This window comes from Nicotiana tabacum, chromosome 9 (assembly GCF_000715075.1).
Source record: "Nicotiana tabacum cultivar K326 chromosome 9, ASM71507v2, whole genome shotgun sequence".
NCBI classification, from domain to species: Eukaryota; Viridiplantae; Streptophyta; class Magnoliopsida; order Solanales; family Solanaceae; genus Nicotiana; species Nicotiana tabacum.
The window spans coordinates 101,142,570-101,214,658 of NC_134088.1; the positions used below are offsets into that span (position 1 = coordinate 101,142,570).

Sequence of the window (72,089 nt, forward strand, 5' to 3'; positions counted from 1 at the left end):
GTTTATATTTCATAATAACTAGACATCAAGGGCTATATCTTTTATTTTTAGATCATCTCCAAATTCCTTATAGATTGCGAGATATAAACTTTCAAAGTCGGGTCAGTGCAACAGAGATTTTGTTCGACGCAATCGCTATTCACAAGGTTCCAAACTGTTGTTTGCTCTTGGCGAACGCGACCAAATGTTCGCGATCGCGATGCACACCTCTGTAGGCAGAAACCAGAAATTAAAACTGGCCTAGAAATGGTCCAAAGCCACCCCGAAACTCACCCGAGCCCCCTCGGGACCTCAACCAAATATACCAACAAGTCCTAAAACGTCATACGAACTTAGTCGAAGCCTCGAATCACATCAAACAACGCTAAAACCACGAATCACACCTCAATTCAAGCCTAATGAACTTTGAAACTTCCAATTTCTACAAACGATGCCGGAACCTATCAAATCACAGCCGATTGACCTCAAATTTTGCACACAAGTCATAAATGACATAACGGAGCTATGAAAATTTTCAGAACTGGATTCCGACCCCGATATCAATAAGTCAACCCCCGGTAAAACTTTTCAAAAATTCGACTTTCGCCATTTCAAGCCTAATTCCACTACGGACCTCAAACAAATTTTTCGGACACGCTCCTAAGTCACAAAATCACCATACGGAGCTATTGGAATCATCAGAATTTAATTCCAAGGTCGTTTACATATAAGTGAATATCCGATCAACTTTTCCAACTTAAGTTTTCAATTATGAAACTAAATATCTCATTTCACTCCGAAATCCTTCCAGACCCGAACCAACTAACCCGATAAGTCATAAATCAACTTTAAGGCATAAATTGAGCAGTAAATGGGGGAACGAGATTGTAATACTAAAAACGATCGGTCGGGTCGTTACATTCTCCCCCACTTAAACATACGTTCGTCCTCGAATGTGCCAAGAGTTGTTCTTAACCTTCAAATCTCTATTTCACCTTACCACGCACATACCCGGGGGTGATCTCAAGTCACCCTATTCTATATAGGCCTTAACACACAACATAACTGAAAATCATTAATTTAACCTTAGCCCCAAAACCTTGGAGCCAAATTTCTAACATCCAAAATTCTTTTCAAGACCCGAATCTCACATCTACACACTGTATAATCCTGAACAAGCTGTATCCAGCCATAACCATAATCCCAGATATAATCACATAACATACTACACAACTCACATACTCGTAGCACCATTTCTGATCACAGTAACTACTCAAAACCAATCAAGAACTAGTATAAAACCCTGCATTCAACAGAACCTCATTCTGAAACCTTCGTACACTGCCAATGGTGAAAGAAACAATCAAAAACTCATAACCACTCATAATATCAACTAGCCATGGAGCTCTCTCGCCTCAACCAGAACCATAATCCTCTCGAATATAACATAATAAAGCCTGATAGTACCCATTCTAGGTCCAATGACCTCATATTATTAAACACAACAATCCCACAGACACGCCACATCAATATAACTCCAGCCACCACTTCACAATCGGTGTACCCAAATATGGGAGATGTCTCAAGGAAAAGAACCATATTGCAAGTTCAACAAGCACCACCACAACCACAATGTTACAACCAACTCCTCAAATTTCGTGAAGAGGATAACGGTAGGCGCATATGCATAATTATAGAGGAAGGAAATTAATGAATTAGATAAATTATCATAAAAATAAATTTCCCACATACGGCACGGATAACTCACGTGCCACTAATATGAATCGCCCGGCATGGTCACAGGCCTCTAGTCCCGGCATATCATACAGGAGCAATTAAATAAGTACACTTGTATATGATAATGAAATGAGATTCTCATGCTCCTGGACTGGTATAAATAGCACGCCATAGTGTAAGCATGTGCAAAGTCTGCTATCACACTTCAAATCGGCAATTTTACGCAGAATTAGTAACTATCCCATTTATTTAGGGAATCATCTTCTTTGTAACCTCAAGTATAGACCAGATAGTTCTCAACAAAGGTACGAATACAAGAAATGTTATAACTTTACACTTAACAGTCAACTCTAGATATATTATAGCCTAAGCATTCTTCCGAGTATGAATACTTGCTCTAATGCCCGCACAACACACCGCATCTATTATGCCATCATGTGACAAGCACAGGAATTCCATTATCAACTCTGAGTCACCAACAAATTACATACCCAGTTAGTTAGAAACCTTCCTCTTGCTTCCTTCCAGGAGGAAACACAATACACAACACGTTTCCCACATCGATAGAAAGGTATCCGGCTCAAACCATGGTAGAAACCATCAAGAATACTTTGGAATCCATTTGCACATAATCAAGCCATCAGAACCGAATCTCTCTAACTCAACCAAGCCACGCAGGTCACCAAACCCAAGAATATTACCACCAAAACATTTTTAAAGTTTTACCACATCATAATTAGCCAAAAGACCGATCTCACCATTACCATACTGGTCCAATCTACTACCTAATTGTCCTATTTCTCCGAGTCCCTTCCGAATTTGTCTTCAGATTGATACTTCTCCTTGCTAAAACACCACGATCTTTAACCACAACTCACTATAAGATATCCTAACATAAAACTACATCGCCCTAAGCCCATAAGGCAATGTATTCTTCTTAAGTACCCCAAAAGCACCACAAACGAGACATCCACTCTGAAAGACCTTATGTAAATTTAAAATTGTTCCCTTTTCCTTTCTTATATTGAAATATAGAGTCCCTAGTCATACAGAATTTCCGCAAGTCCAGTCGCCATTAAATGCAAATCTCAGATTTTATCCATACACAAGTTCGGAGAAATTCTCAATTGCTATATATAAACCTCGAACCTATTGGAACTTTCTCGAGAGTCTCCCCCTTTGTTCAAATTCAAATTACACCACACGTGCCCCATTAGCACAACACTCAAAGAATTAACTCTACTTTAATACCACCGATCAATTTCATACTCCATGGGCACTACATCATTCACAAATAACAACTCACTCATCCCACAATTTTCATATACTCATAAAGCGCAATATAACCCGTATCCAAAAAATTTCTTACTCGAGTCATTCTCGAACTCCACCTCTGCAAGTCGTCACTGATTCCCAAGTAAACCTCAGACCAAAAAAAATATTTGACACATAGCCATGAATTAAATTGTCAATAGCAGACTCCCCCACTTGGCTCAAAGCCATAAATCAAAACATTCGATAACTCACAATACCCATACTCTATTACTGCCATGATGCTGCAGTCAGCTCAATGAAAATTCTTCTCAAGCTCATGTAACACCAACCATAAAATACCTCGATCATCCTCTAAGCTCGTATTTATTCTTTTGACAGTCAAGTCAAATTTCTCAACCAGAGTCAAATTCAAATCTCAACACATATAACCCGCTGGTAGAAAAGAAACTCTCCAATCAACATTATAAAGAACACACCTACGTAGATTACTTTGCAGGAGATAACCCACCTGCTTAGCCTCAAATTGGCATCTTGTTATATCCTTTCGCAGCCACAATTACTATAAAATCAATTAATCTTTCTGAGTCCAAACTCATTAACCAGACACGAGAATTTAATTTTCCCCAAAATTTAACAACGTGAAAGATCCATCAAAATATTCACATTCGAGACTGTACGTCACATCAAAACAAAAATCAAGTACCCAATGGCCTTCCTTTATACTTCAAGGAAAACACTTCTCGTCACATTCAAATCATCTTAACACATCCCGCAGTTACATCATACTCCTCACAAAGCCATTCTGCCGCTTATGGAGTCACAAATTTCACTCGTAGGGACATTACCTGTCACGACCCGAAATTCCCACCAATGGGACCGTGATGGCGCCTAACATTTCACTTGCTAGGCAAGACAACGTTAGAAAATCATTAAACCAATTCCTTATTTCCATTCAGTAATTAACAATAATTAACTAAGATGAAATATAATAAGTACGGAATATTATAAAAATGGTATTAATCACTACCACCCGGATCTGGAGTCACAATTCACGAGCATTCTAGAATTTACTACAAATAATAGTTTGAAAGAAATACAATTGTCTGAATGAAAAAAAAAAGTAGGGCATAAAAGATAGACGGGGACTTCAAGGTCTGTGAACGCCGACAGATCTACCTTGAGTCTCCGGACAGCGGACCAATAACAAAATCTCGATCAACCTGAGCCCGTATCAAAATCTGCACAGAAAGTGCAGAGTGCAGCATTAGTACAACCGACCCCATGTACTGGTAAGTGTCGAGCCTAACATCGACGAAGTAGTGACGAGGCTAAGGCAAGGCACCTACAAATTAACCTGTACAATTTAACAGTGTATATACAAATAACAAAAAAGAAGAACTAAATAGGAATTGTTGGGAGGGGACCATACTGAGGGGAATACAAGATAAAGAACTACAACATAATGATCACCGGAGAAGTCAATATACCATGAATCAACAGGAATAGTGAATACAGTAAGGAAAAATGCATGGCATCACCTTTCGTGCTTTTACTCTCAATCTCACCATGAAATTAATAGAAGCGGCACGGCATCACCCTTCGTGCATTAACTCTCATATTATGGCACGGCATCACCCTTCGTGCATTAACACTCACAATATGGCACGGCATCACCCTTCATGTATTAACACTCACAATATGGCACGACATCACCCTTCGTGCATTAACACTCACCCTTACCATAATGCAATGCATAAATAATAACTGAGAGATAGAATAATAAGTACAAACCTTACTTCAGCATTTGGTTCTATAATATCAATCTCAACTTTGAAATAAAAACTAAATTATCACCAGAAAATCCATAAACATGATAAGAACGATAAATTGAACAACACTAGTATAACACGTAACAATTTGGCATGGGAAAGAGACAATATAAGAAAACAGAGAAACATGGAAAACAGGTAAATTGGCGGCGCAAAAGTACTCGTCACCCCACATATACGCCGCTCACATGGATTTCACTTAGCAAGTAATCTAAGGTTCCTAATTCCCTCAAGTAAGGGTTAGACACTATACTTACCTTGCTCTGAAGGCCACTTAATTCTCAATCACAGCTTTTTCTTTGGAACTCACCTCCAAACCACTCGTATCTATTCAAAAAATGACTCAATAATATCAAATATTGCTAATTAAATCAATTATATTGCATAAATTAAATATCCCAAATTTTCCTCCAAAAAGTCGAAAAATCGACCCCGGGGCCCGCTTGGTCAAAACCCGAGGTTCGGACCAAAATCCATTTACCCATTCACCCCCGAGCCCGAATATATAATTGGTTTTGGAATCCTACCTCAAATTGAGGTCTAAATCCCCAAATTTCCGAAATTCCTAGTTTGTACCCTAACCCCTAATTCTACCATGAAAACTCTAGATTTTAGGGTGATAATTCAAGAAATATAATGGGTAATTGAAAGAAAATGGTTTAGAATCACTTACCAACACTTTGGGGAAGAAAACGACTCTTGAAAATCGCCTCTACCCGTTTGGTTCTTGAAAAATGTTGAAGAAATAACTTAAACCCGTGCTTGGATTCTGTTATGTGCTGGGCGACAGAGTTCATCGCGTTCGCGAGAGCACTGCCGTGTTCGCGAAGAGTATAGGCTGCCAAGCCTTTGCGTTCGCGAGACAGTGCTCGCGTAGGCTACCCTTCCTTGGTCTTCGTATTTGCGAGACAGTGTTCGCGTTCGCGATGAAGAAAAGGCTGACTCCCCCTCCCCAGTTCCTAACACTACGTATTCGCGATGGGCTTGTCGCGTTCGCGAAGGGTAACGCCCCCATCGCTTCGCGTTCGCGACCAAGCCTTCGCGTTCGCGAAGAAGAAATCCCTGCCTCATCAATTTAATCTTCGCGTTCGCGAGAGGACCTTCGCGAACGCGAAGAAGGACATGCTAGAACCCAGACTCTGCAAAATAATCAGATTTCCAAAGTCCAAAACATCCCATGGCCTATCCGAAACTCACCCGAGCCCTCGGGGCTCCAAATCAAACATGCACAGAAGTCTAAAACTATCATACGGACCTGCTCGCGTGATCAAATCGCCAAAATAACATCTAGAACTCTAAATTTAGCACCAAATCAAATGAAATTCTCAAGAACACTTTAAAGTTACTATTTTTCTCAACTGAAGGTCCGAATCACGTCAAATCAACTCCGTTTCTCACCAAATTTCACAGACAAGTCTTAAATATCATAATGAACCTGTACCAGGCTCCGGAACTAAAATACGGACCCGGTACTGACAATGCCAAACATCAATCAATTCATAAAAACAAATAATTTCCAAACATTTAATTTTCATCAAAAATTCCTAACTCAAGCTAGGGACCTCCGAATTCGATTCTGGGCATACGCCCATATCCCATAATTTGATACGGACCTACCGAGACCATCAAAGCACGGATCCGGTCTCATTTACCAAAAATATTGACCGAAGTCAAATAAAAAAAATCTTTTAAGGCATAAATTCTTATTTTCATCAATTTTCAACATAAAAGCTTTCCGGAAACATGCCTGGACTGCGCACGCAAATCGATGAGGGTAAAAATAAGATTTTTAAGGCTTAAGAGCACAGATTTGAGTTCTAAAGCATAGGATGACCTTTTGGGTCATCACATTCTACACCTTTAAAACAAGTGTTCGTCCTCGAACGGACATAGAAAAGTACCTGGGCTGGTGAAAAGGTGGGGATATCTACTCCGCATATCGGACTCGGACTCCCAAGTAGCTGCCTAAATAGGCTGACCTCTCAACTGCACTCGAACTGAAGGGTAACTCTTTGATCTCAACTAGCGAACTTGTCGGGCTAAAATAGCTACCGGCTCCTCCTCGTAAGTCAAATCCTTGACCAACTGGACAGAGCTGAAATCTAACACATGGGACGGATCACCATGATACTTTTGAAGCATGGACACGTGGAATACCGGATGAACAACTACTAAACTAGGTGGCAACACAAGCCTGTAAGCCACCTCTCCCACTCTCTCCAGAATCTCAAAAGGTCCAATATACCTAGGGCTCAACTTGCCCTTCTTTCCGAACCTCATTACACCCTTCATGGGTGATACCCGAAGTAACACTCTTTCTCCGACCATGAATCCAACATCACGAACTCTACGGTCGGCATAACTCTTATGCCTGGACTGAGCTGTGAGAACTCGATCCTGAATAATCTTGACCTTATCCAAGGCATCCTGTACTAAGTCTGTGCCCAACAACCGAGCCTCTCCCGGCTCGAACCACCCAACTGCCGACCGGCACCGCCTACCATATAATGCCTCATAGGGAGCCATCTGAATGCTCGACTGGTAGCTGTTGTTGTAGGCGAACTCTACAAGGGGCCAGAACTGATCCCACGATCCTCCGAGGTCTATAACACAAGCGCGGAGCATATCCTCCAAGATATGAATAGTGCGCTCGGACTGCCTGTCCGTCTGAGGATGAAATGCTGTGCTAAACTCAACCCGCTGACCCAACTCACGATGAACTGCCCTCCAAAAGTGCGAGGTAAACTATGTACCTCGATCAAAATGATAGATACGGGCACACAGTGAAGACGGACGGTCTCACGAATGTAAATCTCTACCAACCGCTCCGAGGAATAGGTAACTGCCATAGGAATGAAATGCGCTGACTTAGTCAGACTGTCCACAATGACACAAACTGCATCGAAATTCCTCTGTGTCTGTGGGAGTCCAACAACAAAATCCATAGTGATACGCTCCCACTTCCACTCAGGAATATCTAACCTCTGAAGTAAACCACCAAGTCTCTGATGCTCACACTTTACCTGTTGGCAATTTAGGCACCGAGCTACATAGGCAACTATGTGCTTCTTCATTCACCTCCACCAATAATGCTACCTCAAGTCCTGATACATCTTGGAAGTGCCCGGATGAATAGAATATCGGAAACTGTGGGACTCCTCAAGAATCAACTCACGAAGTCCATCCACATTAGGCACACAAATATGACTCTGCATCCTCAAAACTCCGTCATCTCCAACAGTAACCTGCTTGGAACCACCGTGCCGCACTATGTCTCTAAGGACAAGTAAATGAGGATCATCATCCTGTCGATCTCTAATGCACTCAAACAAAGAAGACCGAGCAACTGTACAAGCTAGAACACAGCTGGGCTCAGAAACATCCAATCTCACGAACTGGTTGGCTAAGGCCTGAACATCCAGTGCAAGCGGTCTCTCACCAACTGGAATATATGCAAGGCTACTTAAACTGACTGACTTTCTACTCAAAGCATCGGCCACCACATTGGCCTTCCCAGGATGATACAATATGGTGATATAATAGTCTTTCAATAGCCCCAGCCACCTCCTCTGCCTCAAATTGAGTTACCTCTGCTTGAACAAATACTTCAAGCCCCAATGATCAATGAATACCTCACATGGCACGCCGTAAAGATAGTGCCTCCAAATCTTCAGCGCGTGAACAATGGCCGCCAACTCTAGATCATGAAAATGGTAATTCTTCTCGTGAATTAACACTAATAATATGGCACGGCATCACCCTTCGTGCATTAACACTCACAATATGGCACGTCATCACCCTTCGTGCATTAACACTCTCCCTTACTATAATGCAATGCATAAATAATAACAGGGAGATAGAATAACAAGTACAAACCTTACTTCAACATTTGGTTCCATAATATCAATCTCAACTGTGAAATAAAAACTCAATTATCACCAGAAAATTCATAAACATGATAAGAACGATAAATTGAACAACACTAGTATAACACGTAGCAATTTGGCATAGGAAAGAGACAATATAAGAAAAACAGAGAAACATGGAAAACAGGTAAATTGGCGGCACATAAGTACTCGTCACCTCACATATATGCCGCTCACATGAATTTCACTTAGCATCTAATATAAGGTTCCTAATTCCCTCAAGTCAGGGTTAGACACAATACTTACCTCGCTCCGAATGCCACTTAATTCTCAATCACAACTTTTCCTTTGGAATTCACCTCCAAACCACTCGTATCTATTCAAAAATGACTCAATAATATCAAATATTGCTAAAGAAATCAATTATATTGCATAAATTAAATTTTCCAAATTTTCCTCCAAAAAATCGACCCCAGGCCCGCTTGGTCAAAACCCGAGGTTCGGATCAAAATCCATTTACCCATTCACCCCCGAGCCCGAATATATAATTGGTTTTGGAATCCAACCTCAAATTGAGGCCTAAATCCCTAAATTTTTGAAATTCCTAGTTTCTACCCTAACCCCTAATTCTACCATGAAAACTCTAGATTTTAGGTTGATAATTCAAGAAATGTAATGGGTAATTGAAAGAAAATGGTTTAGAATCACTTACCAACACTTTGGGGAAGAAAACGACTCTTGAAAATTGCCTCTACCCGTTTGGTTCTTGAAAAATGTTGAAGAAATAACTTAAACCCGTGTTTGGATTCTATTAAGTGCTGGGCGACAGTGTTCATCGCGTTCGCGAGAGCACTGTCGCGTTCGCGAAGAGTATAGGCTGCCAAGCCTTCGGGTTCGCAAGACAGTGCTCGAATTCGCGATGAAGAAGAGGCTGACTCCCTCTCCCCAGTGCCTAACACTACGCGTTTACGATGGGCTTGTCGCGTTCGCGAAGGGTAACGCCCCCATCGCTTCGTGTTCGCGACCAAGCCTTCGCGTTCGCAAAGAAGAAATCCCTGCCTCATCAGTTTACTCTTCGTATTCGCGAGAGGACCTCCGCGAACGCGAAGAAGGACATGCCAGAACCCAGACTCTGCAAAAAAAAATAGATTTTCAAAGTCCAAAACATCTCGTGGCCTATCCGAAACTCACCCGAGCCCTCGGGGCTCCAAACCAAACCTGCACACAAGTCTAAAAACATCATACGGACCTGCTCGCACTATCAAATTGCCAAAATAATACCTAGAACTCTAAATTTAGCACCAAATCAAATGAAATTCTCAAGAACACTTTAAATTTACTATTTTTCTCAACTGAAGGTCCGAATCACGTCAAATCAACTTTGTTTCTAACCAAATTTTACAGACAAGTCTTATATATCATAATGAACTTGTACCGGGCTCCGGAACCAAAATACAAACCCGGTACTGACATTGTCAAATATCAATTAATTCTTAAAAACAAATAATTTCCAAACTTTTAATTTTCATCAAAAATTCATAACTCAAGCTAGGGACCTCCGAATTCGATTCCGGGCATACGCCCAGGTCCCATAATTCGATACGCACCTATTGAGATCATCAAAGCACGGATCCGGGCTCGTTTAATAAAAAATGTTGACCGAAGTCAACTAAAATCAACTTTTAAGGCATAAATTCTTATTTTCATCAATTTTCAACATAAAAGCTTTCCGAAAATATGTTCGGACTGCGCACGCAAATCTATGAGGGTAAAAATGAGATTTTAAAGGCTTAAGAGCACATATTCGAGTTCTAAAACATAAGATGACCTTTTGGGTCATCACATTACTGGACATATGAGTCTAAATGTACAAGTTACAACCGAAGCTACCGAGCTTAAGCTACGATCTAACCATGGCCTCAAGTCATCTAGACTGGCCCATTACCGAAACACATAATACACATCTCGAACCTCATTCATAGAATCACAAGTCGGCGATGCACAACTGATACCGAGCGCTCACGTGCGCATACAAATGCGTGAAAGGAATTCAAAGAGTTATGTTTCAAGATAAATCAATTGCGCAGGATAAGGAAAGAAAGATGGAAAATTACCCTAAATGCCGTGTAGCCTCTCGAAGATAAGTATGGATGTCATCATACCGATCTGCAAGATTCTACTAGACACTTGCTCATGATTTGTAGAACCTATGAACCTAGAGCTCTAATACTACCTTGTCACGACCCAAAATTTAACTAGTCGTGATGGCACCTAACCCAACCCGCTAGGTAAGCCAACTTTCAACTATCCAATTTCAATAACAATTATTAATGCAATTTAAATAAATAATTATCTTAACATTATATATTCCCCAAGAACTGGTAGTACAAATCTTGAGCTTCTAAGAATAGAGTATACAAAGCTGGTATGAAATAAATACATTATCTGTTTGAAAAGTACATAAACAGAGTTTTACGAATCTAAGGCTACCATGAACAAGAGGCAGCTACAATAGGAATGCAGGTACATCTTGAAATCCGACAACCATCGAGTACATCAACAACAACAGCCAATTTCTGCACGCAATGTGCAGAAGTGTAGTATCAGTACAACCGACCCCATCTACTTAGTAAGTAACAAACCTAACCTTAGGTTGAAAGCAGTGACGAGCTTTTACCAAGGTCGGGTCCAAAAACTAATAGTCCACAATAGTCCATAACCATGTAAAGCAAATAATATAAGAAGTAACTCAGAGATAAAATGCTCAGCTAAATCATGATTTCTAAAAATAGTTCTTCCTTTCAAGTACATCAGTGAAAACTCAAATCGTTTACCGAAGTTGCCAAAAATATGAATAATTTTGAAAGCAATAATTTTTCCAAAATTCTTTCAATAATAAATGCGATGTTTCATTTTCATTCCAGATAACCCGTGTAAAAAAAATGCATCACTATCCCCATCTGTCAACATGTGTGAGAAATCATGAATGATGCGATAGTGTACAGCATGAGAAATATACATCTCTATGCCTGTATGTCATGTGTGCATGTCAATGCGATGCAACCCAGTGATAAAAGCAGATGCATACTCTCAAAGTATCATTTCACTCAGTCCTCCCAATCGCTCAACACTCGCACTCGCACTCGGCACTCGCACTCAGTAGGTACCTGCACTCACTGGGGTATGTACAGACTTCGGAGGGGATCCTACAGCCCAATTGCTATAATCTGCACGGACAACTCATGTGCCATAATATAAATATCTGGATCCGCACGGCCAACTCACGTGTTGCACGACCAACTCACATGCTATAGTATAATATAAGGATCCGCACGGCCAACTCACGTGCTGCACGGCCAACTCACGTGCTATAGTATAATATAAGGATCCGCACGGACAACTCACGTGTTTCACGGCCAACTCACGTGCTATAATAAAGCCTATAAGGCTTGCTGCAGGCGGGCAACCCCGATCCACAAAATAATCCTTACAATCAGGCCCTCGACCTTACTCAGTCATCAATCTCTCCAGTCTCTCGGGCACACAATATCATGAAAATAGCCCGAAAATGATGATATGATGTATCAATAAATAACAACAGAGACTGAGATATGATATGCAATGAAATGAATATGATTGAGTATGAATTTTCAATTTAAAACAAATAATTCACAACAATATGACCTTTGTGGGTCCCAATAATACTGGCACATAGCCTCAACATGATTTTCAATATGATTCTCAGCTCAAATTCCTTTAACATATGACAATACAAGGAAAATTCCAAGATTTGTTTACTATAAAATTCCACGAAAATAATTATGTCATAATTTTTATAGTGCACGCCCATACGCTCGTCACCTAGCATGTGCGTTACCTCCCAACAATTCACATAATACATGTGTTCAAGGTTCATACCCTCAGCTCCAAGATTAGAAGAGTTACTTACCTCGAACAAGCCAAATCCAATGTTGAGCAAGCTAAGTAATGCTCCAGAAATTTTATTCTGCGCGTATCAATTTCCAAACGGCTCGAATCTAGTCACAATTAATTTGATTCAGCTCACAAAAATTATAGAAATTAATTCCATATCAAAATACTAATATTTTCTAAAAATCCAAAATTACGGCCCAAAATCACCCGTGGGGCCCACATCTCTGAATTCGATAAAACACACAAAATTCGAACCCCCATTCAACCATGAGTCCAACCATACCAAAATTACTCAAATCCGACTACAAATCGGCCTTCAAATTTTCAATTAAAGTCTATGAATTTTTCTACTCTTTTCAACCCAAAACACTAATTTGTTGATAAAAACAATAATAGATTCACTTACCTCAATCCATATGGTGAAAATCGCATAAAAAATCGCTTCAATCCGAGCTCCATAGCTCCAAATGTTTTAAAATGGCCGAAACCTCAAAATATATCTTCTGTGCAGGCATTTACTCTTTGCGATCGTGAAGCACAAAAATTTTCAGCCACAAAATTGCTCTTTGTTATCGCGGAAAATGCTTCACGATCGCGAAGAACAAACTCCCCAACTCTTCGAGACAACCTCTAGTATAATGGCCATAACTTTTTGTACAAAACTCTAAATGGCAAAATGGATTAACTTTCTGAAAACTAAACACCAAGGGCTATGACTTCATTTGTTTTTCATCTCCAAATTCCTTATAGATTGCTAGATATAAGCTTCCAAAGTCAGCCCTATACAACAGAGATTTTCAAACTCTTTCCAGACAGCCTATAGTGTATCTATCATAACTTCTTGCACACAACTCCAAATGACAAATGGTTTATATTTTTAAAAACTAGATATCAAGGGCTACAACTTTTATATTTGAATCATCTCCAAATTTCTTATAGATTGCGAGATATAAACTTCCAAACTCTAGTCAGTGCAACAGAGACTTTGTTCTACGCGATCGCGAAAGAGCTTCCGCGATCGCGATTCACAAGGTTCCAAACTGCTCTTTTCTCTTCGCAAACGTGACCAAATGTTCGCGATCGCGATGCACATCTCTGTAGGCAGAAACCATCAATTAAAAATGGCTTAGAAATAGTCCGAAACCACCCCGAAACTCACCCGAGCCCCCTCGGGACCTCAATCAAATATACCAACAAGTCCTAAAATATCATACGAACTTAGTCGAAGCCTCGAATCACATTAAACAACGCTAAAACCTAAATCGCACCTCAATTCAAGCCTAGTAAATTTTGAAACTTCCATTTCTAGAAACGACACCGGAACCTATCAAATCACGTCCGATTGACCTCAAATTTTTCACACAAGTCATAAATGACATAGCGGAGCTATGATAATTTTCAGAACTGGATTCCGACCCCGATATCAAAAAGTCAACCCCCGGTCAAACTTTCTAAAAATTTGACTTTCGCCATTTCAAGCCAAATTCCACTACAGACCTCAAAAAAAAAATTCGGACATGCTCCTAAGTCTAAATTCACCATACAGAGCTATTGGAATCATCAGAATTCAATTCCGAGGTCGTTTACACATAAGTAAATATCCGCTCAACTTTTCCAACTTAAGTTTTCAATTATGAGACTAAGTGTCTCATTTCACTCTGAAATCCTTCCAGATCCGAACCAACTAACCCGATAAGTCATAAATCAATTGTAAGGCATAAATTGAGCATTAAATGAGGGAACATGGCTGTAATACTCAAAACGATCGGTCGAATCGTTACAATATCTTCCCTGAGGAACTTATTTGGTTCTTTTTTAATAAGAAAGGGAAAATATCTCTATTGATAACTTCTTTTCTAATAAGATTTGAGATCTTATATGCATTTGTTTTACACAATGATCAGATCCATTATGTATCAAATTATTGTTATTTATTGTGGAGTGCTGTGCATGACCTTACTAACTGTCCAGCTGCTATAAAGTTTCATTTCATGTTTTTAACTTTTGGCGGCAACTAGGCGTTTGGACATAAGAATTGTAAAATTCCAAAAAAAAGGTAAATTTTTTTTTTAAGTGAAAATGGTATTTGAAAATTAGAGTTGTGTTTGAACATGAATATTATTTTGGGTTGTTTTTGAAGTTTTGTGAGTGATTTGAGTGAAAATTTTAAAAAATAACTTTTTGAAATTTTTCAAATTTTTGAAAATCTTCAAGTCAAAATTGAAATTTTATGACCAAACATTGATTTCGAAAAAAGTGATTTTTTTTTAATGTCCAAACGGGATCTAGACCTTCTGAATAGATGCCAACAGTAATGTTCTTTCCTTTTTATGCATAATATTTAATTTTCTGTTGCAAAAATTTGAGTAGTCTTTTAGGCTAGAGATGTAACGACACAGTTTTCGGGTGATGATCGTAGTTGACAAGCTCACCCGTCAAGAGAACCACCATCTAACTAATATCATCCCTCACTCAATCAATATACCATATACACATGCACCGGAGGTCTGTGATTTGTGATCAGGGGCGGCCCAAGAAGATTGGTGGCCTAAAGCCAATTTTTAATTTGGGGCCTTTCAGAAGGAAAAAAAAAATTTATCATAGCATCAATGATTCATTCCGATGTTTCTACACATAGAACAACACAATTTAGCGTAATTGTCGCACAATAACTCACTTAAACCAACAAAATATAGGGCGAGTAATGTGCTAAAAGTATATAATTTTGGCCTAACATCAGTTGTTAATAGTTTCTTTTATAAATAATTTAGTCTCTCCTAAGATATTGTTGATCTTAGATAATAGAACCAAATTCATATAGTTAACTCACTAATGATGTCACTCGTAAAATTTAAATAATAAAAAGTTTTATATTCGCGACAAGGGTTTAGGGGGAGTGATTCTCTTTCTGCATTTTTTGCTCAAACGGTTACATCACTACTAAATTAAAAGTTATCTTGAATTTTTATAAAATATTTTATTTTTTATTTTAACATACCCAATATATTTAGACCCTGCCTCTAAAGATTGTTGTGAGATGTATTTGATCCAACTTACCTTAATTAAATATATTGGGTTCGAGTCTTATGGTTAAAAAAATCCTATTAAAACGTGTTCTCTCTTTTACTAGGTCTTACGCGGTACGAATCTAGATTAGTCGGGGTCTCAATACAAATACGAGTAGAAAAACAAAAAAAAAATTTGAGGCCTTCAAAATTTGGGGGCCTAAATTCTTTGCTTTAGTGGCTTGACCTTGGGCCGCCCCTATTTGTGATGATGTAAATCCTAGATTAACAAGAGGTTTGTGATGTGTGCTGGGTACAATGGAACTTCTGGAATAACTATCAAGAAAAAAAAATATGAAAGACTTATGAAACTTGTGTTATTAAATATGCGGCACTTCATAATATTTGTGTAGTTAAAAATTTTTTGAAACTAGTGGTCTTAAATATATCACAACATTTGTGACTATAAAAGTTTCTAATTAAAAATTAAATGAGAAGTTTAATTAAGTCATTTTATTTTCAAAAATGTGTCATTCTCCTTTAGACGGGCTAATAATGAAATAATATCACATAAACCGGAAAGAAAGGAGTGGTATATAGCTGACCACGTTCATGTTTGACTTTCCCATATCCATTATCACAATCAAATCTCCCAATCTTTTCCAAGTAGTTTGCTTCTGTTGTGAATCATGCGTTGCACTATACATTTTTCTAATAGAATCTGTTTATAAATATGAGATATGATTACGTGAAGCATCTTGCAGTATCTATTTATTTGTCTTGACTCTTGATGTATTAAAGATTTAGAAGTATTGTATGCCCATTTCCAGTTTCTATTTATTTTTCTTGTTATCTGAAACAGATTAAGTGTATCAAAAATATAGAAGTATTGTATGTCTATTTCCAGTTTCTTCTTATTTAACTTGGTATCTGAATTAAGTAAAGTTTATGAAAGATTTAGAATATGTGACCACTTTCAAGCTTTACACGCTTTCTGTATTAGTTTAAGGAAAATGACTCAATAGCGCCTGACTTTTTCTATATTTTTAAGTTTAAATTCATACTGACTTAATTGTAGGAATTAGGCCGGCCTTTACGATAACACTAAAAAATTCAGTAGAGTGCATAATATATACGCTCAATTAACACACTCAATATGTTTGTAAAAAGTACAGTTTATTGGGGTTCCTCTCTTCTTCTCTTAAACCATGGCTTATATTGATTTGTTTTTCTACCTCTTTGCTTTCTTTGGTATTCTCATATTCGCCTACTTGTCAAGACAAAAGCAAAACTCTTTCCAATCTGCTACAAACTCAAAATCATACCCATTTAAGGATGTCATCAAGAATAGGCATAGGTTGCTCCAATGGACGTGTGAAATCTTTGAAAGCTCACGTCCCTCTACCACCATCAACTTCCATGGGCCCTTTGGCGGCGGTTTGATTTTCACAACCAATCCTTCAAACATCCAACACATTTTCAAGACACGTATAGATATCTACCAGAAAGGTAAAGCTTATACAAAATCCATGACAAATGTATTGGGGGATGGTATCTTTGTCTCAAATGGCGAGAACTGGAAAACCCAAAAACACCTTTTGAACCATTACCTGAACCAAAATGCTCACCACAAGTTTGTCGAATCAATTACTAGAAAAAAGCTCTTTGATAACATGGTCCCCATTCTTTCAGCTTTCGCTGCTAATGAAACCATTTTTGATTTTCAGAAAATCATCCGCAGATTAATGTATGATCTTGCATTTCAAATTGCTTTGGATTTCGACTTGAAATATCTGTCGCCAGCTTTACCAGAAACCGTAGTTGCGGACGCCTTTGAGCGTGCGCTTGAGATCAGCTTCAGCAGGTATTTATCAATTCCTGTAATATGGAAAGCCAAGCGATTTCTTAACAAGGGAACTGAAAGGGAGCTTAAACTAGCCATCAATCAAGTACGTTGGTTTATTGAGAAGATTATCATGGAAAAGAAGGAAAAGAATAGTTCCTCTGCAGATTTCTGCTCAAAGAACCAAGACTTAGGGGAGAAATTTCTTGTTGATGAAATTCTCAACTTCCTTCTTGCAAGTCAAGGAACCATCTCATCTGCTTTGACTTGGTTCTTTTGGTTGCTCTCTCAAAACTCGGATGTTGAAACACAAATTATCAACGAAATAGAAGAAAATATCAAAGAAATAGAAGAAAAACACGAGGAATCAAGGGGTAGTACTAGCACTAGTGCTAATAATTCCATGTATAAGAAAATGGTGTATACACATGCTTCACTATGTGAATCCATGAGACTTTACCCTCCAGTCCCAAGTGGTGGAATGGATGCAATGCAAGATGATGTTTTACCCGATGGAACAATCGTGAAGAAGGGAATGAGTATAATGTACAATGCTTATGCAATGGGAAGGTCTCAAGAATTATGGGGTTCAGATTATATGAAATTTAGACCGGAGAGGTGGTTGGAGAGAGATGTCAGTACAGGAGAATGGTGCTTTGTGCCGAGACCTTCGTTCGTCTATCCAGTTTTTCAAGCAGGGCTAAGGGTTTGCTTGGGAAGAGTGAGTGCATTTCTGCAGATGAAAATGGTGGTTTGTCATGTTTTAAGGAGATTCAAGGTGGTGCCTGTTGTGAAAGGTGTTGAGCCAGTTCAGATTTCATTCCCAACATTAAGGATGAAAGAAGGATTTCCAGTTTGGATCATTGAACGCTGCTAACAACATCTTTAACATGATTTCTCTAATCAATTACTGCTATAAACTGTTGTTTCAGCAGTTCAAGTTCGTGTGTGAGAGTGATTTATCCTTTTAAGAAAACTAGCAAACAGAATGTGTGAGTTTGTTATCTATTTGAGTATAGTATGACATTTTATCATTTGGGAAGTTAAAAATAATTACCTTTAATTAAAACTTATTCATATATTCTTTAAATATATTTTATTATAAACGATTTTAATTTATAATAGTTTTATGTAGCTTCTAATCATCCAAATCTTATGCTAAATTATGAAGAAATTAATGTTCGAATTGAGATAAAAAGTTAGATAACGGGGGAATACGACATATCTATGCTCAGGAGCTTAGGAGATTGATGTCGCCCAAACTCACACCACTAATTTAGGTTGTGAGGTGGTCGATGCAATAATAAAAAACTAACGCGAGTCGGGGTCGATTCCACAGGGAGCATAATGTGGGATTAGGTATATACCTAGTGTGAATGTATGACGTGCCTAAGATTACACTTCCACATTTTTAATTGTTGTTTCTACTTCTACTTTTACGCTAATGCTTGTAATTGTAAAGCTAAGAGACAATGTTTTTGGTTTTGGTTATTTTTCAAGTTATAAAAGATTTAGGGTTGTGACTTCCGCCTAGTTAGTTACCTAACGGATTTAGAGCTTTAGGGCATGTTTGGTTGATCGGGATACAATATAGCAATCATGCTCAATTACTCACTCTATACCTCTCGGTAGTTTGAGTGATTTTGCCCAATTTGACTTTCTCAAGTCCAAATAGGTATCTCACGAAACAAGTGATAAATGCTCAAGTCGGGTCTTACTATCTCTAGATTCGACCTTTTAATTGGGGCTATCAATTTTTTGAGTTCACCCCAAATTCTTGTTAGCCAAGTTTTCCTAGACTTAGTCTCACTTTCTCAAGTAAAGACTAAGTCAATTAGGCATGAATCAACGTTTGCAACCATCAAATCTCAAATTCAAGCAAGAACTAGGCTAAATATCATATACCCAATCATAAATAAGCCCTAAATCAATCATCCATTAAGTACCCATACTAGGGTTGGGTCATAACCCTAGCTAATGGTTTAGCTACTCATGAAAAATGAAGAAATTAAATAAGAAACTAAGATAAAATGCATAATAATTGATTAAGGAAAGAAAATCTAATGTTTAAAAGCTAAACTAGTACAAAGTTACCCAATACAGTAAATAAAAATGGCTCTAAGTGTTCAGGTGCACCAAACTTAACCTAAAAATGACAAAAAGATCTATTTATACCCAGTTAAAAATATCTGACAAAATTGCCCCTGCGAAGGTTGTGCGGCCGCACAATTATGTGTGCGGTCCGCACTTTGAGATTGACTGGCCAGGTTGACTTTCTATGGTCGCATAAAAGTGAGATGCGGCCGCACTTCTTCTAATTGTGCGGACCGCACATTTCTGAGTGCGGCCGCACTCTTGTTCTTGGATTGGATCTGGGCTTCATTATGCGGATCACACATTTATGAGTGTAGCCGCATTTTGGCATCCTGCAGCCGCACAATAATAGGGTGGTCCTCACATCTTCAAGCAATTCTATCAGTGCATCTTCAAAGTGTGCGGCCGCACACAGTATTGTACGGTCCGCACTGTAGCCCTTTTTTTCCTTGTATTGGTTCTTGTCCAATTTTACTCCTTTTGAGTTGATTTTCACTTCTTTGGCTCGTTTCCCAATATTCCTGCAAGAAAGCACATTTCATTAGTTCTCGGGAATACCTATAAGCATTTTTGAGCTAAAACATAAGTAAAAGAGAGCAAATAAGCGGTCAAAATCCCTACTTATCAACTCCCCCAAACTTAAGTTTTTGCTTGTCCTCAAGCAATTAAGGCAATTTCCCATCTCCACTAGAAAAGGGCTATTTCAGCTGGCCTAAGTTGAATCAAACACAAATCAATTGGGACCAATAATTACCCACACGCTCATGAATCATTATCAAGCTTATGATTTGAATGTTAAAGCACAATGGACGCTTGAGCATCAAGGGTTGACTTTGTTCATCAAGGAAGCTCGCACTTTCATGCAGGTCACTGTGGATCCCAAACTCCTCCTCCTATACTCTCCGGAAGCTCATCTCACTCACGAATGAAGAATTCAATTCAATGACCCGAGAAAGATTCGCTCATCACTCTCAAAAGAATGTCACAAGCCCGGCTCTAAGTACCATATGCTTGCCCCTTATGTAGATCACCACTAATGTAAGTTTGCTCGGCTTGAAATCACGTAGGGCTTTTTCGGCATGTAATGAAGGCTTTTGGGCTAAGGAAGGAAATATCAGAATGGAATTGGTTCATCTTTCTTTTAGCACTACATATTCTCTTTTTGGCTCTTACTTTGCCAACTCTTTGAGTCATTTTCTTTTCCCTTAGGGGGATTAGAGAGACTTGACATCACTCTTTCTTTGTCATGCTATTCATACTTTCCTTCTTTGTTAAAAACCCATGCTTTGAACTTTTGCTTTCTTTTGCATCTTTTCAACCCTTTCACATTATTCACTTTCTTTTTGTGTTTTTCTTTTGTTCTTCTTTTCTTTTTCTTTGCCTTTCCTTTTCTTCATTTCTTTTCTCTTTTTGTGCCTTGAGACCATCTTTAAACCCCTTGTCTCTCTCCCAAACTTATGTTTTTGCCATTTGAATCACACGAGTGCTAAAGAAAGTTCGGGTGCCAAGAGAGAGTTACTATAAAACAAGTAAAGGCTTGTAATGTGGTTATCGAATAAAAAGGCTTTAGGCTCAAAAGGGTTTACTAAGGATGATATCATTCGTGGGTCATGGAAGGTTTCAAAACGGGTCAAGGAAAGCCTACAATCACTTCTCAAGCTAGGCTAACTTAGAATTTTGGACTTGTAACAAAATACCTCACCTCTCACACAACCGGATTGTCAAAGAGAATAGAGTCGAGGGCCCACAACAACCACATTCAAGATTGAAAATCGCTAATGGTTCAACTAAACTACCCGATGATTGCCTAAGTCAACACAAGAGTCACAAGGTCACTAACTAAGGCTATTTCTTTACAAAAACTTATTTTTAACCATAAGCACGTAGTTAAGTGTGTTGGTACCAAGTGAAGCATGCTTGACCCTTATTTATTCATTAATACTACTTGTTTTTACCTAATCATCAAAAACTGACTCGATCCATTAAAAAGGTTGTCACGCCATCCAATGTTGAGAAGAGTCACCCGGTTCACACAAGACCCACCTTAGAAAAGAACCGTAGTATCAAGAAAACCAAAGGCTTATTGTTCACTAAAATAGAAAAAGAAGCTAACAAATAAAAAAGAAGCTAATAAAGTAACTAAGAAGCTATACTATTAAGAAAACAAAATGAAGAAGCTATGAAATAAACTACTGAAAGTAAGGCAAATAAATATACAAACCGAGAGGAATAGAATATATACTTGAGAGATGGATATATACATAATGAGGGAGAAAATAAAAAATAAAATAAAAAGAGTATTAAAGTTATTACAGACCTAAAAGTAATCAAATGTCATCAAAATGCATCACATTCATCCAAAATGAACCAAAATAGACCACCCCCCAGAATAAGAACGAGCATTGTCCTCAATGCTTAGTACAATCAAAACAAAAGAGGATATAGAGGAAAGGAAACTTCCTATGTGGTCTCAGGGTGACTGGCAGCATCACTACCCTCAGTCTCCTCCAACTGTATCTCATCATCACCGGGCTGAGGGACAATAGGGCTGGTGAGCATCTGAAGCATCTCCTCAGCAGTGGGATCTGGCTCGTCAGACTGGCCAGCTGGTGTCTTGGCTGATGGTGCCGCTGGGTCAGCTGGTACTGATGGATCTATCTCCATCAGTAGGTCAAAAGGAAAATCACCTGCTGCTACTATCTTTTTCACCTCTTTTCTCAAATTCTTCACTGCTTTCTTTGAAGCCTGGGATTTCCTCATCTTCTTCACCTGCTTGGTCAACTCCTCAATAGCACCCTAGTAAGCCACCAGTGTATCCATAATAGTCTTCTGGTTGTCCAGAATCTTCTTCAACGTTTCCTCCACTGACGGAGGGACCTGTGGTGCTACTGGGGTAGAGGACTGTGCTGCAACAGTACTGGATATGTCAGACAGGTTAGAATTGGCTATCTACATCCAGTTGTTGAGGCTCGCCAAAGTCTGGGAGACTCACAGCATAGTGAGAGGATAAGTGGATGAGGCTGGCATTGGTACTGCAACTGATGGCCTAGAAGATGAAGGTGGTGGCACTTTGGCTGACCCAGTGGAAGGCCCGGCTGCTGTGGAAGGCATGGGAGCTATAGATGGCTCAGCAGCAGCCTCAGAACCCACCACCGATGGCTCGTCAGACTGGCCAACGGTGGTAGTGACCTTACCCTTGAACTTTGGGTTGTCAGCACCCTGCAGGTGGTACCATGAGAAAGGCTTCTTGGCCTTTACTTTTGTGTCATATGGCCTCGGCTCCACCTTGGCATCATTGAAGTACTTTGTGAGAGTGTTTGGATAAGGGTAGGACTTTTCACTTTTTCGGACCGCCAATATGATGTTGGTTGACATGATGGCACCCACATTGATCGGGTACCCCCACCATATTAGAAGGCACCAGAACTGCCCGGGGTAGTGGGGGGTTGTTCTCATTCAAACTCGGATCAATCCGGCTACATACAAAGGTTTGCCAACCTTTAGATTCAAATTTTATGGTGGCCGGGAGGATAGGAACTCCTGCTGTAATCCATGGTGGTGATGGTCTTCGGGCGGCCAAAATCTCAGCTAGCCAAGGGCGAGCTACATCACCCAGAGCCAACTTCTCTAGGTACTAGACTGCCTCCATGTCTTCGAATCTCAGCTAGCCAAGTGCTTATTTGCATCTTTGACACTGCGACTGATCTACTTCCACCCCTTGCGCTCGTGAAACTGTCTAAGGACATTTGGATTATGAATATCAAAATCCTTCACTAAGAACTATCGCTCAAGTGTGAGCGACCTATGGGGCCACAATTCCCAAAACCTGTTGAAGGCTGTGAAGCTGACGAAACGATCCTCCCATATTTCCTTTCTTTTTGACCTCTCAAGGCCACCCACTCGAGTGTCCCCTCCTCTACCATCATCCGGGACATCATCATCATCGACATCAATAGCTACTGGTGACGGAGGAGTAGGTATAGAGGAGGGCTCGGAACCCTGGCTTCCTGCATTAGAACCTCCAGAAGAACTAGATGTAGGTTCGTCGCACAATTGAAAACGCAAATGGGTTGGGATGGTTGGGACTGGGCCTCAGGTTGGACCTCCAATGAATGACCCTCGGAGGCTTCCCTGGATGGGGCATAGGAACTCGATTATGAGGGTTCTGTGTCCCTTCCTCTCCCGGTGGTCGGTTCTTTAGCAATTGTCTTCGATTGCACTCGCAGAGGGCGAGTGCCTTTTCCTCTGCCTCGGGAGGATTCACCTCTCCCTTTTGAGGTATCGCCTCTACCACGTGATCTAACCATTGTCAGTTATAAAGGATGTAGGTAAGAATATACACTCATGAAATGAAGGAAGATTGTGAAATAATTGATCGTGCACTATGTTTGCTTAGGGTTCAAGAACTCAGAGTGGTAAAGTTGTGAATAGTGCCTTGAGGTTTTATTTATAGGTTGACCAAGTCTCCCCAAACCTAAGGCGAGTGCGGCCGCACAATTTTGAGTGCGGACCACACTCTTTAAATGGACCTTGAAGCAACTCTGCAGTCCGCATAAAAGTGAGTGCGACCGCAGAATTTGTGCGGACCGCACAATTTTGTGTGCGGCCGCAGATTGGCTATGAATTTTGACAGGCCAACTTCAAAGAACATGAAATTTTGGTCTTCCAGTTATGCAACCGCGCACAGAATTATGCGGCCGCAGAGTGATTTCTGCTGCTGCCTTTAGAATTGTGCGGTCCGCACTCTTTCAACACTTAGCCAAATTTTGACATAGTCCCTGCAATGCACATCCATTCCTGCATACACTTCAAAACTAGTTAACACAAAATAAAGCCTATCTAATGAAATAGAAAAAGAAAAAGACACATGGGTTACCTCCCAAGAAGCGCCTGATTTAACGTCGCGGCACGACGCAGGTTACCATCAATCACTTGAAATGAATTAATGCCACAACATGGCAATCATCAATTTTACCAAGATAATATTTCACCCTGTGACCATTAACTCTAAACACCTCATCATTCTTGTTCTTCAAGTCTAATGCACCAAAGGGTGTCACATGCACAACCTCAAATGGACCATTCCACTTGGATTTCAACTTTCCCGGAAACATCCGCAATCGAGAATTGAACTCCTTGTTCTGGATGTACTTGTCATAGAGGTATTTCACCTTGTCCTTGTACAAGGACGAACTTGAATATGCATGGAACCGGAATTCATGAAGCTCATTCAATTGTGCCACCCTTAAGTTGGCGGCAACATCCCATTCAAGATTAAGCTTCTTCAATGCCCACATAGCCATGTGCTCAAGTTCCATTGGTAGGTGACAAGCTTTCCCGAACACTAACCGATACGGAGACATACCAATCAGTGTTTTGTAAGCCGTCCTATAAGACCAAAGAGCATCATCAAGTTTCTTTGACCAATCCGTCCGGTTGGCATTCACAGTCTTCGACAAAATACTCTCGATCTCCCGGTTAGACACTTCGACTTTCCCACTTGATTGAGGATGATAGGGAGTCGACACTTTGTGATTGACACCATACTTTGTGAGTAAGGTATCAAAATCTTTGTTACAAAAGTGCGATCCCCCATCACTAATAATGGACCTTGGAGTACCAAATCTCGTGAAGATGTTCATTTTCAAAAATGCCACCACACTTCGAGCTTCATTGTTGGGTAAAACCACGGCTTCAACCTATTTTGACACATAATCCATAGCTACCAATATGTAAGTGTTCCCACAAGAGCTCACGAACGGACCCATGAAATCAATGGCCCACACATCAAAAATTTCAATCTCCAAGATGGTGGTGAGGGGCATCTCATTATTCTTAGAAATCTCACCGGCTCTTTGACATTTATCACAACGCTTGACGAGATCGTTAGCGTCCTTATAAAGAGTAGGCCGATAGAATCCACAACTCAACACTTTTGTTGCCGTTCTAGCTCCACCATGGTGACCACCATATGGAGAAGAGTGGCAAGCCTCAAGAATTTCTATTTGTTCCTCCTCCGGTACACATCGTCGAATCACACCATCGGTACAAATCCGAAAGAGATAAGGCTCATCCCAATAATAGTCAAGGCAATCCCGTTTGAGCTTCTTCCTTTGGTTTGAAGAGAACTCATTTGGTACAATGCCACTCACAAGATAATTTGCTAAGTCGACGAACCATGGCATCCTGGTCATAGAAATGGCTAAGAGTTGCTCGTCGGGAAATGAATCATTTATCTCAAGGCCATCATGTGGCCTACCCTCCTCCTCCAAGCGAGACAACTGGTCCGCCACTTGATTTTCACTACCTTTGCTGTCTTGAATCTCTAGATCAAACTCTTGCAAAATAAGCACCCACCACATTAGTCTTGCTTTAGAATATTTTTTGCTCATCAAATATCGATGCGCCGCATGGTCGGTGTGAACAATCACCTTTGTACCCATCAAGTACGGGCAGGACTTCTCCATAGCAAAAATAATAGCAATGAGCTCTTTTTGGTCACTGTGTAGTTGACTTGGGCATCATTCATGGTCTTACTAACATAGTAGACCAGATGAAAGATTTTGTTGATACGTTGCCCTAACACCGCTCCAACCGCTACATCACTTGCATCACACATGAGCTCAAAAGGTAAGCTCCAATCCGGTGCGGTGATAATATGAGTAGTAGTAAACTTAACTTGAGCAATTCGAATGCCTTCATACAATCTTCGTTGAAATAGAACATGGCATCCTTCTCCAAAAGTTTGCACAAGGGGTTTACCACCTTAGAAAAGTCCTTGATGAATCAGCGATAGAACCCCGCATGACCCAAAAAGCTCCTCACTCCCTTCATGGATATAGGGGGAGGGAGTTTGGAAATCACCTCAATTTTGGCTTTACCGACCTCAATACCATGCTTTGAAATTTTGTGGCCGAGGACTATGCCTTCCTCGACCATGAAGTGACATTTCTCCCAATTCAAAACCAAGTTTGTATCCTCACATCTTGCCAATACCTTGTCCAAGTTGTCCAAGCACTCATCAAAAGAGTTCCCCACCATGGAAAAGTCATCCATGAAGACCTCAAGAAAATCCTCCACCATATCGGTGAAGATGGCCATCATACACCGTTGAAAAGTTGCCAGTGCATTGCATAACCCAAATGGCATCCGTGAGAATGCGAAAGTACCATAGGGACAAGTGAAAGTAGTCTTCTCTTGGTCCTCCAGAGCAATAAGAATTTGATTGTAGCCGGAGTCTCCATCAAGGAAATAATAAAAAGCACATCCGGTCAAGCATTTGATCAAGAAATGGAAGTGGAAAATGATATTTCCGAGTGACTTTGTTGAGCTTCCTATAGTCCATGCAAACTCTCCACCCGGTGACCATCCTTGTGGGATCAACTCGTTCTTGTCATTTGTTACCACAGTCATGCCCCCTTTCTTTGGGACACATTGCACCAGAGAGGTCCACGAGCTATCAGAAATGGGGTAGACAACCCCGGCATGCAACCATTTAATGATCTTCTTCACCACCTCTTGCATTTCTTCATTTAATCTTCTTTGATGTTCAACAGAGGGTTTGGCGTCCTCCTCCAAAATGATCTTATGCATGCAAAAGGCGGGGCTTATACCCCGAATATCCGCCAATATCCATCCTATAACTTTCTTCCTCTTTTGGAGCACCGCCAAAGTAGAATCTACATGCACGTTAGTTAAGCAAGAGGAAAGAATAATAGGAAAAGTAGAACATGGGCCAAGAAACTCATACCTGAGATGTGAAGGCAATGTCTTTAACTCCAAAGTGGGAGGCTTCTCGATTGAGGGCTATGTTGGAGGAGTCTTTCGGTTCTCAAGATCTAAGGATAATTTTCGGGGTTCATAAGTATACAACCACATTCCTTGTAATGCATTTACACATTTCACATATCCATCCTTCCCATCATCATCATGATTAAGCAATACGGCTTCCAAAGTATCATCAACATTCATCATTGCACTAGCATCATCAACTATTACCTCGGTCACTAAGTCCACAAATGAACAAACTTCAATGCTATTCGGTTGCCTCATAGATTTACGCACATGGAAAACCACATTTTCATCGCCCACCCGAAAGGTGAGCTCACTGGCTTCCACATCAACAAGAGCCTTCCCCATAGCAAGGAAAGGTCTACCCAAGAAAATAGGTACCTCATAGTCCACTTCGCAATCAATAATTACAAAGTCCGTTGGAAGGATGAACTTATCAACATGGACCAACACATCATCAATAACCCAACAGTCTCTTCATAGTACGATCCGCCGTTTATAACCTCATAGATGTGGGTCTTAATTGCCCAATTCCCAAAGTGTTAAACACTGAGCAGGGTATCAAGTTGATACTCGCCCCTAGATCACATAAAGCTTTGGCAAAGTCGGCGCTTCCAATAGTGCAAGAGATTGTGAAAGTGCCACGATCTTCCAATTTCGGGGCCATTGAGTGCACAATAGCACTCACTTGATATGTCATCTTGATAGTCTCACAATTCATTGATCTTTTCTTTGTCACCAAATATTTCATGAACTTTGCATAACCGGGCATTTGTTCCAACGCCTCAACCAATTGCACATTAATGGATAAGCTTTTCATCATGTCAATAAACTTCTTGAATTGGTTCTCACTATTTTGCTTGGCGAGCCTTTGAGAGTATGGAAGAGGAGGCCTAGGCATTGGTGCCTTGGCCTTTTGCACTACCGGTTTCGGTATGTCAATCATATTTTCCCTAAGTGGGTTCACTTCTTCTTGGGTCTCCTCCACATTCTCATCAATATCAATTCTCACTTCTTAATTAGCTTGAACCACATTGCTTGGAATCTCATCTTCTTGTACCACTACATCATCATCCACAATTATTATTTGATTTGAGGTGGTTGCATCTCCACCTCTTCCACTCCTTATTGTTATGGTCATGGCATGTCCCGTGTTGTTCCCACCCTTCAGGTTCACCACTGTATCACTAGGTAGTGCCCCCTTCGGACGAGTGTTTAAAGCTTGCGAGATTTGCCCCAATTGAACTTCCAAATTGTAGATTGAAGTGTTGTGAGAGGCTAATTGAGCCTGGGAGTTGGCATTTTACTCCATCATTTGTTTGAACATAGTTTCGATCCGTCCCATATCATTTTTGGAAGAACTAGAACCTTGAGACGGATAAGGAGGCGGGTTGTTTGGTTGTTGATACATCGGGGGCCTTTGTGACCCGACCCCCAATTCCCTTGGTTACCATTCCAACCCCCTTAATTGTTGCCTCCCCAATATCCTTGATTTTGCCACCCCAATTGCCTTGGTTGCCTTGATTGTTCCAATTGCCTTGATTATTATTATTGTTCCAATTACGTTGATTGTTGGTACCACCACTCCAATTGCCTTGGTGGTTTTGATTATTCCAATTTTCATGATTTCCTTGAGACCGCCATTGTTGGTGATTCAGGCCTTGAGAGTTGTTCCTTTACCCTTGGTAGTTATTCACATATTGCACTTCTTCCTCTTGCTCATTGTATGATTCGTCTTGATCGAACCCACTATCATCTTGCACAAATTGTTCCACACGGTTTTGCACTTGTTGACCCTTTTGCCTTAGCTTGTTCACCATCATATTGACACCTTCCATTGCATTTACTTGCTTAGGACCTTGAACCTATTGAAGTTGAGCTTTGGCCAATTGATTCATTGTAGTGGTCAACTCGACAATTGCTTGCCCATGATCGTGCAATTCTTTGTGTAGGTGAATCACATTTGAATAGCCTTGAGGAGCATTTTCTCTACTTTGCCATGCCGATGAAGTATCCGCCATTTCATCTAAGATTTCACAAGCTTCGGCATATGGTGTTGTTATGAAATTTTCACCGGTAAGTTGGTTGACCATGCATTGATTGGTAGTATTGATCCCCATGTAGAAGTTTTGTTGAATCATAGCTTCGATCATGTCATTATTCGGGCACTCTTTCACCATTGCACGGTACCTCTCCCATATCTCATGCAAAGGCTCATTAGATTCTTGTTTGAATGCTAGAATCTCGTCTCTAAGAGTAGCCATATGCCTGGGAGAAAAGAACTTGGCAATAAATGTTTTCGCCAATTCATCCCATGTATGGATAGAATGGTTTGAAAATCTTTCTAACAAGTGCAAGGCTTTCCCCTGTAGAGAAAAGGGAAATAGTCTCAAACTTAAAGCATCCTTGGAAACGTTGGTCTGTTTACTCCCCCGGCAGGTGTCCACAAATCCTTTCAAATGCTTGTACGCATTTTGATTCGGAGCTCCGATGAAGAATCCCCGTTGCTCAAGCAATGTAAGCATAATATTTGTGATTTGAAAGTTGCCCGCCCTAATGCGGGGTGGGACTATGGCACTTGTGTACCCTTCATTCGGCAACACCCAGTGTGGAGCCGCTCTTGGTGGATTTGGGGGAGGAATAGGAATGTTGTCTTGAGGCGGTCTGCCTCGTCTATTTGCTTGAGCTTCAAGAGGAACCTCTTCAACTGGGTCATCTTCCACGTCCATATCCCCCAACGGCATGTTTCCGAGAGGATCATTGTTGAGAGCCATTTTTGTACCTACAATCAATTCACAAAAAGGTTAGTAACCCGGAAGGAAAAGAAGACAAGTCACAAACAAAACTAAATATATAGCTAAATCCATTTTTCTCCCCGGCAACGGCGCCAAAAATTGATGTCGCCCAAACTCACACCACTAATTTAGGTTGTGAGGCGGTTGATGCAATAATAAAAATCCAACGCGAGTCGGGGTCGATTCCACAGGGAGCTTAATGTTGGATTAGGTGTATACCCAGTGTGAATGTATGACGTGCCTAAGATTACACTTCCACATTTTCTATTGTTGTTTCTACTTCTACTTTTACACTAATGCTTGTAATTGTAAATCTAAGAGACAATATTTTTGGTTTTGGTTGTTTTTCAAGTTATAAAAGATCTAGGGTTGCGACTTCTGCCTAGTTAGTTACCTAACAGATTTAGAGCTTTAGTGCATGTTTGGTTGATCGAGATACAATATAGCAATCATACTCAATTAGTCACTCTATACCTCTCGATAGTTTGAGTGATTTTTTTCAATTTGGCTTTCTCGAGTCCAAATGGGTATCTCACGAAACAAGTGATAAATGCTCAAGTCAGGTCTTACTATCTCTAGATTTGACCCTTTAATTAGGGCTATCAATTTCTTGAGTTCACCCCAAATTCTTGTTAAGCCAAGTTTTTCTAGACTTAGTCTCACTTTCTCAAGTAAAGACTAAGTTAATTAGGCATGCATCAACGTTTGCAACCATAAAATCTCAAATTCAAGCAAGAACTAGGCTAAATATCATATACCCAATCATAAATAAGCCCTAAATCAATCATCCATTAAGTACCCATACTAAGATTGGGTCACAACCCTAGCTAAGGGTTTAGCTACTCATGAAAAATAAAAAAATTAAAGAAGAAACTAAGATAAAATATATAATAATTGATTAAAGAAAGAAAATCTAATGTTTAAATGCTAAACTAATACAAAGTTACCCAATACAGTAAATAAAAATGGCTTTAAGTGTTCAGGTGCACCAGACTTAACCTAAAATTGACAAAAAGATCTATTTATACCTAGTTAAAAATATCTGACAAAATTGTCCTTGTGAAGGTTGTGCAGCCGCACAATTATGTGTGCGGTCCGCACTTTGAGATTGACTGGCCAGGTTGACTTTCTGCGGTCGCATAAAAGTGAGATGCGGCCGCACTTCCTCTAATTGTGCGAACCGCACATTTCTGAGTGCGGCCGTACTCTTGTTCTTGGACTGGATCTGGGCTTTATTATGCGGAACGCACATTTATGAGTGCGGCTGCATTTTGGCATCCTGCGGCTGCACATCTTCAAGCTCCCAAACTAGAAGTCTCTAAATCTAGTCTTCTGCGGCCGCACAATATTTGTTTGGTCCGCACTCTGTGAAGAAATTCTATCAGTGCATCTTCAGAGTTTGCGGCCGCACACAGTATTGTGCGGTCCGTACTGTAGCCTTTGTTTTGCCTTGTATTGGTTCTTGTCCAATTTTACTCTTTTTTGAGTTGATTTTCACTTATTTTGCTCGTTTCCCAATATTCCTGCAAGAAAGCACATTTTATTAGTTCTGGGGAATACCTTTAACCATTTTTGAGCTAAAAAGAGAGCAAATAAGCGGTCAAAATCCCTACTTATCAGAGATCTAGCAGATCAAGTAGACCTCCTATGTGGCTGGAAGATTATGTCACTAATCTAGCTAGCCAAACATGTGCATATTCTATCTCTTATGTCACCTACTCCAAGTTGACACCTCCATATCAGCACATGTTGACATTTTATTCAGTTGGTGACCGAGCCAAAGTCTTTCAGAGAAGATGCCACTGATCCCAACTGGATGCAGGCCATGAAGCAAGAAGTGGCAGCCTTAGAAGATAACAACACTTGAAACTTGTGGATTTACCTCCTGGAAAAACACTCATTGGCTGCAAGTGGATATTCAAAGTTAAATATAGGGCCTTAGGTGAAGTTGAAAGATGTAAGGCCAGGTTAGTAGCTAAATGGTATAGTCAGAAAGATTGTCTATATTACACTGAGACCTTCTCTCCTGTGGCCAAAATGGTCACTGTAAGATCTGTTATTGCACTGGCTGCTTCTAGATACTGGTTGATCTACCAAATGGATGTGCATAATACCTTTCTCAATGATGATCTTCTTGAAGAAGTCTATATGCATATTCCAGAAGGTTTTTGCAGATAGGGGGAGACTTAGAAGGTCTGCAGACTACATAAATCTCTATATGGTCTCAAATAGGCTCCAAGAAAGTGCAACATGAATTTACTGAGGCTCTAGTGAAGATGGGTTCCAACATAGTCACTTTGACTACTCTCTATTCACCAAAAGAGCAGGAGGTAATATTGTGGTGATCCTAGTGTATGTAGATTACTTACTTATAACAGGCACCGATCCCAGACAACTGAACCAGACAAGAGAAGATCTACAAACCAAATTCAAAATTAAAGAACTTGGTGAACTTAAATTCTTTCTAGGCGTTGAGTTTGCCAGGTCCAAAGAGGGAATTGTAATGAAGCAGAGAAGGTATGCTATGTAATTAATCTTTGAATCTGGTTTAAGTGGAGCAAAACCTGCTGGAACTCTTCTTGAAATGAATCAGAAACTAACCTCAGTAGACTATGGTGATTGGATGAAAATCAATACTGCAGATGAGTTGCTAAAGGATCCTAATATCTATCAGAGGTTGGTAGGTAGATTATTGTATTTTACCATGACCAGACCTGACCTAGCTTTTGCAGTGCAAGTCCTAAGTCAATTCATACACAGTCCAAAGACATCTCACATATAAACAGACCTTAGAGTAGTGAGATACATAAAGGCTTGGCTTTTGGTCTTCTGATGCCTGCCAACAACACAAACAAGCTGATAGCCTATTGTGATTCTGACTGGGGAGCTTGCTTGCAAACAAGAAGATAAGTCACTGGATATTTGGTAAAATTTGGGAATGCTCTAATATCATGGAAGTATAAGGAACAAGAGATTGTTTCTAGGAGTTCAGTTGAAGCAGAGTTCAGAAGCATGGTTGCATGTGCTGCTGAAGTTACTTGGTTGATAGGACTATTTGAAGAGCTGGGAGTGAAGGTGGAACTACTTGTTGATCTGTGATGTGATAGTAAGGCTGCAATCCAGATTGCTGCTAATCCAATTTGTCACGAAAAGACCAAACATATAGATATAGACTGTCACTTTGTGAGGAAAAGGATTCTACTAGGAGTAATGAGAACAGAACACGTATCCACTAAGGAGCAACTAGCTGATCTACTGACGAAGAGTTTGGGCAAGGTGCAACATGACTATTAACTAGAAAAATTGGGAGTAAAGAACATGTTCAAGCCATCGGCTTGAAGGGAAGTGTTGAAGAGCAGTTAGTTAATCCAAGCTGTGGCTATAGGTCCCACATAAGCTTAAGTCGTTATAATCTATAGAATTTGTTAGGCGGTTAGCGTTTAACCCGTTAAGAATATATATATATATATATATATATATATATATATATATATATATATATATATATATATATATATATATATATATATACACTGCCTCTTGTACATCTTTGTAGAGAGACGAATGAAGAAGGAAGTTCATACAGATACTCAGAAATTTTCTCTCTAAATTCCTCTCTTCTTCTTCCCCAAACCTACTGACGTAGCTGAACCTTCCGTCCATGGAAGTTATCAATTATAATAGGGAAAAAGAACACATTTAATAGGTTGAGACACATAGAGTAATTTACAACCAAATGCGTGGAAAGCAACGTGTGATGATCGCAGTTAAACGTCTCCTTTTTTTTTCTCTGTCTTAGAAGTTTGATAAAGTAAGCAAATCTAATATACAGAACATGAAATCCACTTATAATTTTGAATAAAATCTGATCAGTAGGCCAAAGACTATTTTGTATCCTTTATTTTACTTCCCATTGCTACGATATCTTTTAATACTTATTTATCAAAGAAGAAATAAATTGTACTCTGCCTTCCTAACTCCAACTCATTATAGCTGAACTACAACGGCCGCATTGTATATGTTGAATAGTAGGAGAATTGGAAAATGGAAATTGAGAATATACACTGGATAAGAATTTAATGATTTTTATTTATTTAATATTTTCTACACTATGATATACGTATTGGATAAGATCACGAGTATACACTGGATTCTGGACTAGTTTTCAAATTTATTTAGTATTTGCTGTGCTACGCACGTTGTGTTGGACTCGTAACAAGATTTCAATAGAAAAAAGGAAATTACAATCCAAAAGCTTCTGACTAGCAAAGGCCATAGATTAGGAGCAATGCGATTTCATATATTTTAAATTTATTTTGGTTTGGCTCTTTGCTTTTCTAAGTATGCCATATATGTATTGGATTTAACAAGATCTAAACTGAAGAAAAAAATTGACACATAGAAGTAATATAGTAAGGTAGTTTTGACTAGGGGTGTACAAACCAAACCGATAACTCGCACCAACCCAAAAATTCGAGTCAACCCGAAAAAAAAATCCGACTAGTGGTTTGGTTTGACTTGGCTTGGTATTGAAAAATAAAACCCGACCATAATAGGGTTGGTTTGGTATTAACTAAAAAAAGTCAAACCGTAACCAAACTAACCCGACATTACATGTATACATATTTTATATATTAGATAGATAAAAATATTTATTAGAATGTAAGTTATAAATATTTCTTAATTTTTTTTATAATTTCTGTATTTAGCATAATATTTTAAGTTGGTTTTATAGCCCATGTAAATGTTTGTTTTTGTCTGGCCCATAAATGAATAATTGAGCCCAAACCAAAACCTAGTCCTAAAGCAAAACTAGATTAGTTCTAAAGCTGTTCTAAAACACTTAAACAATTGAAATCATTTTGTCTCTTCTCCAAAAGCAAGAAACCCTATCGTTCCATTCCAAAACCCCCCAATTAGCTCAAACCCTATCAACTCTCTTTTGCTCTCATCGGTAAGGCTCTTCCCTTTTCTCAATTTATATGTTTTCTTTTAACTGCATACATACGCCTTGCTTTTTTCCAATTAACTAAGATTTTTCTTTTTCCGATTAGCGAGTTTTTATGCAAATCTGTTGTATTCCTCCCTATTATCAAATTTATTTATTTATTTTGTTTCTCTTAGATGATTAACATGAGTAATTGACCGTTACTTAAAAAGATATTGAAACTTTTTTACTTATATTTTGAATCATTTGGTTAAATAATATGGACTATGTAAAATTAAGAGTGATGTATGTCCTACATTATTTCTTACATTGATGTATTTTCAAGGAATATAAGTTTGAAGACGTGTTAGAGGAAGTCCAGAAAATTGAGCAAGTTGAAGAAGGTAATAATTTATATTCAATTGTTAATGAGTATAATTATTTTTTTATATTATTTAATATTAAATATGTTAATTTTTTCTTTTCTTTCGAAATATGCAGACTCACCTTTGAGGATTGATTAGAGGGATAGTTAACTACAATTTATTTCATGATTATTTTTGGAATCTTTACTACTTTAAGGTAATTAATTAAAAGAAAGTTGGTGCATGATTTTTAATCGATTAAGAAACTTTTATATTACATTATTTCTTTAAGGTTCAGTTGATTTGACAGTTGGAGAAATTAGACTTTTTACAATACTTAAAGTACTTGATTTGTCCATGATACTCCAACCTACTCTTTCTAATTATTTATCTTAAGTTCAATTGAAGTTGGACATGTCAATTGGTTTAAGCTTTTATTAGCATTTTAGTGTAAAGTGAAAAATAATTTATAAAGTAGAGACCTTTGGAGCACAAGTTTATCGGAAAAAAATTCGAAAAATCCGAGAAACCCGAGAAAATTCGATATTGAAAAACCCGACTGTTGTTGGTTTGGTTTGGTCTATAAATTTAAAAATCCGATATAATTGGTTTGGTTTGGTAATTGCAAAATCCGAACCAACCTGACCTATGTACACCCCTAATTTTTACTATCTTGATTCAAATTTTATCGTAAAGGTCTAAAGGATATCGACTAAGACAACTTTATCTATCTTACCCATATAGGCCACAGAATAATGAATATTTATATCAACTATCCTTTCCTAAATCTATTAGTTATACTAATACTACTCACAATTTAGTGCAGTTTTGCTCAAATTTATTTCCACCCTCACACTCCATCCGTCTTGAAAGAATCACAGGTTTACGAGGTTAAGGAATCAAATTTTTTTCTGAGTGAATGCTGACATTAGAATCTTTAATATATATTTTTTGAAATGAAAGATACTTAAAATTAAAATACATAATTTAAGTATTATAAATCACAATTTTCCATTACTATATATAGAGAATATTTGAAATTTAATGTAATGATCCGATCGGTCGTTTTGTGTACAGTAGTCCTGTTCCCCTATTTATCGCTTCTTCTATGTTCATTTGTGGTTATGTGACTTGCCGGGGTAGTTGGATTGGTTCCGGGGAAGTTTCAGAGTGAATTGGAATACTTAGTCCCAAAGTTAAAAGATTTATTAGGGGCCTGACTCTTTGACATTTGGCGTGGTGCGGCTGCGGCTGCGGCAAGGATTGGGCGTGATGGCCTTGCCATTGGCCTATGTGTGGGCAAAACGATCATGCGGACAACGGACAAGACATTGCCATGTAGGCTGTTGAGAACAAGTATTGGCCAAGGTCTTGAGACAGGCGAGACATGCTTGGCAAAAGCTTGACAAGGCAGTGTGGGCAAGTTGGAGGCGACATGGCATGGCATGCGCGCCAAAGTCAGTGGCACGAGCACTTTGGGTTGTGGCAGCGCCAAGTGCGGGCTAAGCTAAGGCAAAACAGTGCGGAATGATGGCAAAGCCTTTCAATAGCTAAGACAAGGCTATGTGAAGGAAAATACAAGTAATGGCACGAGTGAAACAAGGGTTGACAAAGACAAGGCAAAAATGCGGCCAAGGCATGTGTAGGCGGTAGTGGCGTCAGGCGTGTGCGGCAAAATCATGGGAGGAAGGTTGCGACAAGGCATTGATGCAGAATAATGTCAAAAGGAGCCAAGACTGGTCACAATGCCAGCATTAGGCGTGCAACAGCTGACCACGTAAAAGGGCATATGCAATGCACATGCCAAAATAGCGGGCAGTTACTTTTTTTGTAACTACTTGTACCCATGTCTGTTTAGTGCTTGTATCCACTATCATTTCGTGTAGATCATGGCCTATGTAGTTGGGGATATCAACTACAAAATAGGAACAGATTTAGTCTTAGCCCGCCAAGTGGCAAAAGCTGTAGACAACAAGTGTCCATGTGCTGTCAAGTCCCAAAGGCTGCCTATGTGCCATAAATAGGTGCCTTTGGACTTAGTCAGAGGTATATGGGAATTTCGTGTGAAATTCAAGTGGGAAACAAGATAGAAATGTGAGAGTTTCATCAAGGGACTAAGGCTGGGCATTGGGCAGGTCTTAGTGTTGGCTAAAGAACGACTTGTGTTCATAGCAAAGTGAGAGTATCCTTTGCAAGTTTTCGAATTAATACAAAGGTTGGGATTTTCCCGTATGTAATTGTGTTCTCTTTACATTTGCTGCCTAAATTCGTCTAAGGTCAATCTTGCTGAAAATTTGGCTAAGTGTTGGGAAAGGCTGAGTCAAGTACTGGGCTTAACTGCCGCGCGTGTGTGACTTTAGACTGACTAAAAATACCTCCGTCACAATGCTTAAGTTGAAAGATTTGACCGGAGTTTGACTTTTGTGTAGACGACTCCGGAATGGAGTTTTGATGGTTCTAATAGTGTCGTAGGGTGATTTTGGACTTAGGCATATGTCCGAATATTGATTTGAGTTTTTTTGGAGAAAGTTAGAAAGTTGAAAGGTTGGACCGAGAGTTGACTTTGTTGATAGCGAGTTTGTATTTTGGTTCCGAGAGTTAGGATAGGTTCGTTGTGTCATTTGGGACTAGTGTACAAAATTTGAGATCATTCGGAGTTGATTTGATATGTTTCGGCATTTGGTTTTAGAAGTTGGAATTCATTAGTTTTATTAGACTTTAATTGGGGTGCGATTCGTGATTTTGATGTTGTTTGATGTGATTTGAGGCTTCAACTAAATCCGTATCATATTTTAGGACGTGTTGGTATGTTTGGATTGGGACCCCGGGGACTTCGGGTGTGAATCAGATTGAGATTTGGACTTAAGAAAAATGCTGAAGCTTCAGGTCTGGTGTAACCGTAGTTGCATGGTTTTGGCCGTAGGTGCGAAGCCGCAGAAGCGGCTGTTTGTGCGCAGGTGCGAGATTTGGGAAGGTTGTCTGGGACCGCAGATGCAAAGGGTTTTTCACATCTCCGGGTTAGGTTTTCCGCAGAAGCGGAGTTGAGCTGGGCAAGGTCGTGGTCACAAATGCGGACGGGGAGCCGTAGTTTTGGAAGCACATGTGCGAAGTTTATCCGCAGAAGCAGACTCGCAGATGCAAAATTTTTGTCCACAGATGCGGAAGAGCGGAGGCTTCAGGAAGACCGCAGATGCGCAATTTCCGCACGTACAGAACTGCAGGTGCGGATTGACTGACAGAACTTATAATCGAAGGGTTTCATATTTTTCTCTCATTTTGGACTTGTGGAACTCAGCTAGGGGCGATTTTTGAGAGGGTTTTGGCTACTATTGAAGAGGTAAGTAAAGATTCATCATTTTTATTGATAAATATTGATTACCCATTGATTATAACACCTAGTTTATGTGTATTTGAGGTAAAAATTGGTGATTTTAGACTACGTTGTTGGAGAGTAAGATTTGATGATTTGAGGGTCGATTTGTGGTTGGAACCGGATGATTTTAGTATGGTTGGACTCATAATTGAATGGGTGTTCGAAATTTGTGAATTTTGTCGGGTTGCGAGGTACGGGCCTGACGTTGCCTTTTTGGGTTGACTTTCGATTTTGATTAAGGACTTTAGCTTAATTATTTGAGATTGTTTCCTACGGCTATATTGATGGTATTAAGTTGTTTGTGACTAGACTCGAGTCGTTCGGAGCTGATTCACGAGGCAAAGGCTTGTTGGAGTATTGGTTTGCGCGTTTTGAGGTACGTAACACATCTAAACTTGAATTTGAGGGTATTTAACCATGAGAACTACGTTATATGAAAGATGTTGGTGTGATGTACGTGCTAGGTGACAGCCGTGTGTGCGTGCACTGGTGTGTTCATGGTTTGGGGAGGCCTTTAGGCTATTACCGGGCTTGTATTGCTATCATATCTTTTAATCTCCGCATTTTCCCTACTTGTTTAATCATTTGAATTGTGATTTATGTTAGACATCATGTCTAGGCTAAGTGCTATTTGTTTGAGACTTGATAGGGCTATTCTTGCTGTCTCAGAGCTACATGCTTTATTCATACACATGTTCTCAGTCATGATGCTATACCGTGGATGATATCTCTGTCTCAGATCTTCTTATTTGATTCCTAATATATTTTTGATCCCTCTTATGTGTAACACTATTAAACTGAGCATTTTGAGATGAGTTTATGTGATACATGAATGGTAATGGCTGAGTTTGGGCCATAGAGTCGGTTTGGTATTGATTTTGACATGACGCGTATGCCAGGCCCATATTGGCCTAATTGTTATTGTTTGGGGTGACTCGTGTACCTGACCTCACTATTGGGCTAAATGATTATGTTTAGAGTGGGCAGGATACACCTCTCCAGAGTCTGACATGCCAAGAGTAGGCGCAGGCACAAAGTTTTATATACGTGCTTGAATGGTGGGCAGTTATGCTAGGCACACGTACAGTACTAAGTGTGAGTATTGATGGATCCACTGTGACATTGTTGTTTGACATGTATACTTGACATGTAGGCATAGAGATGTACCTTCCACATGATAGCTGTTAAATAAAATGCTTTATCCGTATTGGGCTTTAACTGTTATAACTGAAAGCATGTCTAAATTTCTAAAATGCGAACAAGCTAAACATGGTATCATTGAGCTACTTGTTTCTACGATTTTTCCTTTACATTCTGAACTGTTACCGGTTATTGATATTGGTATATGACTATTGTTCTGAGCTCGTCACTGCTTTCGGCCCAAGGTTAGTGTTGTAACTTATTGAGTACATGGGTCGGTTGTACTCATACTATACTTTACACTTTGTGTGCAGATCTAGGTACATCCGGTCGAGGTGATTTCCAGACTTGAGTTGTTGCCAGCCTTTAGGAAACAACAAGGTGGTTGCTACGTCGTCTGCAGTCCTTGAAGTTCCCTTTCAGTTATTTCTATCCTTACTGTTCTATTGTTCAGATAATTGTATTAGAGGATTTTACTAGTATCTTGTTATTCGAGAGTGTTCGTGTTCCCCTTGACACCATATTTTAGGGATGGTTGTAGCAGTTTTATGGTGACATTCTCATATATTTCATGTTATTTTTTTTTCCGCTGTTGAATTATTGGACCATGTTCATTTGATTTCATTGTTATTATGTGACTGTTGGCTTGCCTAACGGGTTGTGGTTAGTGATGTCGCCCAAATTCACACCACTGATTGGGATTGTGAAGCGGTCGATGCAATTATAATTATCCAATGTGAGTCGGGGTCGATTCCATAGAGAGCTTATATTGGATTAGGTATATATCTAGACTAGGTGTATGACGTGCCCAAATTGCACTTCCACATAATTGGTTGTTTCTTCCTACTTCTAAAAAGTATACTATTGTTTGTAAATGAAAAGCTAAGGAACGATATTTTTGGTATTGTTGTTTTTCTAGTTGATAAAAGATCTAGGGTCGTGACTTCTACCTAAGTGGTTACCTAACGGATTGTGGGCTTTACCGCAGGTTTGATTGATCGGGGTGTAATATAGCAATCACACGCAATTACCCACTCTATACCTCTCGGTAGTTTGAGTGGTTTTGCCCAATTTGGCTTTCTCAAGTCCAAATGGGTAATTCACAAAACTAATGATAGATCCGCAAGTCGAGTCTTACTATCTCTAGATTTGACCCTATAATTGGGGCTATCAATTTCTTGTATTTACCCCAATTCCTTATTAGCTAAGTTTTCCTAGACTTAGTCTCTCTTTCTCAAGTAGAGACTAGGTCAATTAGGCCTGAATCAGTGTTTGCAATCATTAATTCTTAAATTCAAGCAAGAACTAGGCTAAATATCATACACCCAATCACAAACAAGCCCCAAATTAAACACTTATTAGGCACTCACACTAGGTTTGGGCCACAACACTAGCTAAGAATTTAGCTACTCATAGGCAAAATTGAAGAAACTAAAGAAGAAACTAAGATTAAACTCATAATAGATGATTAAGGGAAGAAAATCTAATGTTAAAATGATAAACTATTACAAAGTTATCCAAAACAGTAAGGGAACAAATGGCTATCTACTTTCAGGTGCTTAAACTTGACCTAAATTTGACAAAAAGATCTATTTATACCCAACTGAAATTATCGAACAAAATTGCCCCTGCGGAGGTTGTGCGACCGCACAATTTTGTGTGCGGTCCGTACTTTGAAGCTGGCTTGACAGGATGGACTTCTGTGGCTGCACAATTCTGGGGTGCGGCTGCACTTCTTCAGATTTTGTGGACCGCCCATTTCTGAGTGCACCCACACTCTTGGACTTGAGCTTGACATGGGAGATTTCTACGGACCGCATATTTATGAGTGCGGCCGCACTTTTGCATTCTGCGGCCGCACGATAATAGTGCGGTCTGCACTTCTTCATGGACCCAAAACACCATCTCTCTGAACCTCGTCTTCTACGACCGCACAATAATTGTGCGGTACGCATTTGCGAAGGGAATCTGTCAGTGGTTCTTCATAGTCTGCGGCCCCACACAGTATTGTGCGGTCCTCACTTTGCTCTTTTCTGCTTTGTTTTGGTCCTTGTCCAATTTTACTCCTTCTTGAGTTGATTTTCATCTCTTTGGCTCATTTCCAAATATTCCTGTAAGAAAGCACATTTCATTAGTTCTCGGAAATACCTTTAAGCATTTTTGAGATAAAACAAAAGTAAAAGAGTGCAAATAAGTGGTCAAAATCCCTACTTATCAACTCCTAAAAACTTAAGCTTTTGCTTGTCCTCAAGCAATTAAGGTAATTTCCCATCTCCACTAGAAAAGGGTTATTTCAGCTGGCCTAAGTTGAATCAAACACAAATCAATTGGGACCAACAATTACCCACATGGACATGAATCATTATCAAGCTTATGATTTGAATGTTAAAGCACAATCAGGACCAACGACTACCCACACACTCATGAATCATCAACAAGCCTATGTTTTGAATGTTAAAGCACAAATAGCTCTAATATGACGCTTGAGAATAAATAGTTGACTTTATTCACCAAGGAAGTTCGTACTTTCATGTAGGTCACTGTGGATTCCAAATTCTTCCTCCTATACTCTCCGTAAGCTCATCTCACTCAAGAATGAAGCACTCAATGCAATGATTCGAGAAAGATTCGCTCATCACTCTCAAAAGAATGTCACAAGCCCGGCTCTAAGTACCATATGCTTGCCCCTCATATAGATCATCACTAATGTAAGCTTACTCGGCCTAAAATTACGTAGGGCTTTTTTGGCATGTAATGAAGGCTTTTGGACTAAGAAGGGAAATATTGGAATGGAACTGGTTCATCTTTCCTTTAGCACTCAATTTTCTCTTTTTGGCTCATACTTTGCCGACTCTTTGAGTCATTTTCTTTTTTCTTAGGGGAACTAGAGAGACTTGACATCACTCTTTCTTGGTCATGCTAATCATATTCTCCTTCTTTGTTTTCTCTATGCTTTGCACTTTTGCTTTCTTTTGAATCTTTTCAACCCTTTCACATTATTCACTTTCTTTTTGTGTTTTTCTTTTGTTCTTTCTTTCTTTTTCTTTGCCTTTCCTCTTCTTCATTTCTTTTCTCTTTTTGTGCCTTGATACAATCTTCAAACTCCTCGTCTCTCCCCCAAACTTATATTTTTGCCATTTGTTTCTCATGAGTGCTAAAGAAAGCTCGGGTGCCAATAGAGGGCCACTATAAAATGAGTAAAGGCTTGTAACATAGTTATCAAATGAAAAAGGCTTTAGGCTCAAAAGGGTTGACTAGGAATATTATCATTGGTGGGACATGGAGGGTTTCAAAATGGGTCAAGGATAGCCTACAATCACTTATCAAGCAAAGCTAACTTAGAATTTCGCCTAGAAACACATTCGGGGCAAGTTCTAGACCATTTGCACGGGTACTTGGACTTGTAACAAAATACCTCACCTCTCACAAAACCGGTTTGTTAACGAGAATAGAGTCAAGGGCCCACAACAACCGCATTCAAGATTGAAAATCGCTAATGGTTCAACTAAACCACATGATGATTGCCTAAGTCAACACAACAGTCACAAGGTCACTAACTAGAGCCATTTCTTTCCAAAAATTTGTTTTTTACTATAAGCGTGTAGTTAAGTATGTTGGTACCAAGTGAAGCATGCTTGACCCTTATTTATTTATTAATACTACTGTTTTTACCTAAACATAAAAAACAGACTTGATCCCTTAAGAAGGTTGTCACGCCATCCATCGTTGGGAAGAGCCACCCGGTTCACACAAAACTCAACTTTGGAAAGAACTGTGGGATTAAGAAAACCAAAGGCTTATTGTTCACTTAAACATAAAAAGAAGCTAACAAATCAAAAAGAAGCTATTAAAGTATATAAGAAGCTATACTATTAAGAAAACAAAATGAAGAAGCTATGAAATAAACTACTGAAAGTAAGGCAAATGAATATATAAACTGAGGGGAATATAATATATACATCAAAAGAGAGGGAGGAATATATACATAATGAAAGAGAAGATAAAGATAAAATAAAAAGAGTATTAAAGTTATTACACGCCAATGTCATCAAATGTCATCAAATCAAACCAAAATAGACCACCCCCCAAGAATAAAAATAAGCATTGTCCTTAATGCTTAGCAAAATCAGAATAAGGGAGGGTAAAGAGTAAAGAAAACTCCCTATGTGGTCTCAGGGTGAATGGCAGCATCACCACCCTCGGGCTCCTCCAACTGGATATCATCATCATCTGGCTGGGGAACAACGGGGTTGGCTAACATCTGAAGCATCTCCTCGGCAGTGTGGGCAGCAAGGTCTGGCTCGTCAGACTGGCCAGCTGGTGCCTCTGCTGATGGTGCTGCTGGGTCTGCTGGTACTGATGGATCTGTCTCCATCAGTAGGTCAAATGGCAAATCACTCGCTGCTGCAATCTTTGTCATCTCCTTTCTCAATCTCTCCACTGATTTCTTTGAAGCCTGGGATTTCCTCATCTTCTTTACTTTCTTGCCCAACTCCTCCATAGCTCCCCCATGAGCCACCAGTGTATCCATAATGGTCTTCTGGTTCTTCAGAATCTTTTTCAATGTTTCCTCCATTGACGGAGGGACCTGTTGTACTACTGGGGTAGAAGACTGTGATGCAACAACACTGGATATGTCAGACAGCTTAGAAGTGGCTGCCTGCATCCAGTTGTTGAGACTCGCCAATGTTTGGGAGACTCGTAGTGCAGTGAGTGGATAAGTGGATGAGGCCGACACTGGTACTGATGCTGATGGTCTAGAAGATGAAGGTGGTGGCATGTCAGCTGTCTCGGTGGAAGGCCCAGCTGCTATGGAAGGCATGGGAGCTGTAGATGGCTTAGCAACAGACTTTGTAACCATAACCGATGGCTCATCAGACTGACCAATGGTGGTAGTGGCCTTACCCTTGAACTTTGGGTTGTCCGCACCTTGTAGGGAGTACCATGAGAAGGGCGTTTTGGCCCTCACTTTTGTATCAAAAGTCCTTGGCTCCACCTTTGCATCGTTGAAATATTCTGTGAGGGTGTTGGGATATGGTTAGGAGCTTTAACCTTTTTCGGACAGCCACTATCATGTTGGCCGACATGATGGCACCCACATTGATTGGGTACCCCGGCCATAATAGATGCCACCAGAACTGCTCGGGGAATTGGAAGATTGTTCTCATTCAAGCTTGGATAAATACGGTTGCAAACAAAGGTTTGCCACCCTTTTGCTTCAAAATTTAGGGTGGCCCGTGTGATAGGAATCCCTGTTGTGATCCATGGTGATGGTGGTCCTGGAGCAGCCAAAATCTCTGCTAACCAGGGGCGAGCTGCATCACCCATAGCAACAATTTCTAGGTACTGCTTCTACCTCCTCAAAGCCCAGGTAAGTGTTCAGAGTGCTGGGGTCAAATCGGACTTTAAAATTTCTCACTTTGGTTATTTTGGTACCCTTCTTGATGCAAGACACATTGGCATAGAACTCCTATACCAAGTGCTCATTTGCATCTGTGAAACTTTGGGTGAACAACATCCACCCCTTTCGCTCCCGGAACTGTCTAAGGACATTTGGATTGTATCTATCCAAATCCTTCATTAAGAATTATCACTCAAGTGTGAGCGATCTCTGGGGCCACCACTCTCTGAACCTTGTGAAGGCCATCAAACTCACAAATCTATCCTCCCACGCTTCCTTCTTCTTCGACCTCTCTAGGCCGCCCACTGGAGTGTCACCTCCTCTACCATCATCTAGGACATCGTCATCATCATCTACTACAACTGCTGCAGGAGGAGTAGGTGTAGAGGAGGGCTTTGAACCCTGGCTACCGGCATCGGAACCCTTAGAAGAACTTGCTATAGTGGAGGGTTTGTTGCGCATTTGATATTTCCCAGTGGGTTGTGGTTGTTGGTACTGGGCCTCAGGCTGTACCTCCACTGAATGAACCTCGGAGGCTTTCCTAGACGGGGCATATGAAATAGATTCTGAGGGCTCTGTGGCCCTACCTCTCCTAGTAGTCGGCTTTTTGGCGATGGCTTTTGATTGCACTCCCAGTGGGTGAGTGCCCTTTCCTCGGCATCGGGAGAGTTCACCTCTCCCTTTAGATGTATCGCCTCTACCTCATGACCGAACCATTGTCTGCAATACAAGGCACATAAGTTAGTTAGAGTTTAAAATAGTGTAAACAGTTGCATTACAGTTGTAGGAAAATAGTCTACAGAAGAGACAATGCAGATCGCACAATTTTGAGTATGGCCGCAGACTGCAATGTGCGGACCGCACAATTTCAAAGTACGGTCGCACATCCTGAAGTGTGGACCGCACAATTCTGAGTACGGCCGCACATTTCTAAGTTCTGAACATTGGTTCTCTGAAGTTCCAAAGTGCGGTCACACATATTTTTCTGCGGCCGCACAATTTTTCTGCGGACCACACAATTTTGAGTGCGGTCTGCACTTTTCATGCAACATATTTGCCCTAATTTAAGATTTGCGGACCGCACAATTTGTGTGCGGCCGTACAATTTAAAATTAAGCGGCACTGACTTTAGGTTTTGCAATTTTTGCACAATTTAGAAATGGTATTTGCAAATAAACATGATTAATTATCTACCCAGTCCCCAATGAACACACATGATATAACCCACATGATTTTAAGCACACATGAATAACATTTGACATTTTAGGCCTACAAATAACTATACTAATCAAGAACAAAAATTACGAAAAATATAAAAATCTAACATGGATTGAACATACCAGTGATGGAGGATGCAGGTGAGAATCTAAACTTGATGAAATGAGTATAGAGTGTGAGCTATTTTGTGGTGCACTGTGTTTGCTTAGGTTTCAAAAACTCAGAGTGTGTAAAGTTATGAATAGTGCTCGGAGGACCTATTTATAGGTTGACTAAGTCGGTCAAAAGTTGAGCTGAGTACGACCACACAATTTTGAGTGCGGTCCGCACTCATTACCTGGACCTTTGCTGAGATTCTGCGGTCCGCAAAAAAGTGAGTGCAGCCGCAGAAATATGTGCGGTCTACACATTTTTGTGTGCGTTCGCAGAATGGCCTATTCTCTGCAACTCAAAACTTCAGAGAGTTCACATTTTTGGATCTCCAGTTGTGCGGCCGCACAAAGAATTGTGCGGCCGCAGACTTCTTTTTGCGGTTGCATTCATTATTTTGTGGTCCGCACAATAAATGTGCGGTCCACACTTTGTTCAACACTTGGCCAAATTTTTCGAACACAGTCCCTACAATGCACACTCATTCCTGCAATTCACTTCAAAATCAGTTAGCTCAAAACAAAACCTATCTTACAAAGAAGAAAATGAAAAATGAAAAGAAACATGGGTTGCCTCCCAAGAAGCGCCTGATTTAATGTTGCGGCACGATGCAGATTACCATCAATCACTTAAAATGAATTAACGCCACGACGTGGCCATCATCAACTTTGCCAAGATAATGCTTCACCCGGTGACCATTCACTCTAAACACTTTATCATTTTTATTTTTCAAGTCCAATGCGCCGAAGGGTGTCACATGCACAACCTCAAATGGACCACTCCACTTAGACTTCAACTTTCCCGGAAACATTCGTAACTGAGAATTGAACAATAACACAAGATCACCTTCTTTGAACTTATTGTTTCGGATGTACTTTTCAAGGAGGTACTTCATCTTGTCCTTATATAAGGACGAACTTGAATATGCATGGTACCAGAATTCATCAAGCTCATTCAATTGTGCCACCCTCAAGTTGGCGGCGACATCCCATTCAAGATTAAGCTTCTTCAATGACCACATAGCTTTGTTCTCAAGTTCCACCGGAAGGTGACAAGCTTTCCCGAACACTAACCGGTATGGAGACATACCAATCGGTGTTTTGTAAGCCGTCCTATAAGCCCAAAGAGCATCATCAAGTTTCTTTGACCAATCCGTCCGGTTGGCATTCACTGTCTTTGACAAAATACTCTTGATCTCCCGGTTGGAGACTTCCACTTGCCCGCTTGCTTGAGGATGATAGGGGATCGACACTTTGTGAGTGACATCATACTTTGTGAGTAAGGTATCAAAAGCTTTGTTACAAAAGTGTGATCCCCCATCACTAATAATGGCCCTTGGAGTACCAAATCTCGTGAAGATGTTCTTTTTCAAAAATGCCACCACACTTCGAGCTTCATTGTTGGGTAAAGCCACGACTTCAACCCACTTTGACACATAATCCACCGCTACCAAAATATAAGTGTTCCCACAAGAGCTCACGAACGGACCCATAAAATCAATGCCCCACAGATCAAAAATGTCAATCTCCAAGATGGTGGTGAGGGGAATCTCATTTTTCTTTGAAATCCCACCGGCCCTCTGACATTCATCACAACGCTTGACGAGATTGCTAGAGTCCTTGTAAAGAGTAAGCCAATAGAATCCACAACTCAACACTTTTGTTGTCGTTCTAGCTCCCCCATGGTGACCACTATATGGTGAAGAGTGGCAAGCCTAAAACATTTCCACTTGTTCCTCCTTCGGTACACATAGTCGAATCACACCATCGGTACAAATTCGAAAGAGATACGGCTCTTCCCAATAATAGTCAAGGCAATCCCGTTTGAGCTTCTTCCTTTGGTTTGAAGAGAACTCATTCGGTAAAATATCACTTATAATATAATTGGCTAAGTCGGCGAACCATGGCATCCCTGTCATTGAAATGGCTAGAAGCTGCCCGTCAGGGAAGGAATCATTTATCTCAAGGCCGTCATGTGGCCTCCCCTCCTCCTCCAAACGAGACAAGTGGTCCGCCAATTGGTTTTCACTATCCTTGCGGTCTTGAATCTCTAGATCAAACTCTTGCAATAGAAGCACCCACCGCATTAACCTTGCGTTTAAATCTTTCTTGATCATCAAATATCGAAGCGCCGCATGATCGGTGTGGACAATCACCTTTGTACCCATCAAGTATGGACTGAACTTCTCCATAGCAAAGACAAAAACAAAGAGCCCTTTTTCGATCACTGTGTAGTTGATTTGGGCATCATTCATGGTCTTACTAGCATAGTAGACCGGATGGAAGATTTTGTTAATACGTTTCCCAAACACTGCTCCAACCGCCACTTCACTTGCATCACACATGAGCTCAAAGGGGAAGCTCCAATCCGGTGCAGTGATAATATGAGTAGTAGTCAATTTGAACTTGAGCAATTCGAATACCTTAATACAATCCTGGTTGAAATGGAACTTGGCATCCTTCTCCAAAAGTTTACACAAGGGATTTACCACCTTATAAAAGTCCTTGATGAATCGGCGATAGAACCCCGCATTACTCAAGAAACTCCTCACTCCCTTCACGGATGTAAGGGTGGGAGTTTAGAGATCACCTTTATTTTGGCCTTGTCGACCTCAATACCATGCTTTGAAATTATATGGCTGAGGACAATGCCTTCCTCAACCATGAAGTGACACTTCTCCCAATTCAAAACCAAGTTTGTTTCCTCACATCTTGCCAAGACCTTATCCAAGTTGTTCAAGCAATCATCAAAAGAGTTGCCGACCACGGAAAAGTCGTCCATGAAGACCTCAAGAAAGTCCTCCATCACGTAGGTGAAGATGGCCATCATACACTGTTGAAACGTTGCTAGTGCATTGCATAACCCAAATGGCATCCGCGAGAATGTGAAAGTACCATAGGGACAAGTGAAAGTAGTCTTCTCCTAGTTCTCCGAAGCAATAAGAATTTGATTGTATCCGGAATATCCATCAAGGAAACAATAGAAAGCTCGACCGGCCAACCTATCAAGCATTTGATCATGGAATGGAAGCGGGAAATGATCTTTCTGAGTGACTTTGTTGAGCTTCCAATAGTCCATACACACTCTCCAACCGGTGGCCGTTCTTGTAGGGATCAATTCGTTCTTGTCATTTGTTACCACAGTCATACCTCCTTTCTTTGGGTCATATTGCATCGGAGAGGTCCACGAGCTATCGAAAATGGGGTAAACAACCCTGACATCCAACCATTTTATGATCTCCTTCTTCACCACCTCTTGCATTGCTTAATTTAATCTTTTTTGATGTTCAACGGAGGGTTTGGCATCCTCCTCCAAAATAATCTTGTGCATGCAAAAGGTGGGGCTTATACCCCGAATATCCGCCAATGTTCATCCTATAGCTTTCTTCCTCTTTTGGAGCACCGCCAAAGTAGAATCTACCTGCACGTTAGTCAAGCAATAGGAAAGAATAACCGGTAAAGTAGAACATTGGCCAAGAAACTCATACCTGAGATGTGGAGGCAATGGCTTTAACTCCAAAGTGGTAGGCTCCTCGATTGAGGTCTTTGTTGGAGGAGTCTTCCGGTTCTCAAGATCTAAGGACAATTTTCGGGGTTCATAAGTGTATGACCCCATTCCTTGCAATGCGTTTATGCATTCCACATAGCCTTCCTTCTCATCATCATCATGATTAAACAATACGGCTTCCAAAGTATCATTAACATTCATCACGGCACTAGCATCATCAACAATCACTTCGGTCACTAAGTCCACATACGAACAAACTTCATTGCTATTCGGTTGCCTCATAGATTTGCACACATGAAAAACCACCTTTTCATCGCCCATCCGGAAGGTGAACTCACCGGCTTCCACATCAACAAGAGCCTTCCCAGTAGCAAGGAAAGGTCTACCCAAGATAATAGGCACCTCATAGTCCACTTCGCAATCAAGAATCACAAAGTCCACTGGAAGGAAGAACTTATCAACACGAACCAACACATCATCAATAATACCCAATGGTCTCTTCATAGTACGATATGCCATTTGTAGCCTCATAGATGTGGGTCTTGGTTGCCCAATTCCCAAAATTTTGAACACCGAGTAGGGCTTCAAGTTGATACTCGCCCCTAGATCACATAGAGATTTGGCAAAGTCGGCGCTCCCAATAGTGCAAGGGATTGTGAAAGTGTCGGGATCTTCCAATTTCGGAGCCCTTTAGTGCACAATAGCACTCACTTGATGCGTCATGTTGATAGTCTCACAATTCATTGATATTTTCTTTGTCACCAAATCCTTCATGAACTTTGCATAGCCGGGCATTTGTTCCAACGCCTCAACCAATGGCACATTAATGGATAAGCACTTCATCATGTCAATAAACTTCATCATGTCAATAAAATTCTTGAATCGGTTCTCGCTATTTTACTTGGCGAGCCTTTGAGGGTATGAAGGAGGAGGCCTTGGCATTGGTGCCTTGGCCTTTGGCACTAACGGTACCGGTATGTCAATCACGTGTTCCCTAGATAGGTTTACTTCTTCTTGGGTCTCCTCCACTTTTTCATCAATCTCAATTCTCACTTCTTCATTGGCTTGAACCATATTGCATGGAATTTCATCTTCTTGAATCACTACATCATCATCGACAACTCTTCTTTGGTTTGAGGTTGTTGCCTCCCCACCTTTTTCGCTCCATGTGGTTACGTCCATGGCATGTCCCATGTTATTCCCACCGTTCAGGTTCACCAACGTGTCACTAGGTAGTGCCCCTTTAGGACGAGTGTTTAAAGCTTGCGAGATTTGCCCTAATTGAACCTCCAAATTTCGGATTGAAGTGTTGTGAGAGGCTATTTCAGCATCGGAGTCAGCATTTTTCTCCAACATCTATTTGAACATATTTTCAATCCGTCCCATCTCATTATTGGAAGAGCTAGAACCATGGGACAGATAAGGAGGAAGGTTGCTTGGTTGTTGATACATCGGGGGCCTTTGAAAGCCCGACCCCCGATTTCTTTGGTTATTATTTTAGCCCCTTGGTTGTTGCCTCCAAAGTATCCTTGATTGTTGCCACCCCAATTGCCTTGGTTGACTTGATTATTCCAATTTCCTTGATTGTTGTTATTGTTCCAATTACCTTGATTGTTGTTACCACCACTACAATTGCCTTGGTGGTTTTGATTGTTCCAATTTCCTTAGTTTCCTTTAGAACGCCATTGTTGTTGACTCGGGCCTTGAGAATTGTTTCTTTGCCCTTGATAGTTGTTCACATATTGCATTTTTTCCTCTTGCTTATTGTATGATTCGTCTTGGTCAAACCCACTATCATCTTGCACAAAGTGTTCCACACGGTTTTGTACTTGTTGACCCTTTTGCCTTCTTTTGTTCACCATCATACTCACACCTTCCATTGAATCCACTTACTTAGGACCTTGAAATTGATGAAGTTGAGCTTTGGCTAATTGATTCATTGTGGTCGTCAACTCGGCAATTGCTTGCCCATGATCATGCAATTCCTTGTGTAGGTGAATCACATTTAGATCACCTTGAGGAACATTAGCTCTACTTTGCTATGCTGATGAAGTATCCGCCATTTCATCCAAGATTTCACAATCTTTGGCATATGGAGTTGTCATGAAATTCTCACTGGAAAGTTGGTTGACCACACATTGATTGGTAGTGTTGATGCCGCGATAGAAGGTTTGTTGAATTATAGCCTCAGTCATATCATTATTCGGGCACTCTTTTACCATGGTATGGTACCTCTCCCAAATCTCGTGCAAAGGCTCATTGGGTTCTTGCTTGAATGCTAGAATCTCATCGCGAAGAGTAGCCATATGACCAGGAGAAAAGAACTTGGCAATGAATTTTTCCGCCAATTCATCCCATGTATGGATGGAATGGTTTGGCAATCTTTCTAATACAATCCAACGCCTTTCCCCGTAGAGAGAAGGGAAATAGCCTCAACCTTAGAGCATCCTCGGAGACGTTGGTATGTTTACTCCCCCAACAAGTATCCACAAACCCTTCTAGGTGCTTGTATGCATTTTTACTCGGAGCCCCGGTGAAGAATCCCCGTTGCTCTAGCAATGTAAGCATCACATTGATGATTTGGAAGTTGCCCACCCTAATACGGGGCGGGACTATTGCACTTGCATATCCTTCATTCGGCAACACCAAGTGTGGAGCTGCTCTTTGTGGAGATGGGGGAGGGATGACAATATTATCATGAGGCGGTCGGCCTCGCCTATTTACTTGAGGTTCAAGAGGAACATCATCACCTTGGCCATCATCCACTTCCTCCCCCAAAGGCAAATTTCTGAGAGGATCATTGTTGAGAGCCATTTATGTACCTATAATCAATTCACAAAAAAGTTTGTAACCCAAAAAGAAAAGAAGACAATTCACACCCAAAACTAAATATATAACTAAATCCGTTTTAGCTCCCTGGTAACGGCGCCAAAAATTGATGTCGCCCAAATTCACACCACTGATTGGGATTGTGAAGCGGCCGATGCAATTATGATTACCTAATATGAGTCGGGGTCGATTCCACAAAGAACTTATATTGGATTAGGTATATATCTAGACTAGGTGTATGACGTGCCCAAATTGTACTTCCACATAATTGGTTGTTTCTTCCTACTTCTAAAAAGTATATTATTGTTTGTAAATGAAAAGCTAAGGAATGATATTTTTGGTATTGTTGTTTTTCAAGTTGATAAAAGATCTAGGGTCGTGACTTCCACCTAAGTGGTTACCTAATGGATTGTGGGCTTTAAGGCAGGTTTGATTGATCGGGGTATAATATAGCAATCACACGCAATTACCCACTCAAATCCAAATGGGTAATTCCCAAAACTTATGATAGATGCTCAAGCCGGGTCTTGCTATCTCTAGATTTGACCCTGTAATTGGGGCTATCAATTTCTTGAGTTCACCCCAATTCCTTGTTAGCCAAGTTTTCCTAGACTTAGTCTCTCTTTCTCAAGTAGAGACTAGGTCAATTAGGCCTCAATCAATGTTTGCAACCATTAATTATTAAATTCAAGCAAGAACTAGGCTAAATATCATATACCCAATCACAAACAAGCCCTAAATTAAACACCTATTAGGCACCCACACTAGGATTGAGTAACAACCCTATCTAAGAATTTAGCTACTCATAAGCAAAATTGAAGAAACTAAAGAAGAAACTAAGATTAAACTAATAATAGATAATTAAGGGAAGAAAATCTAATGTTAAAATGATAAACTATTACAAAGTTACCCAAAATAGTAAGGGAAAAATGGCTATCTACTTTCAGGTGTTCAAACTTGACCTAAATTTGACAAAAAGATCTATTTATACCCAGCTAAAATTATCGGACAAAATTGCCCTTGCGGAGGTTGTGCGGTTCGCACTTTGAAGTTGGCTTCACAGGATGGACTTCTGCGGCCGCCCAATTCTGGGGTGCGGCTGCACATCTTCAGCTTTTGCGGACCGCACATTTTTGAGTGCGGCCGCACTCTTGGACTTGAGTTGGACATGAGAGATTTCTGCGGACCGCACATTTATGAGTGTGGCCGCACTTTTGCATTCTGCGGCCGCACAATAATAGTGCAGTCCGCACTTCTTCAAGGACCCAAAACACCATCTCTCTGAACCTCTTCTTCTGCGGCCGCACAATAATTGTGCGGTCCGCACTTTGCGAAGGGAATTTGTCAGTGGTTCTTCATAGTCTGCGGCCGCACACAGTATTGTGCGGTCCGCACTTTGCTCTTTTCTGCTTTGTTTTGGTCCTTGTCCAATTTTACTCTTTTTTTGAGTTGATTTTTATCTCTTTGGCTCCTTTCCTAATATTCCTGCAAGAAAGAACATTTATTAGTTCTTGGGAATACCTTTAAGCATTTTTGAGCTAAAACGAAAGTAAAAGAGTGCAAATAAGTGGTCAAAATCCCTACTTATTAGTTAGGTGCCATCACGACTAGGGAGTTTGGGTCGTGACAAGTTGGTATCGGAGTATTACATAGTAGAGTCTTGCAGATCGGTACAGAGATGTTTGTACTTATTTTTGAGAGGCTATCAACTATTTTCGAGAGGCTATCGACTATTATCGTGCGAATTTGTTATTTCCAAAGTTTGAACATTGACTCTTCTATTCTCTCACAAATGGTGAGGACACATGCAACTGGATTAGACGGACATCCACCAGTACCACCAATTAGGGTCGTAGTAGAGGCCGAGGAGTGGCTCGTACTATAGCCATAGAAACACTAGTGGAGTCATCAGTTTCTCTAGCTGAGGAGCAGGTACCAGATGTTGTTGAGACGGTGAGACCATCTTAGGCACCAGTAGTGCCTATCGTTATTCTTGGACTTCAAAAATCCTTAGCCCAGATTTTGACTATGTGCACGAACCTAACTCAGGTGGTTTCGATTCCAGTTGCACCAGCCACTTCACAGGTCGGGGGAGGCGCCCACACTCCCGCTGCCCGTACTCTAGAGCAGCTAGTCCAAGGACTCCAGACACCGAAGGTAGTACTAGCCTAGCCGATTGCTGATGCTCGGGCCGAGATTAGCCCACCTATGAGATGAGGAGCAGAAGAGATTGGAGTAGTTTGGGAGGCTTAAGCCTCAAAGTTCAGCGGAGAGGAGTCGGAGGATGCTCAGAATTTTCTTGACTGATAGTTGATTCTTCACACAACGGGTATTTTGGAGACTAATGGAGTTGCATTTACCACTTTTCAACTTACAGCGGAAGCCTACCGATGATAGAAGGCCTATGAGTTTAGCAGGCCAGTTGGCGCAGTGCCACTTACATGGCATGAGTTCTCCATTCTCTTTTTAGAGAAGTTTTTCCCATAGACTCGCTGATAGGAGTTGCAAAGAGATTTTGAGCAGCTACGCCAGGGGGATATGACTATGACTTAGTATGAGATGAGATTCACTGATTTGGCCTATCATGCTATATAGTTGGTTCCCACTGAGAAGGAGAGGATCATGAGGTTCATTGATGGCCTCAACTATGGTTTACGTTACAGTCTGGCTCGAGAGGCTAAGACGGATGCTAAGTTTGACCAGGTAGTCGAGATTGCCAAGTGCTTGGAGTCGGTTCGCAGGCTTGAGCACGAGGAGCAGGAGGGCAGGAGTCCTAGTGGTTTAGGTGGTTTTACTAGTACCTCATCTAGAGGTCAGTCATATCACATCAGAGGTCATCCTTATAGGCCTACTAATAGGGCTCGTTCAGTTCATCATGGTGCATCGGTTAGACATGGTTCATACAGTACTCGTCCGAGTCAGTCATCTTTTAGTGCTCTGCCAGCTTAGAGCTCATATCGTGCTCCATCAGTCCAAGGTTCATCGGTACCGATTTTTTCTAGGGGCTATTCTAGTTCTCGGGGTCCGATTCAGGCCCCACCATCATTTCCAGCTTGAGATTGTTATGACTGTAAAGAGTTGGGGCATGTGAGGAAGTATTGTCCCCGTTACTACAAAGGTCCAGGTGGTGTTCAGGCTCAATGCTATGCTTTTCCCGCTAGGCTAAAGGCAGTTGCACTGACTTTGTGATCACATGTATTGTTTCAGTATGCCACAGGGATGCTTCAATATTATTTGATCCTGGTTCCATTTATTCGTATGTTTCATCATACTTTGCTCGTTATTTGGATATGCCACATGATACTTTAGTTACGTCTGTTCATGTATCTACGTCGGTGGGTGATTCTATTATTGTGGACCATATATATAGGTCGTGTGTGGTGGCTATTAGGAGATTAGAGATGAAAGTTGATCTTTTAGTGCTTAATAGGGTTGATTTTGATGTGATTTTAGGCATGGATTGGTTATCACCATGTCACGCTATTCTGGATTATCACACCAAGGCCATGACCTTGCGATGCTGGGGTTGCGTAGGGCTTAGTGGAATTGATCCCTGTATTATGTTCCCTATAGAGTTATTTCATATTTGAAGGCTTAATGGATGATTGAGAAGGGATGTCTGGCATATTTGGCCTTTGTGAGGGATGTTGGTGCTGATACTCCCACCATAGAGTCCGTTCCGGTAGTGAGAGACTTTCCAGATGTGTTTCTTGTAGACTTTCCAGGCATGCCACCCGATAGAGATATTGATTTTGGTATTGACTTGGTGCCGGACACTCAGCCTATCTCTATTCCACTGTATCTCATGACACCAGTGGAGTTGAAAGAGTTAAAGAAAGAATTTCTCGTCCATTGCTGCACCATTGACTAGATTGACCCAGAAGGGTGTCCCATTCAGGTGGTCTGACGAGTGTGAGGAGAGCTTTCAAAAGCTCAAGTCTGCCTTGACCACAGCTCCAGTTCTAGTTTTTCCATCAGCATTGGGTTCATATTCGGTTTATTGTGATGCTTCACGGATTGGCATCGGGTGTGTCTTGATGCGTGAGGGCAGGTTGATTGCTTATGCTTCGCGCCAACTGAAGCCCCATGAGAAGAACTACCCCGTTCATGATTTAGAGTTAGAAACCATTGTTCATGCATCGAAGATTTGGAGGCACTATCTCTACGGTGTGTCGTGTGAGATATTCACCGATCATCGGAGTCTACACCACTTGTTCAAGGAAAAGGATCTAAACTTGAGGCAACGAAGGTGGTTGGAGCTTTAAAAATACTATGATATCATAATTTTATACCATCCCGGGAAGGCCAATGTGGTGGACGATGCCTTGAGTAGAAAGGCTGTGAGTATGGGTAGCCTTGATTCAAGTTGGTGAGAGACCGCTAGCATTGGATGTTTAGGCTTTGGCCAATCAGTTCGTGAGATTAGATGTTTAAGAGCCTAGAAGGGTTCTTGCTTGCGTGGTTTCTCGACCTTCTTTTTACGAGTGCATCAGAGCACGTTAGTATGATGACCCGTATTTTCTTGTCCTTAAGGACACGGTGATACCAAAGAGGTTTCTTTTTGTGTGCACAATGTGGAAGGGTTGTGTGAGTAGATTCTTGAGGAGGCCCACAGTTCGCGTTACTCAATTCATCTGAGTGCTGCCAAGATGTATGAGGATTTGAGGCAACACTATTGGTAGAGTAGAATAAAGAAAGATATAGTAGAGTTTGTGTCTTGGTGTTTGAACTGCCAGCAGGTGAAGTACGAGCATCAGAGGCCGGGCGGTATGTTTTAGAGACTTGAGATTCCCGAGTGCAAGTGGGAGCGTATTACCATGGATTTCGTTGTTGGGCTCCCACAGACTTTGAAAATATTCGATGTAGTGTGGGTTATTGTGGATAGACTGATCAAGTCTGCGCATTTTATTCCGGTTGTGACTACCTATTCTTCAGAGCAATTGGCTTAGATCATATCTGTGATATTGTTTGTCTTCACGGTATGCCGATGTCTATTATTTCTGATCGAGGTATGTAGTTTTGGAGAGTAGTGCAACGAGAGTTTGGTATTCGGGTTGAGTTGGGTACAATATTTTATCCCAAGATGGACCGGAAATCCGAGTGCACCATTCAGATATTGGAGGATATGCTACGCGCCTGTGTTATGGATTTAGAGGGTTCATGAGATCAATTCTTACCGCTTGCAGAGTTTGCCTACAACAACAACTACCAATGAAGTATTCATATGGCTCCTTATGAGGCCTTATATGGGAGGCGGTGTCATTCTCTAGTTGGTTGGTTTGAGCCGGTAAAGGCTAGGTTGTTGGGCACTGATTTGGTTCGTGATGCCTTTGAGAAAGTTAAGTTGATTCAGGACAAGTTTCGTACAGCTCAGTTTAGGCAGAAGAGTTATGTTGATCGGAAGGTTTGTGATATTGCATATATAGTGGGTGAAATGGTTTCCGCTCAAAGTTTCACCCATGAAGGGTGTGATGAGATTCAGGAAGAAGGACAAGTTAATCCCTCGGTATATTGGTCCCTTTGAGGTGCTTGAGAGAGTTAGAGAGGTGTCCTACAAGCTTGCATTGCCACCTAGTCTATCGAGTGTTCACTCAGTGTTTCGTGTTTCTATGCTCCAGAAGCATTATGGGGATCCGTCACACGTTTTGCACTTCAGCACGGTTCAGTTAGATGGGGATTTGACTTATAATGTAGAGCCGTTGGCTATTTGGATCGGCATGTTTGGAAGCTGAGGTCAAAGAATATAGTATCATTGAAGGTCCAATGGAGAGGTGAGCCAATCGAGGAGGCTACTTGGGAGACCGAGCAGGAGATGCAGAGCAACTATCCTCAAGGTTGCAAATGTGAACTGTGCCCCAGCTTTATTTAGTCGCAATTGCAGCAAACCCATAAAATATATGATGTCCCATCCAAACACAAATGAGATCAAAGGTTCGCATTTGCAAACCTTCCTAAGCCTAGTACTCAGTCGCAAATGCGACCAAGCCATCGCAAAAGCGAAGTCTGGATTGTCCGCGATTGCGAACATTTTTTTCGCAAATGCGAAGATTACTTTTCCTAGTCCCCCATCACAATTGGAAGCTCAACTTCGCAAAAGCAGAGTTCGCATCTGCGAACAAGTCAGTGCAATTGCGAGACCTGCAGCCTAGCACTAGAACTAAAGCACACCAGCACTCCCCACACTATCCAAACTCATCTGATACGCATTTGAAACTCACCAGAGCCGCTCGGACTCCAAATCAAACATGCACACAAGTGTAACAACATCATATAAACTCGCTCGTATGATCAAAATACCAAAATAACATCTGAAACCACGAATCGGACATGAAAATGCATGAAATTCAAAGTGAAACTCAAGAACCTCTAGAATTACAGCTAAGCATCTGAATCCTATCAAACCAACTCCGAATTGCACCAAATTTTGAAGACAAGTTTCAAATAGCAAAACGGACCTATTCCAACTCCCAACAACAAAATTCAAACCCAATAACTATAAAGTCAACCTACGGTCAAACCTAGGAAATTTTCAAATTGCAAGCTTTCGACAAAACAAGTCAATTCAACCTGGGGACCTCCGATTATAATTTCGGGCATACGCCCAAGTCCAAATTCACAATACGAACATATCAAAATCATTAAAATACCGATCCGCGATCATTAACCCAAAATGTCGACCGTGGTCAACTCTACCCTCATTTTTAGTCAAAATTTCCATTTTTATTAAAATTTTATGTAAAAGATTTTCAAAAAGCGACACGGACCACGCACACAAATCAAGAAATATCAAATGAAGCAATGGAAGGTATCGGATCATGAAAATAAAGGCTAGTGATCTAAACGACCTATCTCTAAAAGTTGAGACAAGTTTTTCTTGAAAAACATGTACTTGAATCTAAGATCGACAAGAGGGGGTTGTTTAGATGGTCAGTACCCTCCACCTACAGCCCCAGGGTCGTGCGTTCTAGTCAGTAAAGGAGCAATAGCCCCAACAAAGGGGGATCAAAAGGGGAATCAAATGGGAGGAAAATAAAAGAAAATCTAGCTCAAACATTTAAGATACTTATACAATTCATAATGCAACATAGGTTCCCAAAACCATTAACATGTAGTTGTGATGTGAAAATGAGTTAGTTTAAAAAGACAACTTGTGACATTAGGCCTTTAACATAATCATATATAGTTCACGAGAGCCACAAATAATTATCATAACATAACATTCTTTATACATATGAAGATTCCTACAAGGCACCCACATAGTGCCATGTGTACCTTACGACGTCCTATCACTCACCTTATTACATAAATTTTAAATGTTATATACGCCTATTTTAGCAATCTCTACATATTTATGTGACGATCTCGTTGTGACACTCCATAATGTTCAGCAACTCTTAAGAACTCTTACTAGAAAGACATTCATCTTCGATGTCACAGATGAATGATAAGATGGAACAAAATCTTCCATAGAAGGAATGACTCTAAAATGCTTCAAAATAGTAGAAGAAACCATTTTCATTTGAATAAATGCAACTTCTTTTCCTAGACAAGTTCTTGGCCCTGCTAGAAACACTAGGTAGGTGAAAGGGTCTCTTGCAATAAACCTTTATTCTCCCGTTTCAACATTTTTATCCAACCATCTTTCTGGACGAAAACTGCCCAATTTGAACCCCACAACTCTTCTGACCTTCCCATTGCAAGGATATAGAAACAAACTCTCATCCCTTTCTTCACTTTTGTCCCATCAGGCAAAACATCATCTTCTGCTTCTTGTTATCCTTCCACTAGGACAAACGGGTACAATTATCATGCTTTCACATATTGAAGCATGTGTATAAACCATTTCCCTCCAATCATCTTTCTCTTTAATTTCCCTTACAATCTCAATTTCCACGGTAGGGTTAGTTGAGACTAACCAAAAAAACCATGTCAAAGTTGAACACAATGTATGTTGAGCTGCTAAGATAAAGTTAGTGGCTGCATCAATGTAATAGCCTCATCTAATTGTACTTTATCTTGTCCCTGTTTCATTATTCTATTGAAACGATCGTCATGATCATCAATCTATGTCCTATTATTCACAAGCTTTTCCTTCTTTTCCTTTATCCCTTTCGCCATAAATTCTTATATCTCATATACCGGAAGTTTGAGTCTCTATTGAGACTTGGTGTTGAATCTTTTCTTAACTTTCCATATGAAAGGCAAGGTGGTGTACCTGTTTTGGAAAATATGAACCAATAAAACAAAATACATTAATAAACTCCTTCAAATGGAAAATATTCTTGAAGAAAAAAAGAAGAAATTAAAAGATTAAGGGTTGAAACACGTTACACACACGTTTATAATGAGATTGTGTGCAAATAGTTTTAGTTGATAAAACAAACCTTTAAATTGCCTTATATCATATGTGAAGGCTGTACTAGCAAGGTTATTTCATATGTAAAGGCTCGGCATATGGTCGAAAAGGGGTATTTGGCGTATATGCCTTATATATGTGATTCTAGTGCCGAGGTTCCATGGATTTAGTTCCGGTGGTGAGAAAGTTCCCAGAGGTGTTTGTAGATTTGCTAGTTATGCCACCCGACAGAGATATCGACTTTTGCATTGACTTGGTTCAGGGCACTCAGCCTATTTCTATTCCACCGTACCGCATGGCTCCAGCGGAATGTAAGGAATTGAAAGAGCAATTGCAGGATTTGTTTGACAAGGGATTCAGCAGACCTAGTGTCTCGCCTTGGGGTGCACCGGTATTGTTTGTGAAGAAGAATGATAGATCGATGAGGATATGCATAGATTATTGGCAATTGAACAAGGTCACTATCAAGAAAAGGTATTTTCCAAGTTTGATTTGAGATCTAGATACCATCAGGTGAAGATTAGGGCATCATATGTCTCTAAGACACTTTTCAGACTCGCTATGGTCACCACGAGTTCTTGGTGATGTCATTTGACTTGACTAATGCCCCAACAACCTTTATGGATTTGATGAACCGGGTGTTCAAGCCTTTGTTGGATTCCTTAATGATTGTCTTTATTGATGATATTGTGGTTTACTCTTGCAGTAGAGAGGAACATGAGCAGCACCTACAAATCATACTTCAGACTTTGAGGAATCATCAGTTATATGACAAGTTTTCAAAGTGTGAGTTCTGGTTGGACTCGGTTACCTTTTTAGGCTATGTTTTATCTTCCAAGGGCATTAAGGTAGATCCTAAGAAGATTGAGACAGTTCAGAACTAACCTAGACCTACTTCAGCTATAGAGATTGAGAGCTTCTTGGGTTTGGCCGGTTATTATCGCCGGTTTGTGGAGGGGTTTTCATCTATCTCAGCCCCATTGACCAAGTTAACCTAGAAGGGTGCTCTGTTCATATGGTCAGATGAGTATTAAGTGAGCTTTTAGAAGCTCAAGACTGCATTGACTACATCCCCAATGTTGGTGTTGCCTATAGGTTTGGGATCTTACACTGTGTATTGCAATGCATCACGTATTAGGCTTGGCGCGGTGATGATGCAAGATGGTAGGGTGATTGCCTACACGTCTCGCAGTTAAAGGTTCATAAGAAGAATTACCTGGTGCATGACTTAGAGTTTGCAGCTATTATTCACGTGCTGAAAATTTGGAGGCACCATGTATACAACGTTCCATGTGAGGTCTATATCGAGCATCGGAGTCTCCAAGACTTGTTCAAATAGAAAGACCTTAATTTGTGGCAGCGAAGATGGCTAGAGTTACTAAAAGACTATGATATCACCATATTATATTATCCGGAGAAGGCCAATATAGTGGGCGATGCATTGAGTAGGAAGGTTGAGAGCATAGGTATTTTGGAATATTTACCAGCAGTGGAGAGTCCACTAGCTATGGATGTTCAAACTTTGGCCAGTCGGTTAGTGAAATTGGATGTTTCAGAGCTAGCTGTGTTCTTGCTTGTGTTGTGGCACATTCATCATTGTTGGAGCATATCAAGGCTCGTGAGTTTGATGATCCTCACTTGTTGGTGTTGAAAGACACAATGCATCGTGGTGGTGATAAGAAGGTTGTGGTTGGAAATGATGGTGTTATGTAGCTTCAGGCCAGATGATGTTATCCTTGGGGAGGCTCATAGTTCGCGCTATTCCAGTCACCCAGGTGTCATGAAAATTTACCGTGACTTGAAACAATACTATTGATGGCGGAGGATGAAGAAAGATATTGTTGCTTATGTCTCTCGGTGTTTGAACTGTCAACATGTGAAGTACGAGCATCAAAAATTGGGTGGGTTGATTCAGAGATTGGAGATACCGGAATGGAAGTAGGAGCACATCACTATGGATTTTGTGGTAGGCTTACCACGGACCTTGAGGAAGTATGACACAGTCTGGTTTATTGTCGATCGATTGACTAAGTCCGCACACTTCAATCCGGTGATGACTTCATATTCTTCAGAGCGATTGACTTAGATTTACATCCGGGAGATTTTTGCCTGCACGGTGCACCCATTTTAACCATGTCACGATCCCAGTTTCCCTCCTTAGGATGTCATGATGGCACCTAGTATCTAAGACTAGGTAAGCCTAATAATTGAGAGAATATGACAGAAATAAAACTAGAAACATGATATAAAATAATAAGTCTCATAAATACCTCAAAAACTGAATAACAGTTACAATGCTCCCAAAACCTGGTGAGACTGAGTCATAAGATCTACAGAATGTTCCAAAACATCTACTACAACACTGGCTAACAAGGAAACAACAATACTGAAAAGGTAACAGAAGGTGACTCTGAGGACTGGGGACGCCGAGCAAGTATACCTTGAAGTCTCCGCAAAACAGCTACAAATCAATCACTAACATCCAACACGGGCAAACATACCCGGATCTGTACAAAGCGATGTGTAGAAGCGTAGTATGACTACACTACAACGGTACATAATAAGTATCAAGACTAACCTCGATGGAGTAGTGACGAGGAACAATCAAGACACCTACTACACATAATAACTTGTACAAGTATGAATATAAAACTAACAAGGAACAATATCGATATAAAGCTATACATGGTAAGAATAACTATGACGACCCAAAATTCACTTGTCGTGATAGCACCTAGCCCAACCTGCTAGGTAAGCCAACTAACAATCAACATATTCCAAATGAGATTAATGAGAAATAAATGATGAAATAACTATTTTTTTATACAATAACCCAAGAACTGGTAGTTCAAGTCATCAACCATTAAGACTTTAGATTTACAAAGCTGCTATGAAATAATATTTACAATATTTGTTTGAAATATACATAAATAGCACTCAAATATAAACTACCAAGAACAAGTGGTAGCTATGTCCGAAAGTTAGGTATGTCTTCAACGCCGGCTTCCGCCATAATCAGCAGCATCAACTCCAAGATCTGCACGCAAGGTGCAGAAGTGTAGTATGAGTACAACCGACTCGATGTACTCAATAGTAACAAACCTAACCTTAGGTTGAAAGCAGTGACGAGCTCGGAAAAACGGTCAGAGTCCAACACCAATAGCCAAAAACAACTCGTAACAATATAATGAAAGTAGTACATGTAATAACTCAAAAGATCTCATGCTCAGCTCGTTCACAGTTACAGAGAAATAGACATGCTTTTCAGGTATAAAAGTAAAACCCAAATCTTTCACCAAAATCACCAAAATATGAGGGTATATCAGAAAAACTCTAATTTTCCCAAACTTTCAACAACAGATAAGATATTTCATTGTCAGATAACATGAGGAAAGTACAGCTCTATGCTTATATGTCAGTATGCATGTCAAGTCATCAATTATCCTATACCGTCTAGCATGAGGAATGTACATCTCAATGCCTATATGTCAAATGTACATGCTAGATCATGAATGTCACAACACTGTATAACATGAGGAAAATGCATCTCTATGCCTACATGCCAAGTATGCATATCAAATGTAATCCATCACAGTGATAATCCCAGGTACTCACACTCTCAGAGTACTCAATCTGCCTATCTCAAGCTCCCACTCATCACACACAATCACTCGGCACTGTACAGTACCTGCGTTCACTGCTGGTATGTCAGACTCTGGAGGGGCAGTTCCTACCCAAGCGCTAATATAAAGCCAATATGGTATGCTACGGCATGCAGTTCGATCCCATAATAATAAATAAGACGATAAGGTCTGCTATAGCGTGCAACTGTCATGACCCAAAAATTTAATCCGTCGTGATGTCACCTAACCCAACCCGTTAGGTAAGCCAAATAACAATAAAATACAACATAGTAATAACGCTAAGAGTCAAGAAGGAAATAACTAAATTTTATACAATTACCTAAGGATTGGTAGTACAAATCATGAGCTTCTAAGATTTAGAGTTTACAAAGATAGTATAAAATAAATACATTATCTGTTTGAAATATATATGAACAGATTAATAATTCTAAAGATACCAAGAACAAAAGGCAGCTATGACCGGAACACAAGTATATCTTCAATGCCATCTCCCGCCATAGACGACAACATCATCATCCAAAATTTGCACGCAAGGTGCAGAAGTGTAGTATGAGTACAACCGACCCCATGTACTCAATAAGTAACAAACCGAATCATAGGTTGAAAGTAGTGACGAGCTGGGACAAAGGTCAGAGTCCAACATCAACATCAGTAACAACTCATAACAATATAACTAAAGCAGTACAAGTAATAACTCAAAAATAATATGCTCATCTCGTTCACAATTTCGGAAAATAGGCATGCTTTCAAGTATAACAGTAAAACCCAAATCTTTTACCGAAATCACCAAAATATGAGTAAGTTTGAAAAACTATGATTTTTCCCAAAACTTTCAACATGTAAATGTTTCATATTAGATAGCATGAGGAAAGTATATCTCTATACCTATATGTCAATGTGTATATGAAGGCACGAATGACGTAATACCGTACAACATGAGGAAAATACATCTCTATGCCTGTATGTCAAGTGTGCATGTCAAATTCAATGCAACATAGTGATAAAATCATATACATACTCTCAGAGTATAACGAATTACTCTCAAGAACTTCACATCAAAAACTCTCTAGGATCAGTGACTTTGCCAGTTAATGCTGATGCTGCAGCTGTATATGGGGATGCAAGATATATCTGGCCTTCAGTGTGCCCCATTCTACCCGGGAAGTTCCTGTTCGTGGTCGAGACACAGACCTGAAAAACAATAACTCATAGAGTCGGTGTAAAAACCTACATTGCAGCAAAATTGATCTTTTATTCCTACGATTCTATGATTGCTCTCACTTTAATCAGGATAGTGAAAAGATTTTTAGCATAAAGTGGCAAAAAGAGTCCGCGTTATGTCACCATTATAAAAAAAGGGTAGCCCGGTGCACTAAGCTTCCGTTATGTGCGGGATTCAGCGAAGGGCCGGACCACAAGAGTATATTGTACGCAGCTTTACCCTGCATTTCTGCAAGAGGCTGTTTCCACAGCTCGAACCCGTGACCTCCTGGTCACATGACAGCAACTTTACCAGTTACGCCAAGGCTCCCCTTCTATGTCACCATTATAATTAGCTTAAAAACATGACAGCAACTTTACTAGTTACGCCAAGGCTCCCCTTCTATGTCACCATTATAATTAGCTTAAAAACAAACGTTATCCCAGATACAGCAATCAGCTTGTAAGGTTCGGCTTCAGTTCACTAATATATTCCTGCTCTATAAAGAATACACTATGAGTATCCGCATTTCTACAAGACGAGCCAACAACGTCTACTTGTAATATCAGAGTCAAAAAAGCTTTACGGTGGTTGGCATATTAATCACTAATCAATTATTCATATATAACAATTAACAAACTTGACGTACTGTGGGAGCGTGTTAATGAAAAGTACAATTCACATGAGATAATAAAAAGCTTACCTTAGGTTCATTCAAGCGTGCGTAAGTGTCTTGAGGGCCGCCCAGACAAGCCGCACAACTAGGACTAGCAGGTGTTTCACAACCTGCTTCCTGAAAAATCTGGGAACATGTTTTACCGCCAGATCCTGGAACCGGGAGAGTATATATGTCCATCCACACCTAAAACATTTTCAAATATTTGCATCAGATATTTCGGTCTACATTGACATCGTAGCTGGCTAGTAGTAATACATAAATATTACAAACCTTTTGAGTAGCAGGAACCAAGAATGTCGGAACTTTTATTTTCTTTCCCTGCACAAGCGACAGTAATTTGCTTAGTCTGAATAGATCTAATTTAAACTGCTTGATTGGATTTCCTGATTAAGCTCATTTTTATTGCAGTTCACATTTAAAAGAAGGAAACCATAAAAAATGTAATGGAAGATTCATTCCATGGATTCTGAGTTTTATTCCATCGTAAAACATGACAAGAACTTAATCGCGCAATGTGAGAACTACACTTGTCTCCTAGCAAAATCAATGATCTGCTAAAAACAAAAAGCAAACATGCCGCATAGAAAAGATTAGCGGGAACAGTTAGAATCTTTGCTCAAGAATGTGAATGTCGCTAGATGTATTATATGTTCTCGCCATCTTTGAGAGAATAAGAATAGAATGGTTCAATTATCGATGATAGAATAAAATTGCACGACAGGATAAGAAAGAAGTGATATTATTTCTAAACTTCATAGCCTCTGAAAGATAAGTACACACATCTCCATACCGATCCTTCAGATTCTACTAAGTTTTATCGTGACTCGTGAGACCTATGTAACCTAGTACTCTGATATGACCAACCAAAGAGGGCCAAGACCCAAAACAATACCCCCAAGTAACCATTCTCCCTCATTTCCAATCGGCTCCTGCTACTCGGTTGCGAGCAACCCCTTCTTTATTTATTTATTTATTTATAATATCTTCTCTATTCTCGCTTATCTTTCCCTCGTTCCTGATCTATCTCAATCTCGTCTAATTGAAACCTTGTCCTTATGAATTGGCTAAGGAGATTCACACCGAAAGAGACACGATTGAGCACTCACCTTTGGACTGGGCTTCTGGTCCGTCGAAAGGCCAAGTCAAAGTTCGTTTTTCTTTATTTTTTTAATCTAGTTGTTTTTCATTAGCTGATTTTGAAAACCGTCTTCATCTTGCTCATTAAGCATGAACTCATTGTCCTTATCCTTTTGGCGTGAACTCATTTTTCACTAGCTGATTTTGTCCAACATTGAGTGGCCTGTTGGAGTTAAGAAAAATAGTTAAGTTACTTAGAGGCGGATCCAAGATTTTAAAACTATGGGTGCACCACTAGTTTTAACTAAAGTTGATACTTGTCATAATGTTTTACAACTAATCAATTTTTCACATTATCTAAAGAGATAAACTCCACACTTGATAAATCTAACTTTGTATTTTATATCATTAATATTATATAATTTTTTGAATAATACAACCGATTCGGTTCTTACTGTGTCAAAGCAAAGAGGAAATTAAGGTAGAATGTGATGGGTCCACCTCATTCAATAGCCAAAGTAATAAGATGTGCCTAAGGAATTTTTTTTTGGTTTGGTAGCCAACTTTGTCGAATTTTTTTGGTTTGGTAGCCAACTTTGTTAAATTGTTAATATTGAAGAAAAAGAAGGAAAAAATGTGTGCAAATTATCAAATATAGTAGGCTTTAGAGAGTGAAGTTTCGGCTATAAAAGGAGAGTTCCAACTCTCATTTCTACACACCAACAAAGAGAGAAAGAAAGAGTGAGGTTTCACAGATAATGTATAAGAAAATAGTCTGTGAGAAAAATAGAGAGTAACGATATTGTAGTAAGGTGAGAATATTAAAAGAGGGTTATTTCTTTTGAGTGTTGTAATGATCTTTGGAGTATTTTACTCGGACCTACAAAGTGTAAAATTCCTTGTTATAGTGATATCAGTTGCTCGTCTCAGGGCCGTGGTTTTTCCCTTATTCAAAATGATTTTTCACGTAAAAATCTTGGTGTCGTTGTCACTCTTTTGTTCTTGTTAATTACCGTATCTCAGTGCTATGTTATTATTCCGCTTTTATTACTGTGAATACTATTTCTGTAGGGGGTTTATTCCCAACAGAATGTTAGTGCCAAATTAATGATGTAAGAATTGAAACTTTTGCAAGTTTTAGTTCAAATAGAAACACAAAGATATCAAAAAGCCCTAGAGCATATGGCTAATTCTTTATATGTGAATTGCTTACCAGAAAAAAATTATAAAAATTTAATAATTTGATAGGAATAAAAAAATATGAAGCAAACCTTATCATGTACTTCATAACTTAGATCTTTTAGTCACATAAATTATTTTTTGTAAAACAAAGTTAGTGTAGTTCAAAATAAAAACAAATATCAACTTAAAGTAATCAATAGTTAATATCAAAATTCTTAATCTGTTGTTTAGGATGAAGACTTAGTGAATTAATCGGATTGGATGAAGTCAAAGAGAAAAAGAGAAATGAAAAGAAAGGGCAAGAGAAATAGAGAAATGGAGCGAGAAGAAAATAAGAGGTCAAAATGAAATAGAATAAGTAGCTACAAGGTCCGGAACCTGGGGACCCGACACCTATTTTTGACCATGAGTTCATACTGTACTACACAACAAAATATGCAGAAAATTGTATAGAAATTCTAGCTTATAGCTCCAAACAGGATGGGTGCAAGTGCACCATAATTTTTGAGGTGGATCCGCCTCTATCTCTACATAGGTGAAGTTGAGTGGTTTTTTTGTTCAAAAAATAATTTTGAATGACCATCCATCATAATTTTTAAGGTGGATCGCCTCTATGTCTACATAGGTGAAGTTGAGTAATTTTTTCGTTTATTTTGAATGACCATCCATATGATTAATCCCACCCATATTCCATTTTTCATATTCGTCAATAAGCTTTTGACAGTGGGGACATGAAAAAATACTAATGTGTTTTTAACTTAAAGTAAGTTATCAATATAAATATATTTTAGTAAACCTTGAAGGTAAAGGTTTGTATACGGTCGAAATAAATTTCGGCCTTCGTACGATTGATCGAGTTCGAAACATGATGGATCGAAGTAAGGCTTTGAGATGAGTTCCGAAGATGGAACAAACAAGCTTCGAGCCTGAGGGACCGATCGATGTCGAGCTCGATATCATTATCAAGCTCTATATCTAAAACGAACTATGATGCAAAGTAAAGTTATCGAGCTTATGATCCAGAGACCGACCAACATTGACCCCGAATCAATTCAAGGATCCGAGTCAGAATCGAGCTCGAGTCAAGATCGAGCTCATGGACAAGAGCCGTTGCAATCCCACCAGAGGAGAAAATCTTGGCAATCCCTCTAGAGGAGAGAATCTTGGCAGGAATTGTGAAAAAGCTGATTTATCATGGGTCTCCCACTATGTATTTTCAATTATATCTAAAGTAAGATCCCTCTACTATAAAGGGGATGATTATCATTTCTGTAAGGACCAAGTTTTTACTTACATTGTAATTCAAGCACCATATTGTTCCATATCCAAGAATTGTTCTTGTAAGTTTCATAAATTGATTCCACTTGTTTAGTCCTAAAATTCATCTTCTTTGCAACCTTATCTATTTAGCATACTTTGTAATCCATACTTGATATTTTTATTTATCCTTACGATTTGTATTAAGTTGCACTACATATCCTTAGAACTACGTGCAAATTCAACTCTATCCATTTTTTGGGTAAACTGTTTGGCGCCCACCGTGGGACTAAGGATAACATTGGTTATTTGATACGAATCTGCAAAAACACACCGTTGTGTTTTGCGCTTGTCTCCGAAAATATCTTGGATTTCGAATTAGCAACAACTAACTACCAATCAAATGGCCTCACCAATCGACAACGAAGCCGGTCTTCAAGATGAGAACAATAACTTGACAACCAGTACCGAAAGACCACTTGTCAACGCCATTGGAGCTCGAATCGGAGCGCCGATAGATATCAATTCGCATGTGGCCATTGAGGCAAACCTACATTCTGAACCCGCAAATACCATTCATGGTGGCACTCGGTCTGCAGCTCAAGATACTCATAACATCAAGGAAAACGGCGTTAGCTTGCGTATGATTTTCGAAATGTTGCAAGCTCAACAGGCAGCAATAGCTCAGTTGCAGAGCCAAACCCAGCTACAAAGCAGGCCGGAGCCCAATCCACCTCGAGAAATCACCCACAGAACGGAGCCAGCCATAGTAAAGTCAAATGAGCAAGAATCAGGGACTACTCCCGAAATTGCTAAATTGCTCGAGGAACTCACAAAGCGAGTCGAAGCCAAAGATAAAAAAGTAGAAACATATAACTCTAGGGTCGATCAGATCCGGGAGCTCCACCAATGATAAAAGGGTTGGATTCAAAAAAATTCGTGCAAAAACCTTTTCCCTCGAGCGCAGCCCCAAAACCAACCCCCAAAAAATTTCGTATGCCCGAAATTCCCAAACATAACGGAACGACCGATCCCAACGAGCACGTCACTTCTTACACATGTGCCATCAAGGGCAATGATTTGGAAGATGATGAAATCGAATCTGTGTTGTTAAACAAATTCGGAGAGACCCTCTCGAAGGGAGCAATGATTTGGTATCACAACCTACCACTAAATTCCATCGACTCGTTCGCCATATTAGCAAATTCTTTTATGAAAGCACATGCCGGCGCCATAAAAGTCGCAACAAGGAAATCGGACCTCTTCAAGGTAAGGCAAAGGGATAACGAAATGCTAAGGGAGTTCGTATCTCGTTTTCAAATGGAACGAATGGATCTGCCACCAATCGCAGACGATTGGGCTGTTCAGGATTTCACTCAAGATTTGAACGAACGGAGTTCGACGGCTTCACGATGGTTAAAGCATAACCTGACCGAATACCCAGCCATCACGTGGCCGACATTCACAATCGGTACCAATTAAAAATTAGGGTCGAAGATGATCAATTGAGGTTTGAACCCGCTGTTCGAAGGGATATTAATCGAGAACAAGGTCCGATCGGCGATCGATACCGACTGTTTAATGAAAACCGCAGAGTCAGTTAATCGATACATAACCCCGGGCAAAATAACAAAAG

The 72,089-nt window shown here is 40.1% G+C and overlaps 2 protein-coding genes across 2 annotated transcripts; both read left to right on the forward strand.

Moving 5' to 3' along the window:
- The first annotated feature begins 16,832 nt into the window (after nt 1-16,832).
- LOC107786475 (cytochrome P450 94A2-like) lies at nt 16,833-18,344 on the forward strand. The gene has a single exon (XM_016607966.1). It carries the CDS (start codon nt 16,833-16,835, stop codon nt 18,342-18,344), a length of 1,512 nt encoding a protein of 503 aa, XP_016463452.1.
- Nucleotides 18,345-32,184: 13,840 nt separating this feature from the next.
- LOC142164058 (uncharacterized) lies at nt 32,185-35,598 on the forward strand. Its single transcript, XM_075221224.1, has 6 exons — nt 32,185-32,311; nt 32,526-32,664; nt 32,701-32,823; nt 33,255-33,423; nt 35,421-35,478; nt 35,576-35,598. The coding sequence occupies exons 1-6, from the start codon at nt 32,185-32,187 to the stop codon at nt 35,596-35,598; spliced, it is 639 nt and encodes a 212-aa protein (XP_075077325.1).
- Nucleotides 35,599-72,089: the final 36,491 nt, after the last annotated feature.

Bases quoted from the DNA above. Each gene is read 5' to 3' on its own strand.
- LOC142164058 (XM_075221224.1), top strand. From the start codon at position 32,185: ATGGTCACTGTAAGATCTGTTATTGCACTGGCTGCTTCTAGATACTGG. The intron at 32,312-32,525 runs GTTTTTGCAGAT...TACTTATAACAG, and splicing joins CTATATGCATATTCCAGAAG to GCACCGATCCCAGACAACTG. The intron at 32,824-33,254 runs GTTGGTAGGTAG...GTGATGTGATAG, and splicing joins GATCCTAATATCTATCAGAG to TAAGGCTGCAATCCAGATTG.
- LOC107786475 (XM_016607966.1), top strand. From the start codon at position 16,833: ATGGCTTATATTGATTTGTTTTTCTACCTCTTTGCTTTCTTTGGTATT.